The 72,089-nt window shown below is 41.2% G+C and overlaps 1 protein-coding gene across 4 annotated transcripts; it reads left to right on the forward strand.

The window, feature by feature from the left end:
• Window positions 1-15,711: 15,711 nt before the first annotated feature.
• LOC147641942 (uncharacterized) lies at window positions 15,712-36,142 on the forward strand. 4 transcript variants are annotated; one of them, XM_086801383.1, is made up of 6 exons: window positions 15,723-15,845; window positions 15,930-16,760; window positions 16,952-17,913; window positions 18,021-18,110; window positions 34,704-35,561; window positions 35,647-36,142. In XM_086801383.1, exons 2-6 carry the CDS (start codon window positions 16,679-16,681, stop codon window positions 35,818-35,820), a joined length of 2,166 nt encoding a protein of 721 aa, XP_086657509.1. In that variant the 5' UTR covers window positions 15,723-15,845; window positions 15,930-16,678; the 3' UTR covers window positions 35,821-36,142. The 4 variants fall into 4 exon arrangements, with proteins under 4 accessions (XP_086657526.1, XP_086657509.1, XP_086657534.1 ...); XM_086801408.1 differs by having other exon boundaries at window positions 16,952-17,910; XM_086801391.1 differs by having other exon boundaries at window positions 15,749-16,321; window positions 16,428-16,760.
• The last annotated feature ends 35,947 nt before the right edge of the window (window positions 36,143-72,089 follow it).

Below are 72,089 nucleotides of genomic sequence, written 5' to 3' on the forward strand. Positions count from 1 at the left end.
AAAATAGAGTGTATAATATTGGGACTAGGGTAAAGCCATAGGCTTTAATAAATTCCACATTATAAATGTATCTTTCCTAAAGTTCAAAATGAAAAAATCATTTGCTAAGGTTGCAAGCTACTATGCTTGTAAGAATAAATGGGATGCACATAAGAAACATTCTCCTCAACATTATTTATCAATCCTTGTAATCTTCTTGACCTAAAAATATAAGCCCAATTAATAATTAAATTAATCCCACAAATATTAAACAGGCACAAACCATAACTAACTCATGACTACCAGGCGTAAGTACTTCCAGGAATCACCCTGCCAATACAAACCTAACTGAAATAATCATAGACGGCCCCAAGCATATGTCATATACTGCACGTATTAATATTTTTAGTGGTGTCACCCATGATATTAACCTAGCCGACATGACGCAAGAGTAACCTAGGCGTCCCCAAATTACTCAAGAGGAAAAAAAATAATATTCTTAAAGAGAACTTAAAATATATTCTCATAACATCCCTCTTGCTTGAGTTTGCAATTGTCCTCAATTGCAGGTTTGCTGGGTTTGAAAAGAACGAAGGATCTCAGGATAAGCTCGGAAAAATTTCTCGACATCCATTTTGCATCTTCTTGAGGATGGTTTTTGAATGTCAAAAGATATTTAATTAACATGGATCATAACAGAAAGTGGCAACATACTCTGCTTCATCATAGAAGAGGCTACCAAAAGTTGTCTCTTGGTTTGCCAAGAGATAGCAACAAGAAGAGGTAGCCTGAGATGATCTTCATTTGAGGATCATGGCCTCACCAATCTGCATCTGTAAAGGTCTCCAAAGATAGAGGGCTTGCTCCTGTAAAGTAGGTTAGTGTATGCGCTTTTGCAGCATGTAGGTATCGGAGACACCTTTTGAGGGCTACACCATGCATCTTGCATGGCTCATGTAGTGCTGTAGAAAGAATGTGTCCTGTGTAGCACAAATCCATGCGAGTGCAAGTGATGCAATAGCGGATTTGCCCAAGTGTATGAGATTCATATGGAATATCATGCATAAAGCTCTTATCTATGTGAGTATAGGGAAGATCCTCAGGAGTAAATTTAGCATTAATAACCATAGTAGGGGCATAAGTAGATTGGGACATATTAGCATGTGCTAGTATTTCTTCAATGTGTTTTTCTTGTGAAAGAGGAAAAGGGTTCCATGTGGATCACGGATAACTTGGGTACCAAGAAAGTATTCTATAGACCCAGTGATAGGAAATTCACTTTGGAACATGCCTTTAGCTAGATACATCATGTATGCATTAGATGCTAGGATAGGATATCATCGACATATGGACATGATTAGAGCCCAACCATTGGTATGATGCAAGAAATAAAGATTGTGATCCATGATTAGCCTTTGCCATTCCCATGAAATAAGTGCATCATGCATGCGATGGTACCACTGATGCAGAGATTGCTTCAAGTCATAGATGGGTCGTTGAAGCTTACAGACCAAATGTGCATGGGATTGGGACACAAAGTATGATGGTTGTTGCATGTAGATATCCTCTTCAAGCCTACCATGAAGGAAGGCCGTTTTGATATCTATATGGTGAAGAGGTAGATTGAAATGTGTTGCTAGTGCAACTATTAACCAAAATGAAGCCATACCCGATAGTAGGGAGAAGGTTTTGTTGTAGTCGATTCCAAATTGTTGCGTGAAGCCGCAAGCTACAAGGCGATCCTTGAAGCGGTCCAAGCTCCCATCTCGGGGGGTGCACCTCAAAAAATGTAAGTCTACCACATGCGATCATCAGGTGGGGTTTTTTTAATCCAAAATATTGGGTAAATTTACAGAAATACAATTACAAGAGGGGTATTTTAATTGTACTTTGGAAAAAAACCCGTAAGTCTATAAAGAAAAAGGGGTAGTTTTACTAGCTCAAAATTCACAGATAAGGGGTTTTTTAAATACCCCTTGAACGCACGTCGTAGGAGGGGCTTCCATATAGTGCACCCCCCGAGGCTCCCATCTGCTTTGAATTTCTTCTTCAAGAGCCACTTGCACCAACAATGTTTTGGTGGGGTGGTGGTGGCACAAGCTCCCATGTATTTTGTTCTTGGAGGGCCTTCATCTCTTGGCTCATAGCTTCTATCCAGTCTGTAGAATGAGCACTAGAAAGTGCTTCAGAAATCATAGGGCATTGTGGATCCTCGAGAAGCTCTGGCGGGGGTTGTGTATCCACCTTCTCGCGTTGAAGAATTATCGAGAAGCATGAAGACTCGTAGATGTCTTCTAAGCTGTGAGTGTGGCCTCGTGGAGGAGATTCTCCATCATCATGGAGGCTCCTAGAAGGTTCCTAGGCTGAAGAGGGGAGAGGAGTTGTATTAGAACCAAGTGCCATAGATGAAGAGGGACAGAGGGAAGAAGATAGATAAATCGAGCGCTCCGTGGGTGAAGCCAGGCGAGAGGGAGAAATTGTATGGGATGGCGGCTCAAGTGAAGATGGAAGCACCATGAGGGAGAGGGGAGTTTGGTGCAGCTGAGGCGGCCATGGGAGAGCTGCGGGTGGTGAGGGAGAGCTCACGAATAGTAGGGTGGGTGCGTAGGGGAGAGCGTGTGGGTGCTTGTGCTTGGGAGGAGCCAAGCTTTGCACAAAGGGGTGTGAGGGGGTGAAGAAGGAGTAGAAAATCGGTGCTGCAGAGGGGAAGGTGGAGTTAGGTGGCGGCCATGCAACGTCGAGTGTGAGGTGGGGGAGGTGGGCAGGGAACATGCATGGCTGCCCATAAATAGATGTATCACTACAGAAATTAGTTAGGTTTCCCCATTATGTGCATCTATCCCATCATCATGTGAGTGTCTCATCCTATTCCAATTTGTAAAGCCTACACCAACTCTACAAATGTATTATCATTCATCTTATTCACATAATACACAAATGTATATTATGTGAAGCCTACATCAGCTCTATAAATGTATACAAACCAGCAGTGATCCACACACCTATACATCAATTCTATAGCATCTAATCCTTGCCTTAATCCCTTTTGAAATACTAGACAGTTTCTAGATGTCCAAATATCCCATAAACAAGTATATCTAACCAAGCTGAACACCACATCAACTGACCCCTTTGGTCCAGTCAGCTTCCCCAACAACCAGTCCCCCCAAGACCCCCTTAGACATATATTGGTAACCACCCCCACTAATCTATCTTGCTCCACAACCCCTTGATAAGCAGGGCATCCCCAAAAAGCATGTCTACAATCCTCAGCCTGATCCACATCTAGGACAAACACCTGAGTTAAAGTTTATATGTAACAACTTGTATCCAAGAGGGAAAGCCCACATGCATACTCTCCACAAAAATTGTGAACTTTCAAAGGTATATATTTAGACCCCATAACAATTTCCACCTCTTCTTCCAAGTGCCTATACTCCACCTTACCCTCTAGATTCTGTTATAGTAATTCACATTCAGCTCGCTCTTAATCATCTCCTCATACAAGCACTTGGTAGTCACCCTCACCTGCTTGGCCTCATTAATCCAAGTCCAATCCTTCAACCAACATGCCTCATTAAAGGCTGTAGAGGTCTATCCCTTCCCCATCTCCTCCAAGGCTTGTATTTCCACTTGCAAGTCTCTCTAATGTATCCCAAAGTCACCCCTTGTTTGTTCCAAATCTTTACACCCCACCTAAGACCTATCCCAATAATCTCCAATCCATCTCAATCCCTCCTGGTTATTCTTACATTCAGTTGGGCTAAGGGAGGAGTAAACTATGTGACCACCATATCTCTAAACTAAATAGAGAGTTCCCTATGACCCCTGTACATCCTTCCCACTTCATTAAGCCCATCACCTCCTTCCAAATGGTATTATTTGCATCGATGTTTAAATTTGAAGTGCATTTTGGGCTTCAAATTCACCCAAGGTTACAACAATGAAGCCTTATTCAGTTACCTAAGTTTCAAAATAAAGCCTAGTTTTTAGGTCCAAAGTTACATGGGTGTCTACACACACATGCAAACACGTATTATATAAATTATGTTATCAAACACAAAAAAATATATATAATCTTTCAAGAATTAGTGAAAAATATATGGATTCTGTGGCCTAGACACGTCCTCGTTGTGTCACCTTCAAGTCCCATCCTCCTTTAAAAAACATTTCGCCTCTGAGCTGTTGGATATCAATGCTCCATTGGACCGTTTTCTCATAATAGTCCAAACATGGAGCAGGTGGAATTTTCTCTTGGACAACTTGTCCTAACATTTTGGGGCCTGAATGGGGCCCAAGAAGAGCCAAGATGTCCATGGGAGGTGGGGCAACTACTACACAATTTGTAGTACATCTTTATGGGCCAAGTCTACACCGTGGACAGTGGCACTGACTATGAGCATGGACATGCATGGTCATGTCAAGGATTGCCTCACGTATACAAGTCTATATAGATATGTGGCCAGCTCCTTCTCCACACAATTCATCAGTTATTGTGAATTTACTCCCTAGCTTCTACTAGCATACAGCCTCTATCTTAGCAGTTCCAACTCAGCCATCGAAGCTCCCTTCACAGGAGCACACGGTGTGGGGATTTGCTATCTATTGTATCACTCCAGTAATATATTATTCTTCTCTATCTCTATTATTGTGCAATTTGAGTTTTAAAGTTTTTGTTGTGAAAGATCCTACTTTTTGTGAGTGTTCTCTTGTATACACCGTACGCTGTTTTCTCTTACATGGTATCAAAGCTCTGACTTGGTACAAGACTTCTTTTCCTAATTGTTATCTAGTAGTCCCTTAGAGAAATGGCATCTTCTATAAGACCTTTCCCACCACCATTTAGTGCTAATGGAAAGCTTAACGGCACCAATTATCCTCTCTAAAAGTTCAAGTTCCAGTCTATTTTTTCCTCCTATGAGCTTTGGGACACCGTCATTGGTATTGATGTTCACTTGCCACCAATTATCCTCTCTAGAAGTTTAAGCTTAAGGCTATTATTTCCTCCTATGAGCTTTGGGACACTGTCATTGGTATTGATGTTCACTTGCCACCACTAATTATCCTCTCTAGAAGTTCAAGCTATTCTTTCCTTCTATGAGCTTTGGGACACCATCATTGGTGGCCCTAAAACTTGCCTCTTGTGAAAAGAGTTTCTAGTGTTGCTTACCCACCCAGTATGTGAACTTCACATCCTGCCTATCAAAAATTGGTGGCAAATTCTCATCTAGCTTACCTTTCTACATCGCTGAAAGAGTGTGCATACTGAGATGCCCATATCTCTCATACCAAAGTTTACTACTCCTTAAGTTTCTCTGGACTACAAATGCCGATACAAGTTGTTCCTCCAAATTCCCTTTACAATGACTTTATCATCTCCATCAAGAATGATTGCACCATTCTTATCGAAATGAACCCATAAGTCACGGTCTGTGATGGGGCCGAGACAGAAAGGAATCTTCTCTTCATATCTAGAACCCAAAGAACATTTGAAAGTTGGTCTGGACTGCAAACACCAATATAAGTTGTTCCTCTAAATTCCCTTTACAACGACTTTATCATCTCCATCGAGAATGAATGCACCTTTCTTGTCAAATTGAGGCCACAAGTTGTCATCTTCATCAAGAATGACTGCACCTTTCTTATCGAAGTGAACCCACAAGTCATCTCCATCAAGAATGACTGCAACATTCTTGTCAAAGTGAACCCATAAGTCATGGTCCATGATAGCCAAGACAGAAAGGAGGCTTCTCTTTATATCTAGGACCCAAAGAACATTTTAAAAGAATTTTTGTACAACCTTCTTTAGGCATAATACCTAATCCTTTTATTGGGCACTTTGCATCATTCCAATTGCCACCCTGATGTCATCTCCCATAGGAAGAAATACCAATCCTTTCAATTGGTCATGTGCCTAGAAGCACCACTGTTAATGATCCAAGAATCACCATGTGCTCCAACATTAGGCATCTCACTGTACACTTCTTCAATGGCAATAAATAGCTCTATTTCTACAGCATGACTGGATTCTTCCTTGGTCTTTAGAGTGTCATTCTTGGCATCTACTTACTTTTTCATGTATTATTTGGCTATGTGCCCTTACTTGTTACAATGAAAACATTAAACCTTTTCCTTTTGATTTAAAGAGTTAGAATCCTTACTCTTCTTCTTTGTGTTGATAGAGAAAGCCTAGTCTCCACCACCATTGCGCCATTGTGACTCTATACGTCATCTCCTCAAAGTAATGAGATGAACTCCTTGAATGTGAGAGGAGTATTCCTAACACCAACATTCAAAGATGTAACAAAACTATCATAATGAGGCAGTAATATCCTTAGAATGAGCGAGATCCAGGGAGAGCTCACTCATATCGATTACAACCATCTGGTCTCACCAAGATTATTAATTCTAGTAACATTCAAAGATGTAACAAAACTATCATAATGAGGTAGTAATACCCTTAGAACGAGCGAGATACCCTTAGACAGCACAAGCGAGATCCAGGGAGAGCTCACTCATATCGATTACAACCATCTGGTCTCACCAAGATTGTTAATTCTAGTAACATTCAAAGATGTAACAAAACTATCATAATGAGGCATATACCCTTAGAACGAGCGAGATACCATTAGACAGCACAAGCGAGATCCAGGGAGAGCTCACTCATATCGATTACAACCATCTGGTCTCACCAAGATTGTTAATTCTAGTGAGAAAACACCTCCACTATTTCACCTTCATTCAGCTTCTCTTGTTGAAGCTAATTTTTGAGATTCTGAATCCTTGAGGGATTTGTGGTCTCATACTAGCTTTGTAATTAGGTCCATGCTTTTGTAGCTGTGGAGACATGCTGAGCCATGGTTATCACAATATCTTCCATGCTCGTGACTATGACATAAAGAGCATCTGAATCCCTTCATCTCTAGCTTAGACAAGGCACCACACTCACTGTAGCAAAATGGTGTTGCAGAGTGCAAGAATCGTGATATTGTTAAAATGGCAAACAAGGAGTATGCTTACTGGCAAGAATCTATCTAAATCCTTTTAGATAGTTAACATGGCTATGTACATTCTTAATAGGAGTGCAACAAAGTTCTTCAACAAAGTTCTTCAAGGGGATGATCTCGTTACATGCCTACTCGGATAAGAAACCTTCAATTGCACACTTGAAAGTTTTTGGGTGTGTAATGTTCTAGATGCTTAAAGAATGAAATTGGATTCCAAAATCAAGAAATGCATCCTTATAAAGCCTGGAGTCCAATGGATATAATTGGCTCTATGACCCTTAGGTAAAGAAGATCATAGTGAGCTGTGATGTAGTATTTGAAGAACAAGACACAAGGGAGAGCTCTCTTTAGCACAAAGGGGATTGTGTCCTTTCATTATGAGAAAATGCCTGATATACATTTTTTCCTTATTCACACTTGGGCGCCCAAAACTTACTTACTAGGGTCCTCAATTGGAGGATCATGTTTGTTAATCCAAAATGGAATTAACAACCACTAACACTAATAACATGTAACTCTGCTTATGATTGCTAAAAACAAAGTGAGCAAAAGATATACCCACAAAAAAATGCTCGCACAAATGCAAAAATGCAATCACTTGAAAACTACCACCACCCCTACCCCATTGAGAATTTTTGCTAATATCTAACCTTTACATTTACTAACTAGCCTTTCTCATTCCTTCCGGAGGAACAAGGACCGTTGAACGTCACTCAACATCAAAAGCCATCAACAAAGCTTGTCGATTCTCCCACACAAAGGTCTTCAACGCGATCATGAGGATGTGGTTAACATCAAGAAGGGGGGAATGTTAATCTATTTCTACGGTTAACAAGAGCTAATACCATTATCTTACATTAAGGAGTCAAAGTAGATACACCAAAAGGTCATGCATTCAAGATATGAAGCAACGGTATCCAAATCTATAAGTTGGATGAGTGCTCGTAATGGTCCAATGGAATAATTATGGCGATTTTTTGCTTCAAGAGCATGTGGTAGCAAGTTAGGATGAAGTATCAAGTGATGTACTTCATGGATATATTATGAGAGTAGTCATTGTAATAGCATTAGGCCTTTTATGAGCCTAAAGTGCCCAATCGGTCACAATTTAAGTGTGCAAACACTTATGGCCATGTATATAAGTGAAAATCTCTCATAATACAAAGGACTCTCCCATTGTGCAATAGAGTCTTGCTCTTTCTAATCCTCTTGCTAATCTCTTTCTAATCCAATGAGTGTGTGTGAGTGAAGTGAGGTGAGAGTAGGGACGAGTACACATAGTACAACATGGCGGTGTGGAAACGCTCCTCTCATGGGAGGCGTGGTGGAATTTCTTCTCAAGGAGTTGTGGATCTTGGAGACCTCAAGGGTTATGAGCTCGGCCATCAGAAAGATCCTCATGACAATTGCGGGTTGCCAGGCAATCTTTTTATTGGATGTGTTTCAAAGTGAGCCATAATAATTTTTTACTCTAAACGGCCTATCACCCCAAAATGGATGGCCAAATGGAGAGAGTTAACAAATGATCGGAAACCTACTTGAGGCATTATTGTCATGACATGCAACATGAATGGGATGAGTGGTTGCATATGGCTGAATTTGTATATAATATTACTAAACATTTAAGTATTGGTATGTCACCATTCGAAGCAATGTATGGTTATAAGGTGAATGTGCCTATGGTTGCTTTTAAGCAAGATATAGTGGATCCAAATGCAAAGGGAGGGAGTTGAGAAGATATATAAGAACTCCTTCAACAATGCAAAGATAACATAAAGAATGCCCAAGTAAGGATGAAGCAATATGAAGATGCTCATAGGAGTCCATTGGAATTCAAGGAATTCATAGGAAGATGAAACAATATGAAGATGTGCATAGAAGACCATTGGAATTCAAGGAAGGGGATTATGTCTTTTTGAGGATTTTCAAACCAAGATATGGTTCTCTTAAGGGAAATACACACACTAAGCTTGCCCATCGATTTTATGGTCCTTATACCAAGTGGTGAGAAGGGTTGGAGAAGTTTCATAACAATAGATGCTTCCATCCATAACAAAAATACATGATGTATTTCATGTATCAAACTTAAAGACTTATGTGGGACAGATTGTGCAAGTACATGAGAAATTGCCTCCTATGAATGAGGAGGGTAACATTGAGCATGTACAAGAGAAGGTGTTGGGAACACGAGAGAAGGTACTTCATAACCATACTGAGTGAAAGCATGAAAGGGTGTACATACTGTTAGTCAAAATAGTACAAAAATTCAATAGTACTAATATCCTATGTGAGAATATTGCTTTAAGAACTTTCTTTCACAAAATATTGCATCTAACTTAGCCAAAAGTACTCTAGTTTGACATGCAAAAAAATCAAAGTACTCAAGTACAAAATTAGTACCAATTTTTCCTTGGTCAAAAAGAATACTTTTTTAGACAACCTTTCATGCTTTCACCCTACTATGGTTAAGTACCTCATTAAATGGAGAGGATTGCAAGGAAGCTTCGTGGCAGCCCGCTTCCATCTTGGAAGGACATAAAGAGTTCGTGGGTGAATAACATGAGATCTTTGATGCAAACAATGGAGTGAATGCTTGCTATAACTTTTAGACATACATCATTGATGGCAGAGTGATGGCATTATGGGCATGACATGGGTGAGATATCTCATGGTAGTCACATGCTACTTCGGTGCGCCATTGATGGGCGGTTTTGTTGGTGGGACCATGGGGATAGACAATAATAAGTGTAATGTGAAAAGGGACCATGGTATATAAGTGAAAACAGATTTCCTAATTACAATTAAGAAGATATAATCATTTTTGCTATGCTAATAAGCTTTCCATAGACTAGTCTTGTGGTACTCCAAGCATGAGTGCAAAGATATGGTAGTCTATCTTAATTGAGTGCAAAGATGTGGTAGTCCATCTTAATTGAGTGCATCACCTTATTGCATTCTAAAAACCTTAGTATGATAAAAAAACCGATAAAAAAGGAAAATAATATATGATTTGCTAGTGTTAGTCTTGATTGTCTTTATTTATTTTACTTTTGTATTTTAAGAAGAATATTTCATCTTTTAACCTCATATAGATGAATAAATAATATCATATTGGCAGGAAGGTTTTGGGTGTCCTAACTTGATGGAAATTATGTGGAAAAAATAGGAGCTTCCTAACTTAAAGTAATGGAAACTGGGCATTAACATGGAAATTTGGATTTTGGCATTTGGTAGGTATACGCAGGGAAAGATTTGAAGGAGTTGGGTGTCTGACAGGAATAACAAAGCTGGTTTCCTAAAGTTTGGGCCTAAAACACAAAGGTGGTACTTGAAGGAGAAAAAACCTGCACACATCCTTATGGCATTAATAGAGAACCCTATTGGAAGAAGGCATGATGTGAAGATATAGACCAAGAAAGAGGCTATGCAAGAGAAGACTCCTAAGGGGTGCACCACTGAGACTTTATTGGTGGCTAGTCTACAGCAACTGGGTTATCACATTAGTTGGGAACACTTATCTTTTGTGTGGGAGGATGAGTGGTGGGATCAGATTTGTGGTCTACTAAATAGTGAAGAGTTGTACTAGTTTTTCTGATGAGATATGAGTAGCCTTCTGTAAAAGGTGGACTACTATATATGTAGTTGGATAGTTTATAAATATAAATATAATTAAAAAAACATTTGAGATTGATCTAATATTTTGTATTAGAAGATATTGTTGCTTGTGGGAGATTTGGGTCTCTAGGAATGTGTTGAAATTCAATAAAGGGGCCACTCAGGGGGTAGATGCAATAGAAATGATGTTCAAATGTGTGCACTTTTGCTAGTCTATAGGAATATGTTGATATTCAATGAAGTGGCCAATCAAGGGGTAGATGCAACAGAAATGATGTTCAAATGTGTGCACTTTTGCTGATTTCTATACTATGTAAATAGGATGAATAATAATATGTATGCTAAGGCAATTCAGGCATTACATGCAAGGATTATGTGATTCAGACCCTTGATGATGAGATGTTAGTACAGACTAGGATTCCCTAATGTTTCTTGATTGTTGGCATGAATATTCTTGGGATGATGTCAAAACCAAATACCTCGAATTTGGACCCAATCTAAAAGTTGTTACCCGAACTTGATTGAAAACCCCCATAGGGAGAAGACTAGTGGTGAAGATTTGGACCAAAGGGCAAAATTTTGAAGACCAATATTCCAAGGGCTTCACCTCTGAAGTACTGTTGACTGCCTGTATGTAGTTGGGCTTTCATTTTTCTTGGAAAAGATCCTCTTTTGTGTGGGTAGATGAGATGTGGGATATGGTTTGTGATTTTCTTAATAGGAGTTGAGACTAGAGGGAATATGCAAGCAGAAAGCCTTTTGTAAAAGTCTTTGATGAAGTTGTAGATACTAATATATTAATATATTATTGTTAAAAAAAACCATTTCATTTATCATACCACCCATTAATTAATGAATGGATACATTGACTTCTAGAGGTCCTTTAGGTCTACTTCAAATGAGGTCATCAATTGTGTCCTTGACTAATCTCCCTAGAAGCCAGTCCCCCAACATCCCCTCACCCCCAAGTTGCCTTCAACCCATTTACCTATTTTTCCCCAAAACCCCCTTATTGTAGGGTAGTCTCAAAAAGCATGTTTCCCTTCTTCAATTGCTGTGATTTGTATCTGGGGCATGTCCATGCAATGAAGTTCCTTTGAAGAAGCTTAAATCCAGGAGGCAAAGCTAGCAAGTATACTCTCCAGTTGGGCTTTCACTGGGATCAGTGATTCCCAAATCAGATTCCACCTCTTCTTCCAGCACCAAACTGACTTTCTAGACTCTATTACAATATTTTACATTAATTTCACCCTCACTTATCTCATCATACAATGTCTTAGTAGTGATTCTATCCAGTTTGTCCCCATTGAACCAGGTCCAGTCTTAAAACCATCTTTTTTCTCTCTCTCTAGCCAAGTTGTCATCTTCCTCCTTTATATGAGTATGACATTCCAAGTACTGATCAATCTCCATCCTAGACAAGCCACTCATTTTCCTCTTCTTTTGTAATACATCCAACAAATTCCCCCAATATTGCCTTTCCTGTCTTTTCTGATGAGCTCTCAATTTACCCACCGTTCTGATGATGCCTTGCATCTCATGTGCAAACTTTCTTCAAGATCCCTCTCTCTCTCCCTTGCTCTTTAGCCTGTTAATGGCTTCTTTTGTAAGAAGTATGAACAAGTCATCCTTAAGCAAATTGTTGTTCACCCTCAACTTTCTCACTGGAAAGTTTCTAAGTTCATCTTCCCCCCATTCAGTTATCTGCCAGCCCCACATTAAAGGCATATGATTAGAGAGCACAGAAGAGGTTTTCACTTTGACAGATATTGTGTGGGGCACCCATGAAGTCTAATGGCTAAAGAAAACTCTATCTAGTCTAGATGATGACCCCAGATATTGAAGACTGAAATAGGTGTGTCCCAAGTCAAAACCCCAAGGTCTCAAATTCCAACCATTAGTCAACCCCATTTTACCTCTAAGATTATCCCACTTCTTCTTCTCCTGTCCCATCATGATTGTGTTAACCATGTTGAAATCCCCCATTAGAATACAAGGGCATTGAATGTCCAATTTACAAATCCACTCCCACATTTCCCCTCTGATTTTGTGATTATGAGCATATATGTTGATTACCCATAACTTCTCTTCATCTAGTTGAATCTCCACAAATAGTATCCTACCACTGGGATGGTTGGCAATAATAATAGGCTTTAAATCTTTTTTGATTATGGAAAGAACCCCACTAAAACTTGATTTTATCCCCTCATACAATACTACCCAATCTATGAAGCTTTCTTTCCTACCCCCTTTAGTATCAACTAGATTATGTTCTTAGATAGCCATTGTGGACAAATCCTAGTCTTTCACCCCCCCCCCCCCCCCAAAGGTTGCATTTTTTTCTTATCCTTCAACCTTTTAAAATCCAAGTGCATCCCCTAATCTTGCTTCCCTTATTCATTCTAAGGTAGTAGCAGGGACCATCTCTACCTCCAACCCTTCTTCTCCTCTTGTCTCTATACTTGACTCCCCAGCCCCTGTCTGAATCTCCCTCCATGCAGTATCCACTTGCCCATTGAACCTCCCCATGGATGCGGTCTCACTATCCTCACCTAGAGAACTAAAGGGATTAGCATACATAGGAGGAATGAACCCTTCCAAAGACTTGCCTGTTTCCACCCCTTTCCCTCCCATTTTGAGTTGATTGTTTATGCCCCCCCCCCCTCCCCCCTCCCCCCTCTGTCCCTAACCCTGGTCCATCCATGATCCTCAAATTCTTTTTCTTTCATGCTTATCTTCTCTTTGTCCCCCTTCTCCTTTATTAGCGTGCATACCTGGGATTTCAACTTTGCCCCCCCCCCCCCCCCCCCCCACTGAACCCTCTTCCTTATTCCCTTCTTCATTTATTTCCATATTATTGCCCAATCCACAATTTCTAGCAATATGACCGAAGTTCCCACATCTGAAGCAAGCTCCTGGGAAGCTTCCAAACTTCAACTTCAATTCCATTTTCCCCAGTTCCCCTAAGTCCAGTTCAAGAGATTTTGAAGTTTCAACTGCTGTTGCCGCTGTATTCCAAGATACACAGACTTTGTTAGAGTGGTGAGTGACTATTGTCTTCATCACTAGGCACAAACAATACAGGACCTAGGGCACTTGTCAATTCCTTCAAAGCTGGTCTCAACTAGGGAGGGAGACCTATTATATCAACCCAGACTGGGCACGATTCCCTGAGGCTTTGATTCACATCAAAAGTGGGATCAAAAGACATAGCATGTATCAACTTTGGCCCCATAAATAACGAAGCTTTTGCAAACAAATTGACCACTAATATTGCACTGCTCATGGAAAACAGACCAACTTGCCTTTTGACCAGCTTTGATGAGATGTTAATACAAGCATTCAGACGGGAAGAAATCCAATCCTACTGTCGCCTTTTTACGACCCCATCATCTCCTTTATCTTCCCTTTCTCTCTTCATTTCGTCCTTTGGGTCCCATTCGCCCCATCCCCCCTCTCCAAAACTGATCCTAGCCATCCTATCCCTACATGCATGCACCAAGCATGCGCTCTAGGCAGCCGACCGTGGTACTGACGCATGGACCACCATGTGAAAGCATTAACTACCACGTGAAATCATTAATCGCCACCTAATCTCGTATCTCTCGACCTCCAGGTGATATCGCTTGGTTCATAAATGGTTTATCCATTGATAAGGATGGAATATTCACAGAATATATTTAATAAAAATGCAAAAATATATTTTGGTGCCATATATTCTTGGTAGGATTTGAAGAAAAAACATTGTTGTGCATGAGAGTGGCGGTGTATATTCACAACTTTTATTGTAGGTGTATTAATTAAATGCCATTGATGTGGCATTTAATTAATACAACCTTGGTATATCAGCCCCCTCTCTCTCCTCCTCCCTCTCCCTCCCTCCATTAAATGCCCTGAGGCCTTTTATAGAGAATTGTGAGACCTTAAATAGAAAGGATATGGGTGAATGCATGCAAATAGAAAGCATATGGGGGGGTCATCATTTCATTGCCTTAAATAGAGAGGACATGGAAAGGTGAATGCATGCAAATAGAAAGTATATGGGGGGTCATCATTTCAATGCCTTAAATATAGAGTATATGGAGGGTTATCATTTCATTGACTTTTTCAAGCATTACTCATTACATACTAAAATGAAACCTTAGAAAAACACTCTTATTCTTGAAAATCTCACAATTATATTTAATGGAAATGAAAAAAACATTTTGTCATGGGTGCTTATTCACCCAAATTTTGTCGTGGCATTTATTAATGCTGCTGACACAGTATTAATAAATTGAACGTTTAAATGTACCCTTAATGAAGGGTACGTTTAATTAATCTTCAACCCAAGCATGCTCTCATTGCCTCCTCACCCGCCTCCTCCACCTTCTTGGCTATTCGTCTGCTCACCTCCTCTCACATGGTCGCATGTTCGTGCCTACTCGCCTCCCTCCCTCACCCAGTTCAGTCCTCAAGCAGCCATGACAACCTCTCTCCCCCGTCCACCACCCACTGGCCCTCTCGCATGGTCGCACGTCCGCGTCCCTCCCTCGCCCAGCTTAGTCCACAAGCAGCCATGGCAACCTCTCTCCCCCGTCCACCACTGGCGTAGTTGCCTCCCATAGCGTGCTCAGCTCCCTCCCCCACTCCATTCCTCACGACGACTGTCCCAAGCAGGGGGAGAGAAAGAGAGGCGTCAGCCCATGAAGAGGGACTCTAGAGAGAGCACAATATAGAAGCATGCATGTCCACGTGCATTCGAAGCATCCGTTTACTATTTTAAGTTGATTTTATGAGATTTGTTTCTAAAATAAAAAGGGTATGAATATTTCAAACTTTCTATTTTTTTCCAATGTTAAATGAACCAAGATTTTCTAACATTTACCTCTCTAACTAATTAATGAAACCCAAAAAAACGTTTTGGGTGCTTATATATTGGCTTTCAATGGGGCACGTAAGCTGAGGCGACAGGAGAAAAAAATATTTGGCAAATCGAGAGACACGGAGAACACAATCGTCGTTCAGAGAATGACACGTGGCGAGCATCTGGAAGTGGGATCGAGCGGTGATACGCATCGCTGGGAGACCGGTCTGCGACCGCGATCTCGGACCGCCGGTCTTTTAGAACTGGGTTAACGGGATTTTGGCACGTAATATAGTTCGTTCCTTCGAGGCCTGCTGCTGATGCCGCTTCCGCTTGTTGAGAAAGCTTGGCCATAACCATAGCCGGAATAAAAGCAGTCCTGCTTCGTATTCTTCTTGGTCAGTCTCTTCGATCTTGCCTTTCCCGCTTGCCTGCAACAGAAAAGCAGACCACCTTGCCCTAACTTTTCTTTTACGCGGCAGCCAGACTGCATTGGTCTCAACGTGCCTTCGAATCGACAGAAAGTGTAGGTTTTGTGCTCGGCATCTCCACCGGCGGCCTCAGAGAGCAGGCTAGGGAAAGAACAGGAAAGTATCGCCATAGCAATTACACACAGATCTTTTTGTTTCGAAAAGCTACGGTATTCTGCGTTTCAGAGAGCTTCCCTCGTTTTCGAATTGCTGTAGGCGTAACTATTGGCAGAAGCGCACTGTGTAGGAAGCCAAACCCTAATAATTTCTTCTGCATATACGCCAACAGCTGGGGGAAAGACCGTAAAGACAAACTCAGGGTCTCTTCACCCTTTTTTTTTGAAATCTTCTCTGCGCAACCGGCCTTCCCTTTGTTTTCTTAAAGGAAGACCGAGGTTTTCTTGGTAGGTCTGGATGCTTTGAATCTTTATACGGCCAGCATTGCTTTTATGTTTTTTATACGGGTTCAGGCTTTTGATTCTGAAGAGCTGTTTTTCTTTATCCACATAGAGGTCATTTGCAGCCTCAGAAACGGCTATTGTTTTCAGAACGTGCATGGTTTTTCTGTGATCACCTCTGGCATTTGTGAAGGGGGGGTGTGTGTGTGGAAAACATAGATTTTTGCTGTCATCTCTACACCCTGAGTCCTGCAGAGGGTGCTAGCACCTCCGCTTGATCACAAAAACAAGTCTAAGAAAGTGGATGCAACGATCAGGATTTGTTCGGCTTTTCGACATCCAGGACCATGGTAAATATTTCTAATGGAGAGAAGTGAACTTTCCTTCATCCCGGGATGGCTCAAGGGAGCTGCAGGGGGTGGTTTGGCCACACACCATTATCAAGGTATTTCCTTTTTTTTTGATCTTATGTTAAAGTATGCTGATGACCTGCAACGTGCAGCTGCTGTTATTCATTAAACCACTTATGTCAAAAGTATTGCTCATGACTTTTAGATTGCTGCCGTTCTTTGTTTTCAAAACTTGCTTCTTTGGTATTAGCAGCCAGATTGTGTTTTGGCTATGACTTATGTGCAGATGAAGGAGGATTTTCCAGGACCAAAGTGACACAGCAATTGCTTGCAGTTGGCAATCACTTAGACTCTCCTCGAGGATCTTCTTCTTCTGATAGGGTCTTTTCCCCATCCTCTAGGCGAGGCCATATCAACAGTTTACTTGAGAAAGACCAGTTCACCACAGTGCGCGTCCACTCCGGCTTGAATCGGAGCTCCTCTATTCGCAGCCATGACACATCAAATTGGGAGCGAGATGGATATAGTGTATGGAGTGACCGAGAATATGAGCATGAAGGTGATAGGGACTTCCATCCTAAGAAAAAGGAATGGCTTCTTGGGGTTGTCTCAGATGAAAGGGAGAGGGACAGGGAGCGTGGGGAACATGGAATGCTTCGGCTCTCTACTGCAGGATTGTCAGGACCGTATGACACTGACATGCGGTTGCAGTCAAAGGGGCTGTCTCCTAGGTTATCTGCTGACAGTGGATTGCGCAAACTGACTGAGGTTGTCTCAACCATGCCGTCTGCTAGTGGGGGTTTGGCTACTAGCATGCAGAAAGCAGTCTTTGAACGCAACTTTCCTTATCTTGTTGGAGATGACAAACAAAATAGTCTGCTTTTGAGCTCTGGAAGTGCTTCTATTGCTAGCCCACGTCCTCTTTGGCAAGGGTCTTCACAGCCAGATTTGGGTCGAGCTTCCTCACCTGCATTGCCTGGGGGTTTTGCTAACCCCATCTCAACCGTCTCAGCACCTATTAGTGCTTGTGCAGGAGGAATTGATGTTTGGAGCTCAGCTCTTGCAGAATCCCCTATTTCTAATGGTAATGTGCAGGGCAATAGTTTGGCAGTCAATGTTGCCCCCATCACCACCTCTAGCCAGACATCAGCTTCTCCTGTGCCCGGGCCAGCAACAACTGTGACCCCTTTGAATATGGCAGAGGCCTTAACTCAGAATCCACCACGTGTGCAAACACCCCCTCAGGTGGTGGTTTAATATTAGCTTATGTTTTTCACCCATGGTTTCTCTTTTTTTTCTCCAATGCAGCGGTATCTTCTCAAGTTTCTTTATAACAGATGTGATTTTGTATGCAGTTATCTCTTGAGAGCCAAAGGTTGGAGGAGCTTGCCCTGAGGCAGTCTCGTCAGTTGATTCCAATGATTCCTTCTTTGCCTAAGACCATGGTATAGTTTCAAGCCTTATGGGATGTTTGAATTTATTCCAGCCTTTTACTATTAAGAATGTTCATAAGTGAAAGATTTCAATCAACTAAGCTTGCTTAAGGTACTTTTTGAAAAGTCATATCAAAGGTCAATTTTTGTTTATATGGGCTTGTATTTTAGCACATTGTTTAGTGAACTGATTTTAGGTTGTATTGCAAAGAAAAGTGTTTTCTCCCAGTTAGCCACCTTCAGATTTAGATAAGGTTAGAATCATTTGAATCGGATATTGTTTGTAAGGATTGACTCGTGTGCAAGTCTGGCTGGCATCCTCTTCTTGTGGATTCTACAGAAGTGGAGGTTCGATTCTTGTTATGGTGTACAATATGTGGACTGCCAATGATTTATGCATGGTTTACTTCACATGATCTTATCCCTCATAACATTATGATCTTGAGCTTGACTCTTGAGACTCTCCAGTTGAGATTTGATCCTTTGAAACCCAAAGGAAAAGGTAGTCTCTGACTTTTGGTTAAGCAGTTTTCTCTTTGAAGGCTGGGTTCACAGCTGGGTGGACAGTTTGGCTAGGGGACCGGCTGTCCCAAAATGATATGGGTGTCTTTAGTGGGCTATGCCAATTGGTTGATAGGGAGGGGTAAAATATTCTCGTTTGAACATCGTGCCGCACACTCCCCTGGACATTGCACTCAATGTGTGACATGCATTGTAGAAGCATGTCTATGATTAACGCTAAGCAAAAAGCATTAATGCTAATCCTATGTTTAGCAAACACACATTCCAAACATGAATATGTGCAATGATCTTGGATCTTGGCCTAGATCCAATTCATGCATGCCAATCTATGTGCATACAAAAGCTTGCTAGGTCCATAGCTTTGTCATGCTCTCTAGATGCTTGCCATTTGGCCTAGAGCTGGCTCTATCCGGGGATTCTTGCCAACACTTGTGAGATGCTTGAGAGATCTATTTGATTTCTACCTTTCCATGCCCGTTATATACGGATAGGATGGAAAGTCGTGTTCAGATTGGTTTTGCCTTTTTACCTACATAATAATGTCCAAAAAGTCATATTTGGCCTCCAAACTGTGCCCAAAAGGTGTCCCATTTATGGGCACATGTTTTGGGCACTTCTAGGTAGATGTAGGGCCTCAAAATTAGGTCCAAATTGTCCTCTAAATCTGCCCATATACTTGCTAGGAAAGATAATCATGTCTATGAGCATCGGGATTAATGGATCCCCTCCTGCTAAGCTTGGAACACTGGAGTACTCCATACACCTTTACTCCGATTCTATTTCGGTCCAATTGAATTCATATCCTTTGGCTCGATCCCCAAGCTTCAAGTTCTTTGGCTCGGTATTTGGATCTTTTGAATCACATGTAGTCTCATGATTGGGATAGATTTTTTGGAAGTTCCTCGAAAACTATTGGGCTGACCTCTTCAAAATAGGATTTTGAGAGATCTACCTTCTCGAAAACTATCGGGCTGACCTCACCCTCCTCTAAACGGGATTTGGAGAGATCCACCCGCTCGATTTGCAGTTCTGGTTGTGGTTTGGCTTATGGCTCTGGCTTTGGGTGGAGGCATAGTTATAAGTAATCATAGGGTTAAAAGCTTATAAAAGCACTGGGGCTAATTATAAAGCCGAGTGGCCTATATAAGTGAAACCTAGGCTCATAAGTTATTGCGATTGTCTGGTCTGACATTGTTGAGTATGGCCCATCGGGGATGTTAGTAACTACTCCCTAATTTCTTGAGATTCATATTGTAAATTCTCTATTATCCATGGACATGGGTGTTGGACACTACATGCATAGCCATGGAATGTTTATGGTTAAGCTTCCTATGTATGTGTATGCTAGCTGAATCTACGAGATCCTGTTTGTATGCATGGCTTATTTTTATTTGCTTGTATTGTTTTGTTTGCCTGGACAATGCTTGGATTTTATTGCATGAGAAGGTCATGGATTTGGGGATGCCTGGATTGCACCCATGGGTTAGTATGTTGCATAATTTGTCTTCAATTAACTTGTATTGATGGATTTGTACAGGAATAATTGATATTTTGAAGGTAGCCCACTCTTATGTGGGTTTTCTATCTCCATGCATGCATGATAGTTTAGCTAAGTATGGTTGATAAACTTCTTCTCCATGATGAGAAACCCCCATGCATGCAACATGCATGGTCAGAAACCCCCATGCATGTGGCATGCACAGCTAGAAATCCCCATGCATGTGACATGCATGGCCAGAAACCCCCATGCATGCAACATGCATGGCTAGAAACCCTCGTACATGCAACATGCATGGCCAGAAACCTCCATGCATGCAACATGCAAGCTTTTCCAACTACATGCATGCATCATGCAATACTTTATCTTTTCATGTGCCATGCAAGTTTATACTTTTCTTAAAAAGTAAAGCATGCAAGCTCACTTATCTCCAAAAGAATCATGCAAGATTAGTTAACTCAAAAGAAAAGTAAAAGAGTAAGCTTCTTCCCCACTTTTTACTACACGAGTTGCTCCTTTGCTAGTAGCCATTCTTTGTGATCCAAAAGTCTTGCACAAACCTCTCCCTACAATATCTTTTCATGAGCAATAACCTCCACTCCTTGTCTTCATCTAGGCGCTTTCGTCTAGGCTGAATACAACTCTATAAATTCAGATTTCCAGCCTCATTTCACATATTTCTTGGGCTTTGTTTATTTCTCTATCTAGTGCACTTATTATAGAGTATTTTTCCAGCCATAGCATAGTGTTTTTCTCTCTCCAAAACACTAAGAAGCTGGCTGAATTCTGATTTTCAGAATTGAAAGTCTCCATTCAAGCTAGAAGAAGAAGAAGAAGAAGACTATTCCCAAAGATTGAAGCTAGTGTACAGCAAGCATAAAAAGAGAAAAGAAGATAATTGCTGAATATCACTAGAAAAGGTTGTACATGACGTGGAGCAGCACGAGGGAGGTCCCGAAGGTGCTGCCTATCACTGCAAAAGCTGAAACTAGATCTAAGAATGAGGCTAAGCCTAGCCACCTTTATATAGGTGGGAGAGGAGCTGGTTAGCCAGTAGAAAATCAGAGGACTGGCTGACAATGCATAAAAATGCTGAAATGATGCCTAAAAATAGGCAAAAAATATGTAGTGCCTAGATGCATATGCAGGGCTTCATGCCCAGATACAAGCATGAATGTGCATGGGAAAGTCCATCTGGGGATGAAATAATTTCCAACAGTTTTTGCTATATTGGCACTTGTACTTGCTGTATCAAGACTTGTACCAACTGTAATGCCTCTTGTACCAGCCTTTGTACCTGCTGTACCGGTGGTTGGGGCACCCTTTCTACACATTAGATGGCCAGTTTCTTGTGGAGAAGCTGTAGCAGCAATGTGGGTGTAAGGGCAAGAGATTATGTTTATGAGTTCATAAACAAGGATTATGTGATATTTGATATTGGGCTTGAGTAAAAGCCAGATGTACATAAGTGCTTATAGAGGCTGTAGAATTGCTTTCTTGTGTTTGGGCAAGTATCAGATGCCTTGTTGTATAAAATGCACTAGAAGTGTATTTGGATAAATCTGGCCATCTCCATAAAGGAAGATAAGAGGCTTGCAAAGCTTGTACATTTTTTTGGGTGGGTTTTTTTTTTTTTTTTTGGGGGGGGGGGGGGGGGGGGAGGCCTGAGTGTGGTCTTATTAAGCAAAATCTCTGTGACGTGTGTCGCGGAAGCGTGTTCATGATTAACACTAAGCAAAGAAGATTAACATTAATCCTATGTTTAGCAAAGATACAGAAGAGAAGGAGAGATAGACCTAATCGACTATATATTGCTAAAACATGCTATATATACAATGATCTTGTTGATTCATAGCTACGTGTGAATGATCTTGTTGATTCACAACTTCATGATGTATACCAAAGATCCCTGTAGCCCTCTACTTGCAATCGGACAAGAGAAGCGTCATAATCCCGTGATCTCTCTCAGAAGGAAACAAACAATACAAGCCATGAAACCCAAGACAAAGCAACAAACCCTAAGCCTAGTAGGCAAAGCGGAAGAAACATATCTGGGTGCAGGCATACTCGCCACCCAACCATGGCAGTCGTGAGCGAGGCTCACAAACTTGGCCGTCCCCACCGAGCCACGAGCTAGAGCGTCATGCCCTCGTGAGTGCCTTGCCATCGTCCTCATCTGGTGTCCCATACCATTCGGGGTTGTCTCCCAAGGACGATGGCCTCCTGCGCGATGGTGCTCCCGCTCCATGCGGTCCACACTCGTGTGCTCCATTTGTTGGTGTGTGCCCAACTGGTATCCCTCCCCCCAATAAATAGGGAAGGAATGCCTAAAAAGCACATGCTATCAATAGCGGACCAAAAAGCACATGTCCGTCCACAACATATCCATAGTCACCAAAAAACGCGTTTTGGTCTGGCGAAACTTGCGAAACGTTTTGTGACAAAACGTTTCTACAAAACCTTCAAAACCTTTAACAAAACGTTTTGTTCACTTTTAAAATGTCAAATTTTTTGTTTTTTTTTCTCCCAAAAAATGCGTGCTACCGTCGATATCGACGTCGACGTTGACTGCCCTTGATCTGCCTGTTGCGCGCTTCTGTCACCCCCTCACCTTCGCGCGAGTCTATTGCTAGTCTCCACGTTGTTGCACCCAGGCCCCACATGTGCCCACGTTGGAGACTCCCCATGTGCCCATGCTGGAGACCTCAGCACCCCACATGTGCCCCTTGCTGTCGACGACTGCTGCTCCTTGTGCCCTCTAAGCAGTGAGCACTTGCCACTGCTGCCCCTTCTTCTCCTCCTCCTCTTCCCCCTCTTTGCCTGTCATGTGCATGCTTGTCCTTCTCCCATTCCATACTAGCTAATCTGCACTCTGTGCTCCATAAATCTTGGTTCGATCTGGTTCTCATACTCTTTATCTGGCTGCCTCTTCTGGACCAGCATCTGAGAATGTCCATGGCATCTTTCATGCACATGACATCCCCCTCTGCTAAACTTGATGACGAGATTCCAACATGTTCTTGGATGACTATCATCATCCCAATCTTTTCCCGAAGTCCCTCTATCCATCCTTGGCAACCCTTTTCTCTGAAAGCCCGGCCCGGTCTCCAAAACCACTCTGTCTCATAATAAGATCTATGCATCTGTTCTATCTAGTCCACAATCCATTCTTGCCCTGACTCTGAACATTGTCTTGGTCTTCATTCCTGAGAAATGAGTCTGGCACTCTCACATCACCCCTTGGAGGGTAATCCTCCCTTGGGACCGTTGCTCGAGAACCTATCTGGCTCACAAGACTGCCATCCCCTCTGGCTCTGTGGAACACCACCAACAAACCTCCTGGGAGCTCTTCCCGATTTTGTGTTCCTTGCCTTGGGCTTCGTATCCGTGTACTTTCCTGTACCTTGGATTCTGTTTCCAGGAGTTTAGGGCTGAAAGAAGACCCCCAGAGCTTCCGCGTGTTACATTGGTATCAGAGCATCAGGCTTAGCAAAGCTAAACACTGATTCAGTCCCATATGATGGTGTATAGGTCCAAGGTACAGGAAAGTACACGGATACGAAGCCCAAGGCAAGGAACACAGAATCGGGAAGAGTTCCCAGGAGGTTTGTTGGTGGTGTTCCACAAAGCCAGAGGGGAAAACTTGCTAGGAGGTTCTGCTAACTGTAACGCAGACAGAAGAGAGAGTAGAGAGAGATAGTATATTTCATATAGTACAAAAAGGTACTTTTCTACAGCCCTAGGCTGCCTCATACAAAAGGTGATAAACACCCAAAATCTAGTCTCTACTTGGACCCTAAGGACCCATTCCCTAGAGGAATGAATGAATACAATGATGAGCACTTGCACCCTTTTATAGTCCCTTTGGACATCTTGGAGTGCTGGCCGACCAGTAGTCGGCCAGCCGACTGGACACAAAATCCATAAAAGCTGCGCCAATAGGTCTTCTTGCTATGTCATGGTGCGTTCTCAGATGCCTTGCTCTCTGGTACAGCCGACTGGTCCTGTCGGCAGCCGACAGCAGCTTCCATGCTTTCCAATGCCAATCCAAGCCTTGGCTCCAAGTCCAAGCTACTACCTCATTTGCACCTTGTGCTCCAAGTCCTAGCTCTAATCTGTTTTTCTTGGCTGCCCCTTCTGGATTAGCCTCTAAAAATGGTCATGGCTTTTCTTGCACATGACATGCTGCTCCCTTGCACATAGCTCGTCGGGCCTGGAGATGAGAAATCACGGGAACGCCATGAATGCTCTAGGGTACTAAGGTACAGCTCATGTTGGTAGCCAACTGGGGAGAGATGGCGTCCTTAGAACTGCCCATGTCAAAAAGGATTATGAACTGTCGGCCCTTGGCAGAGCCATAAGCTCGGATTAGGCTTTTTTGTGTGGTTGTTGCCTCACCCTCCTGTTTAGCATCAAGTACCACGGATGGCATGGAATGCATAGAAGGTAAGATCTGAACCGCATTGGTGGTAGTAGGCGGGTCTGGAGGAGCGGGGGATACAGCGGCCAGGGGGTGATGTGAGAGTGCCAGACTCAGTTCTCAAGAATGAAGACCAAGACAGTGTTCGAGTCAGGGCAAGAATGGATTGTGGACTAGATGGAACAGATGCATAGATCTTAATCTGAGACAGAGTGGTTTTGGAGACCGGGCCGGGTTTTTAGAGAAAAGGGTTGACAGGGATGGATGTTTGACAGAGGGACTTCGGGAAAAGATTGGGATGATGACAGTCATCCAAGGAAAAGGTTGGAATCCTGTCATTAAGTTTAGCAGAGGGGGATGTCATGTGCATGCTTGCCCATGTACATTCTCAAGTGATGAGATAGCCTTGTGTTTGTAGGCGCAGAGTCCGAATGAAGACTGGACAATCTGGCGAAACCTCGGAACATGCGATGGATCATGGTGTCCCATACCACCATGATACACCCCATACCCGTGCTATGATTGCTACAAAACACTAGTTTGTGGATCTGTCGCGATGTATTAGAAACAATGAATGCCAATGGCTGACCATATGCCACAAATTGAAAGAACTACTCGAAAGAGCGAATCCCAATCGAGACAAGTGACCAAAACACGGTCCAGGGATTAGACAACATGTGTGTGCGCAAAGAAGGCTTCCTTCACCAGCATCCCAGTCGAAGCATCAATCTAAACCCAAAAAATCTTGGAAACCAAACTTTGCTTCCAAAAACTTATGTGCACAGCGCAAGTTCTTGAATAACCATGATTCAATAGTCTTGGTATAAGAATAGGTGGGTATACGTGGAATAGCGTGAATATGTAGCACGAGTTCAGTCTTAGCAACAATGTTTTCAGTCCTAGATTCAATGTGGAAAGTGGAAAAACCAAATTAGGGTTTTCGTTTTATTTTTGCTTGTAGCATAGGTTGCATGTAGGGTAGAATCTGCAAAAGACTTAGCCTAGGTCTAACCTAGGCAGGAAAAGACTTCTTTTTGCTACTCCCTCCACCAAAACCTCACCTCGATGGAGAGCAATGATGCTCGGAAAGGAGAGTTATGGCATGAGTATGAGACTATGTAGAGTCGTTTGGAGACGGGAAGATGAAGAACGATACAAAAGGGAACAGAACGCCAAGCTCAGTATGAACAAATCATTACCAAGTACGAGCAACAACTCATAGAAGAGGATTGTCGACAACGCGAGAAAGAAGCACATCAAGTAAAGTGTCAAGAAGAGGCGTGTCAAGGTCAACTTCTGTACAAGCAAAGATTGGCACAGCTCAAGGAAACATGGGCACAGTTCATGGCAGCATCAAAAAAGGCCAAGGAGGAATCACCTAGGGTTGTGAAGCAACCCATGACCGAGAGTGTTGATGCAACGAAAAGAGAGCTTCTACGACAAGAGTTCTCAAGAGTCGTGATCACAGAAAGAGGTATTCCCGAGGAGGTGCCATTACCCGAGATACACGTGCTAGAGCGAGAACTAGAACCAAAACCAAAGCTAGAGCCAGAAGCCAAACCAAAACCAAAACCACAGATCAAGCAAGTGGATCTTTTCAAATCCTATTTGGAGAAGGATGAGGTCAACCCGATAGTTCCCAAGGAGATGGATCTCTCCAAATCCTATTTGGAGGAGGATGAGGTTGTCTCAACAGTTCAGAGGAGCTTCTAGAAAATCTCTTCGAATCCTATGAGGAGGAGGAAGAGAATACAATCCACATTACCCACACATCAATCCACACCATCCATACATCCATCCACATCAATCCACATTACCCACAATTCAATCCACATCATCTCTACATCCATCCACATCAATCCACATTATCCACTCATCCATTCACATCAATCCACATTACCCACACATCCATCCACATATTCCATACATCCATCCACATCACATGTAATTCAGAAGATCCAGAGACCAAGCCAGAGAACTTGAAGACCAAGTCAGAGAGCTTGGGGATTGAGCCCATGAATATGAGGTGCAATCTTCAATTGGACCGGAACGGAATCGGAGCAAAGATGTATGGATTACCCTAGTGCTCCAAGCTTAGCAGGAAGGGATGTCATGTGCATCCGTTAATCCCAATGCTCACAGACATGTATATTCTCATTAGCAAATATATGGGCAGATTGAGGACGATGGCAGGGCACTCACGAGGGCATCACGCTCTAGCTTGTGGCTCGGTGGGGACGTGAGCCTTGCTCACGACTGTCATGGTTGGGTGGTGAGTATGCCTGCACCCAGTGTTACATGCGGAAGCTTTGAGATGCTTCTTTCAGCCCTAAACACCATCTAGAACATGCTAATGCAAAAACACAAACAGAAGGGAGAGTGGAGAGAGAGAGAGAGTTGGAAATTCAGTATTTCATATGGTACAAAAAGGTACATCTGTCTTGCAGTCCCTGGCTGGCTCCCATGAAAAGGTAAAACACCTAAACAAATCCTAGTTCTATGACCCAGCCAACAAGGGGATGAATGGTCACAACAATGAGCCTTGGTGCCTTTTATAGGCTTGGGAGAGCACCCATGGACTAGCCGACTGCGGGTCGGCCAGGTCCAGGACATAATATTTATTTAAGCTGTAGTCGACAGATCATCCAGGTCATCCAGCACTTGTCCTCCAACAATAAACTCCTTTGTCAATTCAGCTACCTAAGCTCCATAGTGTGGTTCTACTCTTTGTCTTAATCTTGTTGCCTCTTCACGACTAGCTTTGAGGTATGCCTGTGCATGTCTTACACATGACATGCCCCTCTGCTAAACTTGATGACGGGATTCCAATCTGCTTCTTGGATGATTGTCATCATCCCATTCTGTTTCTGGAGTCCCTTTGTCATCCTTTCTACTCTGGTAACCACCTTTTCACTGAATACCCGGCCCGGTCTCCAAATCCACTCTTAACTCTGAAGAAGATCTATGCATCCGTTCCATCCATAGTTGCACCCAATTCGTGCACCGCTGCCACAATTCGATTCGATATGGTACAGTGTGGTACGGTTTAGTGCGATCCGGATCTAACCTTTTTTTCCCTACCCGTTTTTTTCGCCGTTTTTGGACCATTTTGTTCGCCGTTATGACCATTTGGAGAGCCGTTTGTTGGGTGTTTTTTGGGGCTCTTGCTTCACCAACTCCAACCCCTCATCAAAGAGACCAAGTGAGTTTGAGGTTCCACACAAGAGACAAGCCACTCTTGGAGGCTCCATTGGAGCAAATGTGGCCTCTCTCTCTTGGGTCCGAGCAAAGCAACAAGACGCAAATGTGGAGATTGCACACACAGTCATTGAGTGCAATCTCGCATTTCGTGTTCTCAAAACTCCTCAATGGCAAAGGATGGTGAGGGCCATTGCCGAAGTAGGACCATGCCATGGCCCTTGGCATGGTATCACCTACAATGACATGTGCACGAAGGCTTTTGATGAAGAAAAGGAGAGAATCAACAAGACCCTTGAGCCCGTCCGAGTGGGATGGGTAAAGTATGGGTGTTCCATCCTCTTCGATAGATGGACCGATAGAAAGAAGAGGGGCATCCTCAACATTCTAGTATCTTGCTCTCTTGGCACGTACTTCTTGCGGGCCATGGATACCGGAAAGGCGGGAAAGAAAACCTCGGGCGAGTTCATCTATCACCACATTCGACAAGCCATAATCGAGGTGAGAGACAATTTTATTTTTTGAGTTTGAAGCTTGAAAGTTTAGCCTTTGCCTTTTACTCAACTTTCAAGTCTTATTTTTTTTCCTTTTTCATGCATCCATCATCCTTGTAAGTTGGCCCCGAAAATGTGGTTCAAGTGGTTACGGACAATGTGTCCAACTGCCGCAAGATGGGCCGCTTGCTTGAGAAGGAGTTTAAGTCCATAGTATGGACTCCTTGTGCCTCTCACTGCCTTGACTTGCTTATGAAGGACATAGGCAAATTGTCACTTTTTTCAGTCAAAAAGTCAAGGCCCTTACTATCTTCCGCCATCACAGCTGTAACACGCGGAAGCTCTGGGTAGTCTTCTTTCAGCCCTAAACACTCTTGGAAACCTTCTGATGCAAAAACGCACCATCTGATGCAAAAACGCAGGTAGAGAGAGAGAGTAGAGAGAGAGAGAGAGAGAGAAGTGCTGGAAATTCAGTATATACTATGGTAACAAAAGGTACATATCTGCAGCCCTTGGCTGCCTTCTTGAAAAGGTGGTATCACACCCAAAATTCTGCCCTAGACTAGGACCCTACTGATCCAAACCCCTAGTGGGTTGAATGACTAAAACATAGAGCAAGGGGGGCTATTTATAGTCCTTGGACTACATGGGGAACTGGCCGACTGCTGGTCGGCTAGTTACAAGTTCATAAAAATCCATTTAATGCAGCCGACTAGATGTTCTTGATGCGCCTGCTGCCCACACTTTGCTGACGTCAGCCCTGACAGCTCTTCTGGCAGCCAGCATCCTCTTTCTTGTAGCCGACAGCCCTCTGATCCATGCTTTGCTCCAAGTCCTGCTCCATGTCCATCTTCTACTGGTTCATGGTCTTTATCTGTTTGCCTCTTCTGGATCTAGCCCTGAGAATGTCCATGGCATATGTGATGCACATGACATCCCCCTCCGCTAAACTTGATGACGGGAATCCAACCTGCTCTTGGATGACTGTCATCATCCCAATCCTGTCCCGAAGTCCCTCTGTCATCTTCCATCCCTGGCAAACCTTTTTCTCTGAAAATCCGGTCTGTTCTCCAAACCACTCTGTCTCTGATGAAGATCTATGCATCTGGTCTTCCTCTAGTCCACAATCCATTCCTGCCCTGACTTTGAACACCGTCTTGGTCTTCATTCTTGGAACTGAGTCTGGCACTCTCACATCACCCTTGGAGGATCAACCTCCCTTGGGACCGTTACCTGAGAACCTATCTGGCTCACGGAATTGCCATCCCCATCTGGCACTGTGGAACACCACCAACAAACCTCCTCGGAGTTCTTCCCGATCTGTGTTCTCGCCTTGGGCTTCGAATCCGTGTACTTTCCTGTACCTTGGACCTGTACACCATCATCTAGGACTGAATCAGTGTTTAGCTTTGCTGAGCCTGATGCTCTGATACCAATGTAACACGCGGAAGCTCTGGGTAGTCTTCTTTCAGCCCTAAACACTCTTGGAAACCTTCTGATGCAAAAACGCACCATCTGATGCAAAAACGCAGGTAGAGAGAGAGTAGAGAGAGAGAGAGAGAAGTGCTGGAAATTCAGTATATACTATGGTACAAAAAGGTACATATCTGCAGCCCTTGGCTGCCTTCTTGAAAAGGTGGTATCACACCCAAAATTCTGCCCTAGACTAGGACCCTACTGATCCAAACCCCTAGTGGGCTGAATGACAAACATAGAGCAAGGGGGGCTATTTATAGCCCTTGGACTACATGGGGAACTGGCCGACTGCTTTTCGGCCAGTTACAAGTTCATAAAAATCCATTTAATGCAGCCGACTAGATGTTCTTGATGCGCCTGCTGCCCACACTTTGCTGACGTCAGCCGACAGCTCTTCTGGCAGCCAGCATCCTCTTTCTTGTAGCCAACAGCCCTCTGATCCATGCTTTGCTCCAAGTCCTGCTCCATGTCCATCTTCTACTGGTTCATGGTCTTTATCTGTTTGCCTCTTCTCCATGGCATCTGTGATGCACATGACAACAGCGACTTGGAGATGAAGAAGCCATCCTCGACGCGCTTTGCCTACATGTGGCTTCTTCTAGAGCGCCTTTATGATGTCATGCCTAAGCTCCCAGTAACAGTGGTTTCACCAGAGTGGCAGGAATGGATACAAGGTGAGATATCTTCGCGTGTCGATGAGGCAAGAGCCATTCAACGGCTATGCTTGAGAGAGGAGTTCTGGCGCCAGGTCCGCACCCTAGTCATTGCAGTTACTTCCTTGTATAGGGTTTTACGCATGACAGACATGGTGGGGGCTACTATGGGGCTCCTCACTCACTCTATGAGAGAGGCCATTGCTGAGATTACCCGCACCACAGTCCTTGATAAGCTTAATCCAGAGTATATGCTAACAAGGTAAATAATATTCAAGAATAAGTAATAAACTAAAATAGAATGTTGAATCTAAATACTTGTTCTTTCGTTTTTCTCATATAAGATATTCTCCCCTTTATTTTAAAATTCATAGTGATTCCCTTGCGGCTACTCCTCGACGTGATGCTATCTTGGCACTCGTGGAGAAGAGATGGAAGTGGATGAAGAGGCCTATCCATGGCCTTGCTGCTTTGTTGCATCATGCCTACAAAGCACTCTCACTTTTCACTGATCAAGAGCTGCTTTCAGCTAGGGATGCTTTCTTACCGAAAGCATTACTCGATGATGAGAATGGGCAATTTCAGTTTTTACAGGAGCTCATCAACTATAATGATCAGAGGGACCTCGCATTCGCTAATGCAGTACGCTGGAGGAGGGATTCTATGGTGAAGCCTCTCTTTTGATGGGAGTCATTTACTTACCAACAACCTCACCTACAAAGAGTGGCTTTGAGGATTCTAGCGCAGGTAACCACTAACCACTCGGCACCAAGTTACTAAATTATGTGTAGATACTAGAATCCTGAACATTGTTTATTTTTATTGTGGATTAGGATTGCTCTTCAGGTGCATGTGAGAGGAACTGGAGTTCCTACTCACTTATACACACGAAGTTACGCAATCGATCGAGCACGAGACAGTTAGAGCGGCTGGTCTATTGCCGCAATAACTTGTGCATGGTGCGTGCAATGCACGATATGAGTCAAGCTAGACAGGTATATTGTTATGTAACATGTTAGACTTACATAACTTTAAATGTTTTATTATTTAGCCCCTAATCAATTATAAAACTTGTAGATAAACATCGACGAATTCAAGTTGACGGTGGACACTCTTAAAAGTGTCCACAAGGAGCGTAATGTAGAGGAGGAGGCCATATATGCAGAGCTCTACAAAGAGCTAGAGGAGATCGATAGATGAGTCTCTCGCACTCGTCGTGGCTGTCGAGCTAGAGTTGGAGTACAGGTTCGGCCTATTCTTACCTTTGGCTCTTGAGGCTCTGATCGCCCAGCTGCTACCTATGTCAGACGTGGCTCCACGAGTCGGAGCTCTACCATGTAGCAATTAGAGTTGAGGATGCTTCCATTGCGGAGTCTTCTTCGGCAGTTCATGGTGATATTAGGGAGCCCGAATATGATGATGAGGGCAACGTTCTTAGCGATGGGGATTTTGTTGGGATCTCTAAGGTGTCCTCCTCTAGTGAGGATATTGAAGAGCCTAGCGATAGCTTTGAGTCCTGACATAGATGGTGACATAGGCTTTTAGCCAATATAGTCCTCTTTTGCATTTTTGTACTCACATTTTTTTACTTGCCCATGCGGCATGCCGACTTTTGTGGCTTTATATATATTCATGACTCTTTGACATGTCACATGTACTGTTGTACATTTGTCTACTTTCATTTTCTATGGAACTTACAAGTTGCAACATTCTAAATTTTTACGTTTTGGGTAAGTTGTAAGTTGTAAGTTGTAACTTCTCTAAGTTTTGCATTTATATTTATATTTTTATGCATTTTTTAATGGACCGTACCTCCACCGTATTTTTATTTTCAAAATTTAGCGATGTGTTCCGAGACCATATTTGAACGTACCGTACCGAATCGAACTTTTCGTACCTGACAACGATGGTTCCATCTGGTCCCCATTTCGTTCCTGCCTTGTCTCTGAACACTATCTTGGTCTTCATTCCTGAGAAATGAGTTTGGCACTCTCACTCCACCCCTTGGAGGATCATCCTCGCCTGAAAGCCTTTCCCGACTCACATGACTGCCATTCCCTTTGGGCTTTGTGGAACACCACCAACCAACCTCTTGGGAGTTCTTCCCGGTCTTGTGTTCCTTGCCTTGGGCTTCATGCTTGTGCACTTTCCTATACCTTGGACTTGTACACCTTCATATGGGACTGAATCAGTGTTTAGCCTTGCTGAGCCTGATGCTCTGACACCAATGTTACATGCGGAAGCTCTAAGATGCTTCTTTCAGCCCTAAACACCATCTAGAACATGCTGATGCAAAAACACAAACAGAAGGGGGAGTAGAGAGAGAGAGTGAGAGCTGGAAATTCAGAATTTCATATGGTACAAAAAGGTACATCTGTCTTGCCAAGGGCTGCCTCCCATGAAAAGGTAAAACACCTAAACAAATCCTAGTTCTATGACCCAGCCAACAAGGGGATGAATGGTCACAACAATGAGCCTTGGTGCCTTTTATAGGCTTGGGAGAGCACCCATGCATCCAGGTCATCCAGCGCTCGCCGACAGCTCACCATGTCCTCCAACAGTAAACTCCTTTGCCAATTCAGCTACCTAAGCTCCACAGCCTGGTTCTGCTCTTGTCTTAATCTTGTTGCCTCTTCAGGACTAGCTTTGAGGTATGCCTGTGCATGTCTTGCACATGACACCCAGATTTGTTTCTTCCGCTTTGCCTACTAGGGTTAGGGTTTGTTGCTTTGTCTTGCGTTTCATGGCTTGTATTGCAAGTTTTCTTCTCAGAGAGATCGCGGGATTATGACAGTGGTATCAAAGCGACTCTAAGAAGGTGCTGAGTTTTGTGTGTGTGTGGCAAGGTTGACTTTTTCAGCAGGAAGTGATGAGGATAACATGGTATCTTGCAAAAGCGGGAGAAGAGCTTCTTTGGGGCAATAAAGAGGGCCACTTTTACAATCTGCAGAGGGCTGTTTTACAGCCAAGACAGAAGCTCTTTCCAGCCAAGAAGAGGGCTGTTTTTTCAGCCGAGAACATGGGCACGGAGTAGAGACAGAGAAGCAGTATCATGGAGGGCTGAGAATTAAAGCACTAGTCAGCTGCCATAGCCTAGACTAGGTAGCCAAGAAGGGGGCGAGGGCTGCAGCAACACGAACCTGGTGCTTTTCTCTCAAGAAAAAGCGCTTTTTGGCTGCAAATAGAGCGCCTCTCCTAGAGAGAGAGAGAGAGAGAGAGAGAGAGAGAGAGAGAGAGAGAAAGCACATAATTGGGTGTCGGGCACGCATGTGTGAAGGGGCTGATGGCTGCGCTCACTCTCTCTCTAGAATCGCGGCTGATTCTCTCTAAAAATAAAAAATAAAAAATATTTTTTTGGTATTTTTAAAATCTATTTTGGAGGGTTGCTTTTTCTGTGGCTAGAGTCTTTGAAAAGACTGTTTACAGCCCATTTAGGCTATGCTTTATGGGCTGATTTGGCAAAAAACTCACAATTGCAGATTCTCCTGCCCACTACCTTGTCCGAAGGATCCTCCACTTCAAGGTTTCACATACATGCACACCAAATTGCCATGGTTTCCACACTCTGCCTGATTCGAAACACATTTTGACCCTTATTTTGCTTAAACATATGGACCACTGTAACATCTGACGTGGCCAATCCACCATGAGTAATTATGAGACTTATGGTAGTGATCTATGATCTCTTGACTTGCAGAGCCATCATAGTTGGTGCCTGATTCGAAACACATTTTGACCCTTATTTTGCTTAAACATATGGACCACCGAAATATCTGACGTGGCCAATCCACCATGAGTAATTATGAGACTTATGGTAGTGATCTATGATCTCTTGACTTGCAGAGCCATCATAGTTGGTGCCTGATTCGAAACACATTTTGGACCCTTATTTTGCTTAAACATATGGACCACTGTAACATCTGACGTGGCCAATCCACCATGAGCAATTATGAGACTTATGGTAGTGATCTATGATCTCTTGACTTGCAGAGCCATCATAGTTGGTGTGCCTGATTCGAAACACATTTTGACCCTTATTTTGGTTAAACTTATGGACCACCGAAATATCTGACGTGGCCAATCCACCATCCATGTGGGCAAAAGGTCACGAGTGATCTTCAAGGATTGGTTTTGGTGTTGCACCTTGTTAATCTTGGAATTGGGACCATCAGAAGGTGGTGTGATATGTAATGTTTTTTTTTTTTTGGGGTCACACACTTAATTTAACGATCATCGGCAACTTCTAATGAGCAAAGTAGCTTTTATTTCCCCTGAAAAGCAATGTAGCTTATTTTGATTGCATTTCAGAGTGATTTTGAACTAAATTATGCTCTTTTTGTGCAGAGTTTGGTTGATAAAGCTAAATCCAAGACTCCACGTACAGTGGATGGTACAATAGCAACCTCAAAATTGAAGCAGCTGTCAGGTTCCTTGCAGTTGAACTCATCACATAAGTCAATAACACCTGCCCTGAAGCATTCCCAAGGCAAATTGCTTGTTCTGAAGTCCTGCAAAGATGGAGTTACGATTTCTACCACCTCAAAGTTTGATGGAACCAATGTAGCTCAAGGTACTCCTCAAGGAAACACTGTATCAGCTACAAATGTTGCAGGGATGTCTGTTTCTTCCACAGGAGTCCTTGGGCAGCAACGCAAGCAGCCTCATGATCGCAGAGCCTCTTCACTGCTGGGAGCTGCTGTTCCAGATGGGTTGCGGGCAAAGGATTCAACACTCCTGGTAGATGACAGACGGCCTTCTCTTCAAGCTCAAAACAGAAGTGATTTTTTCAATGCACTTCGAAAGAAGGCGGCTAGAAATGGAAGTGATGCCAATATGTCTGGTTCATCACATCAGGCGAGGGATTTGCTGAGCCCAAGAGAGGCTGCAATCGCTAATGAAGTTGCTCCTATTGGTAATGATTCTGAAGCAAAAGAGAATGGTGTAAGTGAGGACTCACATTCCACTCAGTCATCATTGGAGATTCATAGTAATGGGCGTTTTACGCATTCTTCTGGAAGTGGCTTAATTGTGGATAGCCAGGTGAAAGATTTTTCAGTTGTTCAGAGTCAGAAGGATAGTCTACATTCTTTCTTGCCTGGGGACTCTGAGGAGGAGGAAGCTGCCTTCATGCGGTCTCTGGGTTGGGAAGAGAATGCAGAAGGCAGTGAACTGACAGAAGAGGAGATCAATGCTTTCTACCAGGTCTGTGACTGCACTTAGCAGTTTTGGTAGTGCTTGCTTTATCTAAAGCTCTGACATGCCTTTTAATTTATTCTGGTCTTTACAGATGAGAGAGGGAAAACAGCTTCTCAATGGAGGCCATCACAACTTCAGGGCTCTTGGTGTTGATCATTTTGTGGGCAGTGTAGGAAGCATGTCTTCAGGCCGTTCTGATGATACGGAGACAGATGAGGCGCCTTCCTCTCTTCTGCAAAGGGCTTTATCTAGCAACACGCATTGATATGAGAGTTTAACAATACACTAGACTTGTCCGCAGGAAGTTTTGGAAGAGCTGCATGACCCGATTATTATTCGTTAGTAGAAGTAACTCTTCGATCTCAAAGCATTTGAAACTTTTATATATGTTTTTCCTCCAAAAGGGAAAGGTTAGTGCAGGAGAAATGTGAGATTCTTATGGTGATGAATAATTTTTTGGTGTGCACTCTTCCACTGTGCAGAAGCACAAAATGTAAAGTCAAGAACAGATGCAGGCCGGTATCCCTAATTGGTGAACATTGATTTTAGTTCTGGTTTTTGGGTATAGCAAGAAAAGTTTACGTGAACTATCTTTTTTTTATGGGTCTTTAACCTTTTCTTTCCTTAGCTGCGAGTGTGAGAGCTTTTTCTGAACTCCTGCTGGGCCACTTGTGGGCCAATTATTTGTACTGTGGCTTGCTTTGCTGGGGCATAGTGGCTGCATCATTAGGCATCTTTGTCTCATAGATGCCACTTGTGGGCCAATTATTTGTACTGTGGCTTGCTTTGCTGGGGCATAGTGGCTGCATCATTAGGCATCGTTGTCTCATAGATGCCATACCCAGATCCTTGTGGTAGTTATAGGGTCATCAGGTCTCATTATTGGTTGGAGTCGTCCCCTGTTCAAGTGTGTTTTTACCCATGCATTTAGGGCAATGGGAACTTTTTTTGAGGGTCCTTAACCTTAGATGGGAGGGTGAGAACTTTTTTCTGAACTCCTGCTTGTGGGTCAATTGTTTGTACTGTGGCTTGCTTTGCTGGGGTATACTGGCTGCATGATTATGCATCTTCGTCTTGTAGATGCCATGCCCAGATCCGTCTCATTATTGCTTAGAGTCGCCTGTTGAAGTTTTGCCCATATGCACTTCTTCTACTTGAGAGGTATTTTCTTGCGTACATGTTAGTCTTTTTACCTCTTTTTTCCTGTTATGATTCCTTTTGTGTTGTAGGTGTTTGCCTGCTGTCATTTACGTGCTCACTCTTGAGTGTGCAATTGCAGCTCGGCTCAAGCAAGTGGGGGGGATCCTTCTGAATGAAATAAAAAAGTAGTATTTATATAGGTTTAATATTGTCATAGATGAATTTAAGAGGGTATTGAGCTTCTCCATTTGAGCATTCTGTAGTGGAAGGAGTGCGTTGCTTTTTGGGAATATGTGGTGGCCATCACAATGGTTCATCGAGTTTCAAAACAATCACTAGCTTGCCCCCACAACCTACGTCAACACCAAGTTAATTAGGAAAACAAACACGAATCTAGACAGTAGCATATTGCAAAAAAATTAAAACGCGCAACGTCAGCATAACATTATAGAACTTGATCATCTCTTTCTGTGGCTGTAGAAGGTCAATAAAAATATTATTGAAGCAAGTATAATTGATCCCTTGTGTCCTGTAAAAAGGAGCACTCTCCAATGAAACTCCTCGCTTCCAAGTTGTGATTAAGATGATTTACAGGGTTGTGGTAGCATATTCCATTTTCCGTAAGGACTCCCCTTCGAAAATTGTTTCATATCCAAGATAGCTTCCCCATCTTCATTACATGAATTTTCTCATCGGAAAGGAATATCTTTCTTTTAATAAAATCTTTTAGTCACGTAGTACACCTTCCCCTAATGGATCTTCACAAAGCTTCCTGCATCAAAACATACAAATAGAATTAATTTATGAAAGTAAGTGGAGAACTTTCCATAGTTGTGCACTCACCTCCAAGCTCATACTCATTTTTTGGGCACCACCACCAATGGCAAGAGAGCCCATTGGCATTAAGCTCTGGCATATAGCCAAGTGGAGTGCTTTTTTAGATTCTTTGAAGTTGTCTCCAAGTGCTTTGTTTTGATGAATTCTTGTTGCAACTTCTTTAGAACTGCCTCTTCGTTCTCTTTGGAAAGCATTTCAATATTTATTTCCATTTCTAGTACTTGTGTCTTTTTCTTGTTGCTATTAAAATAGCAGTGCATAGGCTAGGGTTTACCACATCCATGACTATTGTGATGAAATAGTCGTTTGAGATAGAGAGAGAAAGAGCTAGAGAGAAGATAGTACACGATAGAATGATATTGATTGATTTTTTCAATGAAGTGCATGCATCTTTATAGGCTACAAAGGTTGTCTTAATGACATCATTGCTTATGTCAGGCACACACAAATATCTCGATATCATACCCTTCTAAGAGGTGGTTCACACTCAGATAAGACACTATCACTCTCTAGGAGGTGGTTCACACACACACAAGCAATACCTTGATCCCAACAAACCCTCCCTCAAGGGATTGGCTCATACTCTATCAAGGATAAATCTAGGCTTGTGGTTTCTCATGCTAGTTTTCTTCGCTAAGGATAAATCACATGGCTCGCGTTTTACATGCTAATTATGGGGTGCTAACATACAAGAGTTCAATCAGGTCACACAAAAGAAAACAACACACACAATGGACTTAAAAAGCCCAATGATTAGTACAATAGTTGGCCTCATGTCTCTTCAACAATATTAGCAGTGTTTTTCTTTGAATAGCAATCTTTTTCAAGATGATTTCTTTTCCCACATATACCACAAGGGTTTAGGCTAAAACAACCCTTTTTCCAAGTGATTGCTTTTCACACATAATCTGCAAGCTTTACCTTTGGCTTTTCCTTTGTATGAGCCTTTAGTCTCTACAACAAAATCTTTTTCTATGACAGCCTCTGTTGACCTTAGCTTCTTCTTTCTTTCTTCTTCCTTTAAAGAACTAATGATTCTCTCCAAATTAGGATTAGGAATGTTCTTCAAGGTGGTCACCAAGTTGTTATGCTTCTCATGCATACTTTTGAGAAGCACTATCATGGTTCAGTTATTGAAATGCAGCTAATTGAGTCATGAGACTTCTCATTTTGTTGACATGTGCAGTAAGAGATTCTATTGTCTTCAGTTGCAACTCAAAGAAGGTGATTTTTCAGAGAGAGCTTTTAGCACTGGCACTGAAGAACAAATCAAGTTTTGCCGAAGCTTCAATCGGTGATTCTAGATCAAAGATGTGATGCAAATAATTATCACCCAAGACGAGCAATGATGACATATGCCTTCTCTGCTCTAAATTGATCATGTTGTGTTATGGGATCTTCTTCACTGGTTGCATCACCATCGGAGGAGAAGGTTTGCACTGCTAGTGCTCTTCACCAAACTCCACAAATTTTCTTTCATTAAATGAAACTTTATCTTCATTTGCAAGGTGTGGAAACTTTGGCCATTAAAGTTATAAATGAACATGTGAGCTCTCATAGTTGCAGAGAAGATAAAAGACCTTTCAAAAAAAAAGGTTTTCTAAAATTGGGGTTTTCAAAGATGATGATGTAGTAGGCTGTAGCAAACCTTTCTTGATTGATAGTTCCCTCAATTTTGAAAAATCTTGGGGGATTCAAGATTAATGCTTTGATTAAGTTAGATTTTTAGAGAACTAAAAAAACCTCAAATTTTGTTTTCTTGATTGATTTGTGTACTCCTCTTCCACACGGGCTCTCTCTTCAATGCTTTAGGTGGTGTTCTTTGTTAGGGGGCACGCGGACTGTAGTTGCTGTGTAGGCAGGTCTGTGGTGCAGGTACAGTTGGGCAGAGGGCGCTGGTCGATCTGGTCACACCACAATTGCAACATTAGGGTATGTTAGACAACAGTATGCAAACGATGGCACACACTACAGTTGTACATAGGTAGCTATACAGAATGGCGAGCAGTGCTAGAATGGGCATAATAGTAGTATGGGTGACTATATACGCATAGGCAGTTGATGATGGACAACAGGTAGTAGACTAGAGGTTATACAAACAGAGGGCTATCGTGAAGGTTGTGGACAAGTGATAGCAACTAGCAAGTACAAGTGATCCAACTAGGCTGTGATACCAATTATTAAAATAGCAATGCGCAGGCTAGGGTTTACACACAGCTATGTAGGATCATAAACCACAACCATCGCTACTGTGATGAAGCAGTCGTTTGAGATAGAGAGAAAAGACACTACAATGATGATAATGATGATGAATTGTTTGTGTACAAAGAACTATACACTCACAGAGATCAAGATGTTTCTTACCCTCACTCCGAAGCGTAGTTTGGAAAGCTTTATCTGAATCTACTATACTCCTCCTCAGCTCGAATATGCAAGTCAACCTTTTGATTTAGAGTATTGGTGATATCCTATAGAGGCGCATTGTAGTAGAGCAAAAAGAGGAGAAGGTTATCTTGCAGTAGTAATGGCAGATATCATGCAAAAGGTTATCTTGCACTAGAAAAGATTTTGAGGAAGATATTGGTGGCATAGAAAAGATTTTGAGGAAGATATTGGTGGCATCTTGTTATAAAGGATACACTGTAGTAAAGCAAGTAGAGTAGAAAGTTATCCTCTAGTATTATTACCTTGTGATAGAGAAGGCAAGTAGAGTATGAGAGTGGCATGTAGTAGTCTTGATGTTTTCTTATAATATTGTAGAACAAACCTTAATTTAAAAAAAGTGTAGTTATTGATTTGGATACATGCTTGAAAAAACACTTTTTTGAGGGAAAGTGTTAACCACTCTATAGGTTTCACCCACACAACCTATTGTAAGGCATTTTGTCATCTTAGCCACTCTCGAATGGGCACTTATCTTTTGTAAGATGATGCTAAAACGTATAAAGCAACCTTACCTTGTACTTAATATCAAATAGAGAAAGTCTAAGGACTTAGTGTACATACTTGCTTAGAGACCATACCATTTTTAAGTTTGGCCTACCTAGTGTGAAAACTAGTCACTTGTATATAAGTCATTTTTGACAATAAGCAATACACAATCATTTCCTTGCAATAGTTTTCTTATGAGCTCCCCTTCTTCCCTCTTCTTACTTACTTGAATGGCATTAGATTCTTACATGCTAGATGGATACTTGTGTGAATTGGTTTTATTGTAGGTTTTTTTCCCCTTCTTCTTCCCCAACCTTTTGTGAGCGCTATCTCTTTGTGAAGGATTATCTCTTCTTGCTTCTATCTAGGCATAGAGAGCTCTCAATTCACTCCTTTGATAAAGGAGTATTGTGGTGTGACAACAGAGTGAAGATGCAGACAAATGAGCTAGCGCACCTAAGTTTGCAGGTCTAAGGTAAGCCCTACTAAGGACACATGCTTCGACAAGGCTAATGTAAGCTCTTGACTTGAATATATTTAGCATCCCTACCAGGGACTAGCCTAGGTCTTAGCCCCCATTAGGGGAATTCGAAGATCATTTTGGGGCCTTGTAAGAATTTCCATATCATAACAATTTTTGGGTGAGAAATATTGAGAAATAGGTCATTTTCGGCATAAAATATATGACTTTTTATATTTCACTTTAATATAAAAGGATGTTTGAAGTAAAGTCCGAGGTGGATGAAGAGAGAGAAACGGTGCAGAATCTCATTAAGCGATACTCTAACTGCCTCCTCAAAATGAAAATCTTCCATATACCCTCATAATTATGAATTTGGGAGGCAAAAACAGACTAGAATCAACATACAACCTTAAATTTTCATGTAATTGCCGCGCTTTCTTCATCACAACAAGTTCTTAAGCTGTGCTTTCTTTATCACAACACAAGTTCTTTAGCTCACTATGATGTTGAAGTTTGAGAATAAAAGAAATGGAGGCAGTAACAAAGCATGAAGAAAAGGAACAGATACCTGGTTTATCCATTACATTTTGATTGACCAAAAGATTATGAACCAATTCTCAAGAAGAATAAGTGTAACCACATCTCAAAGATAGAGAAGAAAATCATGAGAAATATAGGGATGGAGAATATTGATCTTTGGTGTGATGGGAGATTGTATCCAAATCAGCCTAATACAAAAGCTCCTCCTCCCTTTTTCAATCCAACTACACTAGTGAAGTATATAGGAGATGGTGCACACAAGGACTTTGGGCATTATGCAATAGCTTTTCCAGTAAGTGGAGGTGCTCAAGTCAATTGTGCTAATGTAAGATCTGGAGAAAAGAGATAATTAGAGAAACTTTAAAATGTGCCGTGCCAAATTATAGTCAAAGGAAGAAACCATAAAAGAGCTTGAACAACAACTTAAACAAGCCAAGAAGAAACACACAACACTAGGAATCAGAGAAAGGCAACACAAAGTCAACAACATTGAGGTATTGAAACCAAGCTTATTAGGAGACAACACATTCCATTTGTGAAGTAAGTCATTTTTTATTAAACACTTAAACTATTGCAATCCATTAGAATGTTCATAAGATGTAGTTGCCCGATTTCTCAGCTTGTTTTTATGGATTGTAGGAATATTCTTCATCCAAATAAAGAGAATATGGATCCCGACTTAGCAGCACCTCACTATAGCTCTTTGATCAGTTCAGCCACATCAAGGGATATGGCTAGAAGAAAAAAATGCAAAACTATAAGAAAAGGCATTATATAAGGATTTGTGAACTATAATGCAGTTGATGTGCAAGAAGTCCAACAAACGTTGGCTTATGTTGGAATTGGCCAAAAGGATATCGAAAATCTTCAAGGTTATAGAAAATAAGTTTAAAAATAGTAGGGTGAAGGGATATATCTTACCTAAACCCTTTCATGTAAGGAAAGAAAGAATTAGGCTAAATGAAAAGATTGAAGACATTTTGGTCAAACCTTATCACATCATGTAAGGAAAGAAAGAGTCAAGCTCAATGCAAAGATTGACAAGATTTTGGGTTAGCTTTATCACATTAATGCTAAGTTTATTGATAAAACCAAGACAAAATCATGTATGATGAGACAAAAACAATATATTTTTGATCTAAAGTCCATACAAGAAGAAGTTTTCTTTTATAGAAGAATTTTGAACCAATTCCAAAGCTTCACAAGCATACATAGTTGCACAAAAACAACAAAGACAAGAAGCATATCAATATTCAAATGCATTACAAAAGCATATCAAATGGAGAACATCAAAATTATTTAGTTATAGAAGATCGATTGAGGTGACAAATCCAGTACACGATGCGAGATGACAAGGGAAAAATGTGAATCACTAGATGCAGGATTTTGTAGGTGTTCGCCTTCTTTTTGTACCAAAACAAACTTGGCATGGATGTCTACTGTTTTGAAGAAGCACCTTCAGCTTGAACATCTTTTTTTAATGTAATTACAATGCTCTGATCCTCTTCCTTATCTTTGTTGGTGGTCAATTCAACAGACAAGATAGTCACTAATGGGGATATGTCAATGCCTAAGCCTAATGGGTAGCCTAATGGGTTCGGAACTCACAGGCTCATAGACTGATCAGATAACACAGATGCTCACTCTCTCACTCGCTCACTTAGACAATATACAATAAATAATATTCAGACACTCTATATTACTATGCTTTTCAAACTTCTACAATTCTATTATGTCTATCTATTCTCTCTCTCTCTCTCTCTCTCTCTCTCTCTCTCCCTTTACTCTTATCTGCCTCCTACTTTATTATCTTGGAAGGACTCTCTTTCTTGTCCTACCATTTGCCTTTCTATTTTACAAGAACATTATGCTACAAGACTAATGTACATATGATTGCAATGTATGTGCATGTGCGTTGTAGTCTACGGTGTCGTCCCACCAGCCCACAACTTCCATCATCAACACCTGCCATGCCTAATGGCTCTGTGCTAGCAGCAGCTACCTTAGAGGTTGACCAGACGATTGATGGATGGGTGGGGGTGGCATATTACTATCTTATTGAATCCACCCTTTATTCTTCCGCTTGTGCCTTTCTGCTACCTGGAACTCATCCTTGTTGAGATATCAAGCTCAACATGAGCTGACACTCACGGGGTGCCTGTACGACCGTTCAACATTTACATCACTGGCGGGTTTGGTAGTTGGCATCGACATATCTTCGCTATAGAGATTCTCCAGTTGGACTGCACCGACTAGTCCACATCTACCCACTCCTCTTTGCGTGTTCACATTATGGACCGCTTGTATATACTCTATTATGTGTGTTAGTCACTTTATCTTCCTTGTAGACCTCTTCTGTTGAGTGAAGAAAAAGAAGATTTTTCAGCCTCTCACCTTGTGTGTTCTCTTCTAGGGTTTGTGTGAGTGTGTGTGTGTGTGCTTGCAAGAGCTCAAGCTCTCTTCTCCTCTGCATCTTTTCATGGTAGTAGAGCCTAGTTCATGCTAAGGGATAAGCGGCAAGCAAGAGAAGCATAGGAAGCGATACAAGGGTAAGAGCTTCATCTACGCTTTCCCCTTTGTGTTGGCTACTACACCCTTGTCGGGAGCTCTTTGGTGGGAGGCACTAGCAAATGAACTTTGATTGAGGAGTTTTCTTCACGGGACTTCATTTTTCGAGCCAAAAACGCGTTTCGGGCACATTTGGACCTGTGTTTTTTAGTTCATAGGCGTTGTGTGACGGGCACTGCGGGTAAGTTTTGATTCTCTGCATAACTCTGTTTTTGGAACTACAGGAAGGGTGATTGGTTGTGCAGACACTGTGTGCGTTGCAAAGAGGTCTTAAAGTTTCCATTGGGTGTATGCATGCAAATTGAGGTCACTGGTTGTGAGAGATAGTTTGGGTGTAGTATAGTACTGCTGTGCAGAGAATACAACAGTTTGTGTGGGTCAATTAAGAGTGCTGTTTTTGGTAAATTTGTGTTGTAGACAAGATGTCAAATGATAGAATAAACCATATTGTTGTAAAGAAGCTTGAAAAGAAGAACTTCCATGCTTGGAGGTTTAGATTGACAAATTTCCTAACGAGAAAAGGATACTGGGACTACATTGAGAAGGTGAACATGAGGAGGCACCATAGATACTGGAGATTAATCCAACTGCTACAGATGTAAAAGAATTTAAAGATTGGAATCAAAGAGCAAGAAAAGTCATGTATTGGCTTTCTATTAGCATACATGACACTATGATTGGGCATATATAGGATGCCAAGTCACCTAAGGAGGCATGGGACACCTTGGTGAAGATGTATGAAACCAACAACAAGGCCCAAAAGATTCAATTAAAGAATGAGCTTCAGACTGTGGAGGAGAAAAATATGTTTGTGAATGATTAGGCCTTGAAGATCAAGGGAATTGTGGAACCCCTTGGATCAATTGGTGTTTTTGTTAATGATGATATATAAGGTGAAACTGTGTCTACGTGGTCTCGGGCCACAATACAAGGTGTTCAAGACGTCTGTTCAAACTTGGGAGAACATTCCTAGCTTTACAGATTTGGTGTCAATGCTGATCATTGAAGAGAAGAATTTGGGTGAAGATTAACAGTCTTCACAAAACAAAAACAGCTCAGAGCATTAGGCCGTCCACACAAGTTTAGGTAGAGGTAGAGGAAGAGGTCGTGGACATGGCCAAGGTGGTGGCTGAGAACAGGTAATCATAATTATGGTGAGCAGAGCAGCAACAGTCCCAAGATTTGTAACAACAAACACACAGGTGGAAGAGGCCAGTTTAGAGGCAGGGGGAGTCAAAGAGGTCGTGGTAATTGCAAAGGCAACATAATGATACACGAGGTTTTTTTTACTGTGATAAGCTTTGACATGTGCAGGTAGATTTCTATAAGAAACAGAGTGATATGCGAAATTGAAAAGTGCAGCAAAAAAACTATGCATCCTCTAGCAGAAATAATGAGCATAATGAGAAGTTGCTTCATGTGGTATGCTGTGTCTAGAAATGATATAGCAGTATGTAAAGATGATGTATGGTATGTTGATTTAGGTGCTTCGAACCACATGACAAGTCATAGTGAGTGGTTCAAGGAAATGAAGAGTCTTGAAAAAGACCAGGTTTTGTTGAAACAAGGGATGCCACTACTCATCTGATTGGCCATGTTGGAGATGTGCCATTGTCTATACAGGATGGTAAGGTGAAGTACCTTTTTGCAGATGTACTTCATATTCCGAACATTACAAAGAATTTGGTTTCTGTTGGCTAGATGATTGAGCAGGGTTTGCAGGTCTGGTTTAACCTTGATGGGTGCTATGTAGACGACTTTAAAGATAAGTGCAGGTTGGTTGCAAAAGGTAATAGAGTGGACAGAATGTTTAACCTTGATGGGTGATATATAGACGACTTTAAAGATAAGTGCAGGTTGGTTGCAAAAGGTAACAGAGTGGGCAGAATGTTTACATTGAATGTAAATATGCATGAAGTGAGTGTTGCAATGTTTGCAAATGGTTCAGGAGTTGTTGCAGATACAGACATTTGGCATAAGAGAATTGGGCATGTAAATGTGCAAAGAATGAAGTCTATGCAGACTTAAGAAATTGTGACAGGGTTTCCTAAGTTTAAAGTTGAAGGTATGCAGAAAGTTTGTGAAGCATGTCAATTTGGAAAGACATTAGGGAAAATTTGGACTCAAAAAGGGGCCTTGTAAGAGATCCCTTGGGATGGTGATGTGGACAAAGCAAGCCAATAAACCCACATATAATATTGGAGGGTACGTGCGTCATTTTTTGAGTTCTTTATTCCATTGACTGACATGTAGGGTGTTTTTTAATTCAAAACAATGCCTCTTAAGTATAGTTTTTTATTCCCACTATGGTGCCTTATTTTATTGAAAAAAGACACCACTCTCTTTCTTCATTACACTTTTGAATGTAACCAAGCCAACTTTGCTTACCAAACTGTAACCGAACTTCATCCCTGCAACCCATCATCTTGCATTGTCTCCCTCATTGTCTTCCCGACTCCACAACCACAACCACAACCACTCCAAATCCGAATTGTTTTGAGCGGGAGGTTTTTGATTTTCTCTTCTTCTCAAGGCGGCAAGTTTTGAAAAAGGATGGAAAAGCATTTGTTCTTCATGTGCCATACCTGCTTGTGCATGAATAACAATCCCATTTCTTACCTTTTTCAAGTGAGGGTTGTGCTTACAAGTATTCTGTACATTTTGGTGCATCCAGGATACCAACAAGTTTGTTTGATGGACAAGGAGGTATTATTTAGTGATGTTGTCTTTTGGTTTTAATGAAGCAATCTTCTTCACGGGAGATAAGTGTAATATTTTTGGTTTCTTTTGGTTAAAGTGTGAGTTCATGATGCTTTTTGGTGTTGTTAAAGCACAGAACAATGCAATGGAACCTGTGAAACAAAAGAAGAAAAAGGTGGACATCCACTTCCAAGTAGAAGCCGATTATGCTCCCTGCTGTAAGAGAAATTGGTCTAGGCCAGCATGCGAAGCCCACATTACTGAGCTTCGAAATGAAGGAAAGAAAAATATGGACCTATGATTGGATGGTAGTATTTACCCACTAGATCTAACCTCCTCTCAATCTCCATCATTCTTTGGATTGACAAGTTTCTTCAAGTTTGTGTGTGAGGGTGAAAATAGATTGCTTGGATATTGCAAAAGATTGTTTGGCCAATGTCAAAGTATCTTTGAAAGACATTTGAGTGATAGAGATGCCAGAATAAAAATGCTTGAAGGTGCGAATTTTTACTTGGCATCGATCACAACAGCTTTGCAAGCTTCAAATGAGGACAAAGCGAAAGTTTGTGCTGGGTTACAAAAAGAGTTTGATCATTTGTAGCAGACTATTCGTAAGATGCAGGACACTATTAAAGAGAAGAATGAAATTTTGACAGTTCGAGAAATCAATAATTTCACATTGGAGAGTGAGAATGCACACCTTCGAAAACAACTTGAAAAGTTCAACAAAAAATTACAATATTTGAAAGACACGCCATTGGGTGCTCGATTACGCAAGAGACAGATCAAACCATTGGAAGAACTCAATGTTGGAGGTGGCCAATGGAAGCGTCGTGCAAAAGCTTGCAGGTATTAGGATCTATAATTTCTTTGAGCTTAAATTTCTTTGAGCACTCACTTTTCATTTTCATCTTTAGTTCCTTTTTTGGAGATGGTGGATTGGGTGTGGGGGTGGTATAGTTAGATGAATGATGGACTGAAATAGCTATCGTTGTTGCTTCAGGATGGTCACAGATGTTGTGGGTCCAAAAGAGCAAGGTTCTGATATATTTGGCAAAGTTCTAATAAAAGACATCGTGGAGTCAGCAATACATCATCCTAAGTTTGCAAGACTTCGATCAGACATAGCAAAGCAATCCTTGCAGGAGGTGAGTGAAGCATTCACTCCTGCAGATGCACAAGGTATATGTGACATGGCTAGTATAAGCACAAAGTCTTACAGGATGTTGTTTAATAAAGTTAAAGAAGGTTTCAATTCTAAGCTTGGAAAAAAAATAGTAATTCCCATTCCAAAACCATTTCATGTGAACAAAGCTCAAAATATTCTCAACTTGGGAATGGTCGAACTTGTTGGAGAGCCTTATCATGTGTCTAGTACGTTGACAGTGACTAAAAAGAGCGGGGAACAGAAAATCATAGAGCTTACAGAGTTCAACAATTTCATTATGGATGTTCGGAAATTACAAATGGCTATGGTGAAATTTTATGACATCAGTGTACATGAGTGCAATGGAAGGCTGAAATTTGTTTTAAAACTTGATGAGAGTGAGGTGATCAAAGGACAGAAGCTGAAAAGGATTAGCATGACTTTAATGAATAGAGCTTTGGATGCAAGTATCAGTAATGCTGATGAGAAGCACTTTAGTGTACAATCCGAAAATGAGATTTGGTGGCTGGCTGCATTTGAGGTGACGTGTTATCCATTTTTAAAAAAGGTATATTATGTTGCTATCCTCTTGTTATGATGTTGTAGACAATTTAACTGGCCTCTTGTTAACAGGTTCCAACAGAGACCCATGAAATTCTAAAGTGGTACTTTAACCAGACTCAGCTTCCTTCCACTATCCAGCAGCTGTCGAATGGCGAAAAGCTTTATGTAGAAGGATATGGTGAATATGAGGTTGAATGGCACCTGGCTCCAGATCTTAAAACCTTGAAATGCATGTTTGGTATTTCCCAAGGAGCAATGGCCAAGTATCCTTGCATGTATTGCATGACCGAACGAGGTGTCTCCAAAGGAGGAAAAGAGAGAGAATGGAAATGCCTAAATGCAATCAGTAATAGGCGTGAAGCCCCAAATCGTGATGCTCCAGGAGTGGATCCTAATTGGGATCCAATTCTTGCTATCCCTTTGATCAGAGTTCATATTTGTGTTTTTCAAGCGCTGGTGAGAATAATTGAGAAACTAGTCTACATGTACATCGAATTTTCATGGAATATGAAACTAGCATTAGAGAGTGAAAGAACTATTAAAAAAATAGAGCAAGTGCTTTCAGATGCAGGTTTACATTGTGGTCAAATGAAGATTGAGAAGGACTTGAGAAGATCAGGGAAGACCGGAAATGTTCCTAGCAAACCATGTTTTGGAGGTGCAAAAGCCAGAAAGTTCTTATCTAATCATACCTAGAGAGGTCATCTGGGTACAGATTTTGAGGTGTGGAGGAAGCTTCATGCAGCTGTACCTGATCGAGGCTCTTCAGGACAAGCAAGGGTGGCAAAGGCCAAAGCGTGGTTGGCACTTGATCGCCTAGCACCTTTGTTGCAAAAAGCAAGGTTTGAAGATGGGGATGTTGAGAAATTTGAGGCAGTTGTGACAGAGTTCTACACTAGCTATGAAAAGGCATGGGGTGCAACAAACTTGACACAATACATGGTTATTACTTGAATACCTACAGCTTTGAGTTTTTATTGTTGTTCAAAATATATTGTACGATACTAAATGTCTTGTTGTTGTTGAGCATTTGTAGCACATTTTGCATGCACATGGAACCTTTTTTGCGGAAGAGTTTGGAAGCCTTGGGATTTGGTCTACCCAAGGCATGGAAAGATCTCATTGGCAAGCACGTTGTGCCTATCAAAAGGGCCACTCAACATGGAGGAGGAGTGAAGAAAAGTAATCCCATGAAGCAACTATGTCAGTGGTAGTATAGGCGGATTCAAGTGAGGGCTCGTGTGAAGATCAAACAGTCTGAATCAGCTGTGTCATGTGTAATAAGAAAGATGTAAGCTGAACAGAGACGATCAATATATGTCTCCTCACAGGGAAGGCAGAATCATGCTGAATGGCTAAGACAACGACAAAGACAAGGCAGAGTGTGGAAGAAAATTGATCATTGAAATACATATTATAAAACAATGATGTAACTGTAAAAGATTTTAAAAGAACAAGAGCTTTCATCTATGTCCCATATAAATGTTTTCAATATATATACATTTCATAGTTTTTAATGGTAAGCAAGAAGAGTATTGAGAAATATGAAGAAACTTCTTAGCAATTGGAACAATATAAATCTGTTAATTTGGAGCAGAGACTTCCCCCAGCCGAGCCCTTTTTGATGAAGTTTCTACATCATCTTCTTCATCCTCTATCAATGGCACAACAGGGACCTTTGGCCTTGCTGTTCTAAGAAGATGCTTCTTCCCACAATCACTCAACATATTAGGATCTGTGATTCCACATGCCAAGCCGTAAGCAGCATATGTTAAATAATATTTACATCTCAACAAATATACTCCAGGTCCCTCTCCAAAAATTCGAACAGCTGCTTGCCGCTCCAGAAGTATTGCCTTGTTTGCATTCAGCCTTAAGTGATAGCCACCTAAATACCTGGATAGAGTCTTTATCGCCACCATCAGAGGAAAACTTGCATTGTCCTTGGAGAAGCTAGCGTGAAATATCACAATTTGAGGGAATTTTAGGCGATGTATATATGTTCCTAGTGTCGAATCGTGGCCCAATCCCGCCATACGCTTGCTTGAAGCACGTTTGAGGAATGTGTCTTCATATATTTCCAACTGAAAAAATAAAGGAGCATTAGCCAGAAACAACATCACCAAACATTTCAGGACAAAGTTGATAAACCAAATGCACAACAAAAGTACGAAAACACAACAAAAAAAACTAACCTCTTGGTTCTCATCTGCTTCAAGCAAGGCGTCTTGCCATAAATTAGTGCTCGAACTAGGAACGGTTTCCGCTGTCTTACTTGGCACATCCCTAAACCCTCCCATGTTGGTAATATTCAGTCTTTCCCTTGCTTCTTGTAGCTCTTCCTCTGTGGCATCTTTTCCTTCATATTTAAGGGCATCAGCATAGATCATCTTTAGTGTTGCTGCAGCAGATAGGAACTCGGTGTCTTTCACATGGCTATCCACTAGTAAGTACTTATCTATCCCATCATCATCTACAAAATTGTCTTCAACCTCAAGATTTTGGGCTCTGAAAGCTATGCAATGGTCCTTCCTTAAGTTAAATACATGTTGTATGTCTGTCAGCAATATATACTCTGTATCTCCTACTTGGTAGGAGGGGAGTAATGGTGTTGGAATGGGGGAGGAGTCATCTGATTCAATCACAAGCTGACCTATATCAGTGTTTTGTTCTCTCACTGCCTCAATATCAACCACCGAACTGAGCTTCCTCTCTTCTTCAACATTGAACTCCTCAATCACATGAGGAGTGTCCTCCTCTTCAGCAACATCCTCAACGGTGGGACTAGCCTGACGAGAAACCGTGTCTTCACTTTCATTTGTTGCATGCGGCACTGTACATTCTTCATCTGTTAATTGCACGTTCATGTGCAAGAAGCATAAGAAGGCATAAGAGTATTCCATCAAGCGGCATTTTCTTTTGTGAAAAGGGCATAGCAAAGCTCTCTTCTTATCACATGGTACCTTGTGCCAATCCCTATTTAACCTCTGCTTCTTCTCCGGTGACACCTTGAGATTAAAATGAATGTGATTTTTCCCATCAATCATCACTGGATCTTCATTTGTGAGCTCATCAAACTCGTGCTTTGCCTCTTCAAAGTATCCGGGATGGCTAGAAAATGTATCTTCCAGAGAAAAATCGCAATTGAACATCAACGAAATTGAAGGGTACAAATCATGACGTCGATAATTGTAGAGGAAGTCATACAACAGAGTTGCAGTTGTTTCTTTAATCTCTTCGTCCACATCAAACTCAACTTGAACTTGCGTCATGGCTGAATTCAAGGGTGTAGATAAGACATGGAAAATATTAGTTCAAGCAATGAATCAAGAGACAGTCGGTCTTAAACGACCAATCTCTGTGTGGTGTGAATGGATTCAACATAACGCGAGAGGAGATGCCAGAGGAATCCAGGTATTCCTCCTCGCATTGTAGTGAATCTATTTTCCCTAACGCAAATAAAATTGCAGCTTAGTCAAGGACCTCTTCTCGCATTATGGTGAATTGATTCACCATAATGCGAGGAGGAATATTGTGCTTCCTATGGGACCTTCGCTCGCATTATGGTGAATTGATTCACCGCAACATGATGACTTTTTCATCCTTTGGCGCCGCCTCTTACGTTATGGTGAATTACAAATAAAGATACTTCTCAAGTACCCATACTGAGAGAGGAGGTGTCAAACGAATTAAAATAGTCTTATTCGCAGTCAATTCACCATAATGCGAGGAGTCATAGGTTTTCAATTCACCTTAACGCGATGAAAAGACAAAGCAAGGAGTTCTGTACGAATGAAACCAAAAGAACGAAATAACAAAAGAAGGAAGCACAAAAGAGATAAAAATACCAGGAAAACGAATTGTATACAAACGTCGCAGGAGACGGAGATGAAGGAGTTTATCGTTATCTTTGATGGAGATGAAGGAGGTTGGAGGTTTGTCTTTGACGTTTGATACTTACAGGAGGATGAAGGAGGATGATTGATGAAGGAGGGTTGGAGGAGATAGTCATTGATGGAGATGAAGGCCGTTGGTGGGGAGATAAATGAGAATAAGAACTCCAAGAGAGGCAATAAATGAGATGGGTATCCTAGAGAAGCAATTAAAAACCGTTTTTAATGCTATGCAACATGTCAGCGCCGTGTTTTCACCCACCATTCCATGAATGCCATGTGGCAGCCCGCCATGTACCTAACACGTGTACATGCTATAATGACTAATCAAAGAACGAGAGGCAATTAAAAATCCTTTTTAATGCTATGCGACATGTCAGCGCTGCCTAGTCGCCCTGGCAGCCCGCCAGCACGTGTGTTTGCTCTAAAGACTAATCAAAGCCGTTAATCACGCCACCTTTTTATCCTCTTATCGATTTTGCCTTGTCCATCCTCCTGCTTGCCTCCAGGTGACTTCCGACTACCCTCACAGTACTGAACCAATATTCCACCTCCTGCACGACAGTCTCCATCCATTCCCATGTAAGAAATGTAAGTTTTTGTATATAACTTGATTGTTTTGTAAGTTTCTTGTATATTGCTTGTTTGTTTTGTTTTTTCTTTGGCTGTTTGCCCTCTACCATTGTTTTTTCTTCGACTCTTTGCCTTCTGCCATGGTGATTTGATTCACCTTAAAGCACACGACGGGCCATTAGAATCTCAATACGGCTCCATGTGTTATGGTGAATCGAATCACCAAAATGCAAGATGGAATGGTAAGAGATTCGCGATAATCCTCCTCCTGTTGTAGTAAATCAATTCACTTTAACGCGAGGAGGATTGTTTTGCTTTGACTGGCCCTTAGTCTCACGTTATGGTGAATCAATTCACTATAACGCAAGATCAAAGGGCAAAGGATTCACGATAATCCACCTCTTATTGGTGTCAATTGATTCACCTCCTACACGACAGTCTCCATCCATTCCCACTCATAAAATGTGATGGACGTGTATTACTTGATTGTTTTGTGAGTTTCTTGTATATTCCTTGATTGTTTTGTTTTTCCTTCGACTGTTTGCCCTCTGCCATTGTTTTCTCTTCGACCGTTTGCCCTCTGCCATGGTGATTCGATTCACCTTAAAGCAGACGAGACGAGCCATTATAATCTCAATACGGCTCTATGTGTTATGGTGAATCGAATCACCAAAACGCAAGACGGAATGGTAAGAGATTCGCGATAATCCTCCTCCCGTTGTAGTAAATCAATTCACTATAACATGAGGAGGATTGTTTTGCATTGACTGGCTCTTAGTCTCGCGTTATGGTGAATCAAATCACTATAACGCAAGATCAAAGCTTAAAGGATGCACGATAATCCACCTCTTATTGGTGTCAATTAATTCACCATAATGCGAGGAGGATTGTTGTGTTTCGGTGGGCCTTCATCTCGCGTTATGGTGGTGAATGGATTCACCATAACGCGAGGAAGTGCATATTGCTTTCTTGGCCACCCTCTCTCGCTTTATGGTGAATTGTTAATCGTGTACTACTAAATAGCTAAGTTTTCTGCTCTTGCTTGCGTTTTCAGATGGCTCGTGTAAGGCATATAGCTAGACCCATTGACAATGCAGGTCCCTCATCTAGTGGGAAGAAGATGGGCACTCTGAAAGCCTCAAGATCGAGGAAATCAAGCAGTCCTTCTCGATTATCCAAAATGCAGCCTAGACTAAGGCGTTTCGCAAAGCATTCGTCAGCTCTGCGAGAAATCACAAAATTTATGAAGCACCCGACTGTTGCTATCCCAAGATTGCCTTTCTAGAGGCTTGTCCAGGAGAATTTGTGAGCAAAATGGAATTTTGTTTAGGTGGAAGGCATCGGCCATGTTTTGCTTGCAGGAGGCCACAGAAAATTGGATGATTGAATTTTTTTTGGATAGTTACGTCCTTGCTGCCCACGCACACAGGGTGACAGTGATGATGAACAAAGATTTTTTCAGCCTAGTAGCCCTTCGTTTCAGATATGATAAGTTACTTAGACCAGTTACATTTACTGATGCACGAATGGTGCAAATTTTGGATGTCCGTCTTGTACAAAAAGTGAGAATTGAAGAGGTGACCGAGGGAGGTCTAGATCATGAACATCAGACTCGGGCAAATTATTTGACAAGCGCTAAAGGGAACATCAAGTGGCAATGCTTGCATTGCAAACCAAAAGAGAAAATGTTCGCGCACTCCACGCTATGAATCGGGAGGCGCTTCAATTTTTGTTGTTGCCGGAGTTCTATGTACCCTTTAATATAAGAGGGCAAAGATGCTATTTCCCGATTCATGCAGAGGAGATAAACATTTTGTTTGATCCTAAAACTGAAGTCAACGACAAAGTGCTCAGATGTGTTTTAAGGTATACTCTTTTCTCTGTCCTCCCACAATTTTTCATTCTTGGCTCTTAAAGTTTATGCGTCACTCTTGATATGTTTCCTTGTGAAGTTTTGTTATTTCGCAATTGCCCGAGGACGTACAGCAAGGAGTTTTCCAGATTGATTCGCTGGTCTCAACACTGTTGCTAGTAGAGTCAGTTCCGTACCTCGATGTGCTGAACTGGTTTCGGGAGGTCCAGCTGGACGATGCTCGAGTATTTTTTTTGGCATATCATGAAAAGTGAGTTTGTCTCTCTATCTCTCTTGCATGATGTTTATACGAATCACCATACATGAGTTATATAGTGCTTCCTTTGGATTGAAACTAATAGAAATCTATTTGGATGTGATGCAGTTCCCATTGGAGTCTTGTACTAGTTGATGTGCAAGACAATGTCATTTACCTTGCAAATTTGACATCTGGTGTCCATGGCAATGTTTTGCTGTAACTTAAAATCATTATGATACATATTATTATTTGAGTTAGAAGTCCGGATTGATCAGGATAATGATTGGTCTTTGTTTATAGTGGTGTCAGGAAACTAATGGCAGCTTATGAGAGCCTTAGCATGGACATCGACACCCTGGATCGATCGACCATTCGAAGGGTTAGTGTCCCCAAACAAGAAGATGGTTACAGCTGTGGGTATTATTATTGAAACAGCCCTCTTTTGAGTCCAGAATTTTCCTAATGAAACAAAACATGTATTTCCACATGAGAGAAATGTGAGCAGGAATGCACTAGATGTTGTGCATTCAGATGTATGGGGTCCTGCAAAGACTATGTCTATGTGGGTGGCTGCAGGTACTATGTAACATTCATTGATGTGACCACACGAGGAAAGTGTGGGTGTATTTCATGAAGGAGAAGAGTGAAGTGTTCACTCATTTTTAGAATTTTAGAGTGATGGTTGAAAAATAGATAGGAACGCATGTGAAGGTCAGATGGAGGGGAAGAATGCTTATCCAATGAGTTCTCTGAATTCTTGCAAAAGAATGGCATTCAGAGACAATTTACATGTAGATACACTTCGCAACAAAATGGAGTTACTGAGCAAAAAAATAGGCACATTGCAAAGATAGCACGAGCATTAATGGGCATAGATGAATATGCCACATAGCTATTGGGCTGAGGTTGTGTCTACAATAGTTTATATCATGAACAGAACTCCTACTTCAGCCATACATGATGTAATACCAGAGGAGAAGTTTACTGGCAAGAAACCTGATTTGTCTCACTTGAAAGTTTTTGGATGTATTGCATATATGCATGTGCCACATGAGTTGTGTACTAAGCTAGATCCAAAAGTAGAAAAATGTGTTTTTACTGGGTATTCTTTTGAGCAAAAGGGATATAGATATTATAATCCTGCTACACGTGAATTGAGGGTAAGCAGGGATGTTGTATTTGATGAGATGATTAGCTGGTATGCTACTGAAAAAGATACTGTTGGGACTGATGTAAGTGGAAATGTGGTTGCACAGAATGTAAGTCAGCAATCATAGTCATTGAGTGGACCAGGAGAGTCCTCATCATCAAAATGGCAAGCTTAGTGCGGATGTGGATTATGTGTTGGAGGATTTTGCTATGTAGAGGAAGATTGTGGGGAGTTTGATCTATGTCACGCGATCAGCAGGCCAGATTTGAGTTACACTATTGGCTTAGAGAGCCAGTTTATGTAGGTTTCGTGCACAAACCACATCTTGACAGTGTGCGATGCACGCTTTTGTATTTGAGGGCCACTTATTGATTATGCATTGTTTTATGTAATAGAGGTGTAGTCATCCCACTGACTGCATATCACCCATAATCTCACCCATAGTAGAGGTGTAGTCATCCCATTGGCTACATATCACCCATAATCTCACCAACCATGCCAGTGGTGTAGATGCAGAAGCTATCACCTAAGCGGGTCATCAATGTTCGTCGTAGCAATAGTTGAGCTCGATATCTCAACACTCCTCCTCGAGCTCAACTCCACACACACTGCACTCCAAGTAAGCTCCTAAATCTGTGAAACTTCTTTGTGCCCAATGCCTGTGAAAATATCAGCCACCTGATCCTCTGTGCTGACATATACCAGATCTACATCTCCTGCTAGAACCTTCTCCCTCACAAAAGGATAATGCACCTAAATATGCTTTGTTCTAGCATGATATACTAGGTTACTGTACAACTGTATGCTGCTCATGTTGTCAGAATATATGACAATTGCCCTATCCACGGGCTCTCCCATGTCACCAAGTAGTTTCTGAAACCAAGCTACCTCACAAGATGCCATAGAAGCACCCCTGTACTCTGCCTCTATACTCAACAAGGCAACTATTGACTGCTTCTTACTGCTCTAACTCATAGTGCACTCTCAAACAAGAACATAAAACCAGCCCAATCAGTATCTGTGTACCCATGCAACTGTATCTCTGTACCAGCCTCATAGAAAAGTCCATAATCAACGGTGGACTTTATGTACTTGAGGATCCGTCTAGCCGCATCCAAGTGTGGCTTCCTAGGGGCATGCATAAATTGACTCACAAGTCCAATAGCATAGCTCAAGTCTTGCCTAGTGGTCATGTAGATCAAACTACCCACTATGCACCTGTATGCAGTGGGGTCCTCCAAAAACTCACTTGTATCTACGGAAAGCTTTGTGTTCTGCTCCAATGGCATTGAAATAGGCTTACAGCCTGTCATACCATACTTGGACAACATGTCCAAGCCATATTACCTCTGCAATAGCAAAATGCCATGAGGTGATCTCACCACGTAATTGCCCAAGAAATACCGCAACTCAACCAAATCCTTCATCTCAAACTTATGCTTCAAAAGCATCCTGACATCATGTATGTCTGCATCACTATCACCAGTGATAATCAAGTCATCCACATAGATGACTAATAGCATGATCCCTCTATCTATCTTTTTCACATATAGTGAAAAATCAGCATTGGTATCTAAAATCCAATGGTAACAAGATACTCCCCGATCTTGTTTGACCATGCTCTGGGTGCCTGCTTCAAGCCATACAAGGCTTTGTATAGCCTGCACACAAAATTTGGATGTGCATCACTCTCATAACCTCGTGGCTGCATCATGTACACTTCTTCTTGCAAATCATCATGCAAGAAAGCATTCTTTACATCCATTTGATGTAAAGACCAACCCTTCATTGTAGCAATAATAGCTCTCACGATTGCCATTCTTGCAACCGGGCTGAATGTCTCCTCATAGTCTATGCCATAAGTCTGCACATAGCCCTTGGCAACCAATCTTGCCTTGTACCTGCTCGCTAAACCATCAGCATTGTGCTTGACTTTATACACTCACTTACATCCAATTTTCTTCTTTTCCTTAGGTAAAGGCACTAACTCGCATGTTGCATTTGCAACCAATGCTGCCATCTCCTCATCCATGGCATCTTCCCATTTCTGATTTCCTGCTCAAAGCAAGTGGGCTCAACCTCCTGTATTGCTTTTACCATGTAAGCATAATGAAGGGTTGTATATCCATCATATCTAAACCTATCAACAGGGTATCTAACCCTTGTAGACCTGCGTACACTTGGATCACTGTTGCCAGGGTATCTAACCCTCATAGACCTGCGTACACTTGGATCATTGCCAGGTGTCCTCAAAACAGCCCTGGTTCTCCTTACACCAGGAGTAACCACAGACGAAATGCCAAGCTCCTCATCAAGGCTCTGCTTAGAGCCACTAGAGTCACCATTCACATATGAGTGACCTGCTAATAAATCAGGCACAAAAGGTTGATCTACCTTTCCTTCCCTTTCCGTGATACATGTGTACCTGCATCATTCCTCAACCTGCCTGCTGACCATGGGCTAACATTGGATCCACTGCTTGAGGACTCCCCAGGTCCACTCAGCACCTGTGATTGCTGCTCTACATGTGGTGCAACATCAGCACTTCTTACATCTGCATCTTCTGTTGCCTTCACTACTGGTGCATACCAGCTACTCATCTCATCGAAGACATCTCTGCTTACTCGCATCTCACGAGTGGTAGGTTTATAGCATCTATAAACCTTTTGCTCCATAATGAAGATGCATTTCTTTGCCTTTGGATCCAACTTTCTTCTCACTTCATTAGGAACATGTACATATGCAATACACCCAATTCAAGTGAGACACATGTGGCCTTATGCCTGTAAACTTATGTTCAAGAGTCATACCATGAACAGCTCTGCAGTGGGTGTCCTGTTCATAATGTATACAGCAGTTGCTAACAGCAGTTGCTATACTGCTTTTGTCCAAAAGTAATGTGGCATATTCTTTTCAGCCACCATCAAGGCCCATGCCACTTCTGCAATGTGCCTGTTTTTCCTTTCTGCAACACCATTCTGTTATGGAGTGTACCTGCACGTAAACTGTCTCTTGATTTCCTGCTTTATCAAGAAATCGCTAAACTCATTGGAGAAATATTTTCTCCCACCATCTGATCTTAGGCATTTTATTTGCATACCTTTTTCCTTCTCGACCAAGGCTTTAAATCTCTGAAAGTTAGCAAACACCTCACTTTTCTCCTTCATGAAGTAAACCCACACTTTCCTAGTGTGGTCTCATCAATGAATGTAACATAGTACCTGCAACCTGCCACCCCATTGGGATTTGGTTTTCTATGTTTTCCTAAGTGTTGGCTCTGTACTAATGCAAAAGGATCCAAAGGCAGCTTTTATGCATCCAATTTACTTTGTAAGTAAGGTGATGATAGAGGCTAAGAGAAGTTACCCAGATGTTGAGAAAATGATGTTGGCTCTCATGTTTGTAGTTTAGGAAGTTCAGGTCTTACCTTTTGCCTAAACCCTTTGTTATTTTAACAATTGAGAACACATTTCCTTATGTGGTTCAACACATGAATATCTCATCCAAGATCGCAAAGTGGATCTTAGAATTGCAAGAGTTTGAGTACACCTTTTTGGTGGAGGTTAGTGCCCAAGCAAGATTAGTAGATGTGTTAACATACCACTATCATGAGAAGAAGGTGGCCCCAAAAGCAAGGAAAGAGACAGAAGATCTAAAGGCAGAGGAAACATTCACTAATGCATTCACATTGTATTTTGATGGAGCTTACAGGAGGAAGATCGACTTTGTAGTCGTAGGGTTCAACATTCTAAGTCCCAAGCAAGAGGTGGTCTGATGTTCATTCAAACAATGAAGCAGAGTATACCATGCTTAAGATGGGATTGGAAGCTTGTTTAGAACATGAAATTACAAGATTGATATAAAAGGAGATGCCATGCTGCTAGTAAAATAGATCCAAGGTGTGTGGTCATGTAAGAAACCTAACCTCTTGAGTTGGTTGAGGCAAATCAAAAGTCTAATGAAGGAATTTGAAATGATTAAAATTGAGCATGTGTCTAGAAGCAAAAATAGGGGTGCAGATGCATTGGCAAATCTATAGCTTGATGTCATGATTGGAGTAAAAAAATTCCAAGAACTAAAGTCCAAGTTCGGGAACACTTAAAAGAGGTCATCCACTTCTTGCTTTCAAGAGAGTCTCTAGGAAATCTCAATTAGGTGCCAAAACATAGGTTATTTTGGAAAGCTTTATCTTATCAATTGATTGGGGAAGACTTGTATCGCAAGATGGAGTATGTGGTGGCCATTTTACATAGGAAATCACAAGCATAAAAATCTTATTGTTGGCAAGGTACACTTGGCCTAGCCTACACAAGGATGTTTAGCATAAGTGCAGGGCTTGTAAAGCTTGCCAGCTTTCAAAAGATAAGAGGCTCACTTATGAGTGACAAAATTCCATTTTCTCTTATGGTCCACTTATAAGAAATGGGGAATCGATGCCATTGGTCCCCTGTCGAGAACTCAGCCCAGGAAAGGTTTACATTATTGTGGCTATTGATTACATGACCAAATGTGCAGAAGTAGTTAGCACTATGAGAATAATAGCTAAAGATGTTGGTAAGTTTGTGTTTGATAATATCTATTTGCTGTAGGTTTGGAACACCCTTGGAGATGGTATCAGATCATGGATCAGGATTCAGGGCTGATGTTCTTCAAGAACTACTAGGTTTGATAATATCTATTTGCTGTAGGTTTGGAACACCCTTGGAGATGGTATCAGATCATGGACCAGGATTCAGGGCTGATGTTCTTCAAGAACTACTAGGTAGACTGAAGATCAAACATAGATATTCCACCCCCTATTATCCTCAATGCAATGGTTTGGTGGAGAAAGTTAATGGGATTTTGTGCAAGATAACCACCAACAAGTAGGTGGAGAGAATACCTAAGGATTGGGACAAACACTTGATATAGTAGCCTTATGGGCTTACAGAACTTCATTCAAAGTAGCGATGCAATTTACACCTTTTCATCTAGTGTATGGCCAAGAGGCCTTATTGCCTCTAGAAGTGGAGATTCCAAGCCATAGAGTTTTGGTAAGGAGCCAAGTTGAGATACAAGAGAAGTTTAAGGAGCGCCTATTGGACCTACAAAGGCTTGAGTTTAATAGAGATTAGGCAATTGACTTTTACATGGAGTAGGCCACCAAAAAGAGACAAATTAAATGAGGCCCTCAAGGAAAATAGTTTGGAGGAAGGTATGCTTGTCTTGAAATATGATAGTAGATTGGACAACAAGTTTGACATCAAAATTTTTAAAGGTGGGAAGACCCTTTCATTTTATCAAGTAAAAGTTTTGAAATGGCAGTTGTAGATTGTAGGACTTGTCTGGCAAAGTACATAAAACTAGGCTGGAGATTCAAGACATACTTTCAAAGAGTCGAATCAGTACCAATGGAGGCCATGAAAATTCATCTCAGGGGAGGAACTTCAAGAAGTAGAGGAGTTCACCAAGAAAAACAACTTTGATGTGGGGGATTTTACCACATCCCTCAGTAAGCTCTATCATTCATCTACCACTTAGAGGTATGAATACCTCTAAGCTAGGGAGAGGGCTAAATATGAGATATGCTTTATAGAATCCTTTTTTTGTAATTATTTCACACCTTGTCATTACTATGGGCATTATTTTAGACCTTATAACTTAGGTATAAATCACATTTTTGTTGCATTTTTTCCTTGTTATTTATCATACACATTATTATGTTCCCTCTACATATATATATATATATACACATTAAGTATTTTCATTTCTAGAGCAATAAGTTTCAACCTATTAAGGGGAAACATTTGCATAACTCTTGATAAACCAAGTGCACGCTAAATGAAGTTAAGAATGGTTGGGAGACATACCTTATAATATTGATGTAGTGAGTGAATAAGTCAATGTTTTCTAATATTATAATATATTATTGGGAGGTACATGCATGTCTTACTTAATATGGATACAAGGGAGTATGGACATCCTCTTACAAGTGGGGACTGCTTTGACCTTGCATTAAAGTGCTAAGTCCATACACCATGTGTATTCACATGCCTTATTCTTTTATGGTGAGTGACTAAGGAAGCATCTTCCAAATAAAGAATGCAAAAATTAAGGGGTCCTCTTAGAAGACTTTTGTTTTGGGGTAGGCAAATTTGATTCAAATTTTGTAGTTGTGGAATTTGTTTTTGTAGAATGGGTTGAAAACTTCAACTTTTCTTTTTGAAGCTTCTCAATCCAAGCTATACACAAAAAGTTACAGAGCCAAAACAATGGCTTACAAAAATTTTGGGGACAGTTTGCTTAAATCTCTTCCTCACTTCTACTCTTACCCACAATCACACTCCCACTTTGTAATGTTTTCACCCCACACCTATTTATTATGACCTTTGAAAACTTTGGATCAAATGGAAAATTATAATATCTTTTGGAAACTTCCTCCACCACCCTAGACCTAGCAAGAGCTAAGACTTGGTGCAATTATAACCTCTTCATCAAACCACTTTCACATCACTTATATCTTTGTTAAGGGAGTCCCCCTCCACCTATAAAAGGAGCCATCTATCACCATCAAGGACATCTTTCTTCTTTCCTCCTCAGTCCTTAAGATTATGTTAATATCCTTCTTTTTCCCAACACCAATGCCATCATAAAGTCCTTAGTCCTCTCCCAATGCTTACTCCCTCATCCTAGCTCTCTATAACCCTCTACTTATCAACACATGTACTAGTGCCTTGGGAGTGTTTTCTCCACCATCTAGTTCTTTCCAATGCCATTATAGGTGACACTGTGCGTAACTCATCCATGTGAGATTAGTGTATAGCCCACAAATTTCCCTTTGCATGTACTCTGCATGTATAGTGTATAGCCCACAAATTTCCCTCTGCATGTACTCTGTCTCTCCAACCACTAATAAGCAAAGCTTGGGTCCACCTCCACTTGGTTTTGAGCATTGGTGAGTTGATGAATTTGATGAATATATTTTATTCTTCCAATGTGTTTCTTTTTTAAGATAACAAATTCTCTAGTGTTTGTCTTGTGAGTGTGGTTCTCTTGGGAGGTGATAGAGGCCACCTTTCAAGAAAACCCCCCTAATAAACTGGTGCCCCCAGTGAGGACTATTCTTCAAGCCCCTTTAGTTTAAAATTTCTCTATTAATTAGTCCTATCTTAGCAAGATTAACTATCCTAACAATTAGTCCCATCTTAGTAAGATGATTTGGCCTAATTTGCCAATTAGGCCAAATGATCCTTATCAACCTATTATAACCCTATCAATTCATGTGGTTATAAGCCACAAAGCCAATTTCCAGCAACGCCTTGCATTTCTCTTTGGAGTAGAGCGGTTGTTGGCAGAAATCAATGCATGCACCTTTCATTTTTTCCCTTGTCAATTATGAGCTCACATTTGATGTGTTCTAAAAGTTGTTTTCCACATCTTGTTTCTTATCCTTCTTCATCTTTCCAAAATCTACATCAATGGCTACCACCTTTCCAACTTTCCATGGAAAACCCAATGAAGATGCACTATAATTCTTGGATGATTCGGAGAGATGGCCTATCTCATTTCGGGGAGAGACACCGAGGACATTAAGGTTAGGGGTTTCCCCCCTTGTTCTAAAAGAGGAAGCTAGAACCTGGTGCGACACCTTTTCACAAGCTACCAAGGATGGATGGGAGATCCTCCGCCAATATATGGAAGAGGAGATACTCAAGAAGGATTATGGCAGTAGTTGCTCCTACATCAACAAGAGTCTCTCCAAGATTTTACGAAGGTATGAAAGTAAATTTCAAGATTTTTGGACTGGATGGATTGCCTCTCTTCCACTTGAAGAATTAGCACCAAACTTTTTGAGGAGGGATATGTTTGTTTTATTGGTTTATTTCCTTCTTTAAGGGGTAAGGTAGAATCCAAGTTTCCTACTAATTTTGAAGAGGAACTTAGGGTGGCTAGGGAAAAAGATAAAAAGTTGAGATATCAGGCACATAGGCCTAGATTGGATTTGGACAAGGGAAGGAGAGAGGAAGAAATTTTTGAGGCTCTAACACTTAACTTAGCACAAAGAGCATGAGTGGCCTTAGGAGCAGCACCACCACCACTTGTTGAAAAATCACAACATGAGATTCTCCATAAATTAATTCTAGTTGGAAAGCTTGAAACTCAACTTGATGTAAAACCCTAGATTACAAGTGTAGCGAAGTAGATTTGGTGTCACATGCACATGGGGGATGGGGCCTAGGCACTTGGGCTTAGGGTCATTTACTTGTATGCCTTGGGGGCCTTGGACTATAGGATATATAGGGCTCATGGGAATTGTATCATTTTGATTATTACCTTTCTTGGAGCTCTCATGCCCAAGCTTTCATGGTGAACTTCTCCCATATGAGATGTTAGGATGGTGACCCACACCCATGTTGTCACTCCATGCCTTGAGTGGCCACATTAGTTTCTTGCATTGGTATTAGAGCTTTGAATTGATCTCTTTTTAATTTTTTTTTTGAAATTTCTAAGATTTTCTTGAGTTTCTTGATTGTCTTGATTTCTTGATTTTCTGAAATGGGGATATGGTGATTCTGCTTGAGTTGATTTGATTCACAATTTTATGAGCTTTTGGGGGCTATGGGTTATGGTGGTTCAAATTTGGGGATGACCATCAAATTTGAAATTCAAGACCAAATTTGGGGGAAGAAGATCATTAATCCACTAATCTTGATTAGAAAATGTTAATCAAAATGTTTTTCCCTTATCCCTCACCCTTGCTTGATTCTTGGAGCAAATCTTGCCTTCATCTTTCAATTTTTGTTCCCAAACTTTAGGGTTTTGATTATGCTAGTCCTTGTCTTCATATGGAGCATCATCAAGCTTGTATTCCATGAAAATCTCATGGCCGATCAGGCATTTTTCTATACAGGTCTTTTTTCTTTCTTTCAGAGAATCACCTTAAATCGGCACTTATGGGGGCTTTGCTAAGCCTAGCTAAGTTTAGCTAAGGCTTTAGCAACACTATGGAGTTGAAGACCTTAGCGATGGTTGTGTTTTTGTAGCTATGGCTTGTCTATTTGTAGCATTTTTTGGTGCCGTTTTGGCCGTGAGGCGGACTGTATATTGCTGCCGTTTTGTGAAGCTTATGGGCCTTAGAGAGTTTGTAATGGTGCCCAACACTTAGCCATAATCCCTAAAAATGACCGTCAAGATGTTACACCCCTTTTGCAAGCAATGAAGGTGATTTCGTGGCTGTGATGAAGTTGTGGACTTCAATCAAATTTTTTTTCCTCTTTCTTCCATGGTACTTGAGCTCACAAAGTGCCTAATGCTTAGCCAAAGTATCAATTAGTGAACCATCAAGATGCTACATCACTCAGTAAAATAAGTCTCAATCGCTTCATTCTTGACATTTTCGTGGCTACAAGGGTTTTATCATTAAATATGTGAAAATGATGCCTCAAATTCATTAAGATGATGATGCTAATGATGCTTGATGATCATCAATTAAAGATGTGAGCAAAAATGTTTCAATTTATTTTTTTATCTTGCAAATTGGAGCTGTTATGATGTTTGGATGAAAGAATGAGTACATGCTCATTGTAATTGATAAAATGAAAATAGTATGAGTCATGCTAAACACATTGTAAGTGCTCCTACCTTCTCTTTTGAAGTTACATCCACATACACCTCACTTGTACTCTCACTTCAATTTCCTAGCATCTAGCATGCTTGTGAGGGTACCTCGGGCATTAGAAGAGAGTCCCGGGGGGAGCATGGCATGCACTCTCCTTGTCATGAGTGCTTTTGGAAAAACGACAAGGAGGGGGATTAAGTACTTGGATGTGAAGACATGGCCCCAACTTGTGCCTAGTTTTGACCTAGGTACAAGGGTGGGAAGTGCTTAGCTGGGAGATCGGCAAGCATCAACGCTCTACATCAACAAGTGGGATTGATTCTAGCATCAACAACATCCTACATTCGGCATTGCATTGAAGAAATTGCATGGGAAAATGCAATTATGTCACATGGTAAAGAGAGGTTGGATAATGGCAATGGCATTGCATGAGTTTATGTTACATGCATGATTGGGAAAATGATGCCTTTGTTGAGATGAAAAGTGATGCAAATTGGTTAATGGGGTGTTGACAAGAGTTCATGTGAATGGTGTATTTAGATTGTGGACATATCTACATTGAGATTTCATCCAAAATACAAAGGAGATGCTGCCCAATGTTTCCCAAAAGTCCTCCACAGTTGATTAAGAAAATCACTAATCATTCATTTGTGATTAAAAGTCTCTATTGGTCAATCATACCTCTTGGAAGAGCCAATTCGAAGCTACAAAGAGAGCTATTAACCTTCTGAATCAGACACCCATAGGGTACCCAAATTAGGGTTTAGCAGTAACTAAAAACCCTAATTTAGTCATAGATCCTTAGGGTTGTCAAAAAAATGTTAGAGGTCTTCATAATAATCCCTTAGGGATTTTCAATGAGCCAAGAGCCACTCTATTTTGACTTAAACATTTAATATTTAAAACAAAAGACAATGTACTACTACTAGTGAAAAGAGAGAGAGAGAGAGAGAGAGAGAGAGAGAGAGAGAGAGAGAGAGAGAGAGAGAGAGAGAGAGAGAGAGAAATATTGTTTATATATATATCAAATTTATTTATGTATAATGGTGTATTATGAATCTCATGAATCCATCACTTATCTATGATGCTTCCTGATCCTCAGCTATCTCTCAAGCTCTATCCTCCATCCTTGGTCAAATGACCTAATGATACTGCCTTCTAGGCAGTGTCATGAATCTCATGAATCCATCACTTATCTATGATGCTTCCTAATCCTCAGCTATCTCTCAAGCTCTATCCTCCATCCTTGGTCAAATGACCTAATGATACTGCCTTCTAGGCATACCACAAAAGATGCAGTCACTAACATGGCGAGGAGCTGCTACCCTGGATTGAGAAATGAAGAAGTTAAGAGTCCTAAAAAATTGCCTAAAAATCTTGAAGTTCCAAGGAAAAGGCTCGTATACATGAAGTTGATCCATTGTGTTCATCCTAAAGCGGATCATGGTCATATGAGCATAATGACAATGTGAATAGGGCAAAAGCTTAGTGTCTTCTTCATTAGATGAGGAGCCTTTAAATAGGCTGAAGTACAAAAGGATTAAGGATGAGATTAGGATCTAATCCTAATCAAGATGCTTATCACTTGCCTAGAAGTGAATACCCAAAGCCTAGAGTAGAGTGCAAGATGTAGAGATTCTCCACTAAGGCATATAAAAAGCTGAAAATAGGACCATCCAAAAAGGAGCTACTAACCCTTAGAGAAATAATCTACTAAGGTCCACTACTAAAGCCATGCTACTAAACCTTAGAGAAATAATCTACTAAGGTCCACTACTAAAGCCATGTAGAGGGGCCATTAATTCCAATAAGTAAGACAAGCAAGTGAAGGACATTAAAGAAGGTTATGAAAACTACAAAAGGAGATAGAACAATCTAGTGAGATGAACTAAAGAAAAGCTCCACCAAATAGAAGAAAATTTTAAAGCTACTAAGAAATTGGTTGAGGAATAGATAGAAAAATTACACAAGGATGAGGAAATGAAAAAGCAATATATATATAGAGCATCTATGGAGAAGAAAAGGGAGGAAATAAAACATATGCCCAAACTATCCACTCACTACATATAGATAACTAATCATGTAAGGAGAAGCTGAAGTTAGCTATCAATAGTCACCAACAAGGGGTGGCCCATTTGATATACTCCATCTAGTAAAGTGAAGGTAGATATGTAATCAAATGAGGAGCTACTCTAATGGCCCTTCTATAGCTCAAGGACATGAAATAATAAGTATAATAAGCCAACCAAGAAGTAACATTCAAGGTATACAATCAAGAGGCCCTTATATAGCTCCATAAGGTATATCTCCACAAGGTATACAATCAAAAGGCCCTTCTATAGCTTGAGGACATAGCTTGAGGACATGATAAAATAAGTAGAATAAGCCAACACAAGGTATGCCCCAACTCCTACAAGCAAGGAAACTTGGGAAGTAGAGAGTTTCACAGATTGCAAGATTAGAACAACATTTAAGTCAGTAGCATAGTAGCAGAAAGCCACAAGAAGAGGAGACCAATGACAAGCTAAAGTAGTTGGCACACCTTGTTAGTTGACATCATTGTCACTCCAAGAGCCCCTCCATGAACTCTTAACCTATTCTTTTCAGCACACTAACCCTCTTATTTCTACAATATGACATAGATGTTAGCAACCAAGGGGGACATAGCACTAATGTAATAGAACCAAATCATAATCATGGTAATTTTTCATAATGATATCTATCTTACTGACTATATGACCATGTATACTTATGCATTTCATCTCATAGTACTCAACTTTAGATCATGGTGCAAAGTTCTCATGTAATTCACCATTTTGGATGAAAGGGAGGAAATGCTAAAATTATTTATGCCCCCTAATATTCCCTCTACCCTATCAATTTTGAAACCCTTTCTAACTCTTTTGCATGTTTTAACCTCAAGGGTGGTTAGAATCATATGACACACACAAATATTTATGTCTACAGGAAAGCACCCTTTATCACCCCTTGGAATAATTAAGCTCTACCATAAAATATATAAACATAGAGAAACATTTGTATATGTTGTATATTATTTTGCTATTGAACATATTGAGTACCCCATTATATTAACCCAAGAAGATGAAACTGATCTAGGTATGTTCATTAGCACTAGGCCCCCATCACCCCCAACATCTATTGAGGGAGGATAGCTAGATAGAGAATGCTTATTAGCATACTTATCCACCTCTTGCTTCCAAAGTCCTCCCTTCTCATCATGAACCTATCCCTAACACAACTAACAATGAACCCCCCACTAATGTATCATCTTCTTCTCTACATTTTAATTTCCCTCTATTGACACTCTCACCCCTAGGAGAGTCATCGACACTGAGTCCTACAAACAAGTGGCTTCATTGAGTTAACACCAGCACCTATTGTTCCTTTACAAAAGAGTATGATAATCAAGATGTCTTGGAGCAACTAACAATAACAGAGTATGAAGATTTAATCAAAATAGGAAATCCAATGTTGTGTCCCAAACTCTTTTTCAGGGTGTTGACACCATTTAACCCACCAATGACCAGGTTGCTCCTAGAGGCATACAATATAATTCCTCTCAAACTTCCATACAATTCGTATCTAATAAGGGCACCAATACCAAAAGGGTAGGAGCTCATGCCAATGGTGGCAAGGGAAGGCACTTTACGGGAAAATGTGACAATGAGTACAAATCTCACAAATCTACAATGATAGGATTTGCTTGAGATTCAACTGGTCACTTACATGATTACACACAGTTACACAGAGAGCATCCCATGCATACATGAGGTGGCTACTGAAAATAGAGACATATAAGGCCAACCCAAAAATTGAAGATTTTGGCATCCACCCCAAGTGGAGAAAAGAGTTTCTTACAATATAAAATTATACATAAAATTATATTTGGGCTTTAACAATATAGCGGGTGGATGTTAACCCAATTTTGGGTTAACCCCTCTCTTCATGCCGATTAAAAGCCCAACAAAATTTGTATAGCTGAACAAAGAAAGGACTCTCATGCATGTTATAAATTTCTAATGTTTGATCTAGCTCCTTTAGATAATTTAGAGAGTCACTATGATGACAAGGTCTCTTTTTGTAGATAAGAGCCACCAAAACCAGCAATTGTTACCTATTGTCATTTCATGAAGCTGATCATGGTATTGCTCGACCAGAAGAAGGAAGTAATGGAAAATTATAATAAGGAGGTAGTATGTTTTGATATGAACAAGGGTCTAGACCCAAAGGATTCACTCACAATAAAGGGGGACGTCACCTATGTGTATGAACCTCAAGAAAACCCCCTACACATGATGCTCATAAGATGATAACACCCCCTATCTAAGCTTATAAGGATACCTTTGAAAATGACTATATCACCCCCCTTCCTTATATCTATGTTTTTTCTCTAGCATTTACACACCCCCTCTCCTTAGATTAAAGTATGTTACTTTGAGCCTTATTGAGCAAACATATGACATATGCTATAACCCCCCCCATCCCCACCCATCCCCCCCCCTCCCCGAGGCCCCCTCCCCCTAACTTAAATTTAATATTTATTATTAACCTAAATACATGGCCTTACCCCTACCTTATAAGCTTATGCCTCATTTCACCCAAAAAATCAAGGAAGAGTCATTCAGGTTGTTGCAAGTTCATAGATCATGAGAGCAAAGAGGGCTAGGTTTTGGGACTTGCTAAAAAAATATTTTGTTTGGCATGTAGTAGTGAGCTGTGCAGATTTTGCAAACTCAAATACGTTGTTTGACCATGTTAGAAATTTGAATGTTGGTTGTCTCTATGGTGATGTTTTAGGTTTCAAATAAGAGTTTAGAATTTTTTTTTGTATATCTTTGCCAATAAGAAGAAATGGTCTCTCTTTCTCATTCTCTCACAGTTTTCTCATAGACAACAAGCACCTTTGGCTATTTATTACTGAATTGCTTGGATTAATTGCACTCAATTTTGATCCTTGCTTGCTCGATTTCTAGTTAAACCCCCTAGCTAAGCTTACCGGAGGACACACAAGAAAAAATGAGTTTAGGATGAGGATAGATGTCTGGTGTATAAAGTGCAAAAACAAGGGTCACACTAAAGCTAACTCCCTCATGCTTAGCTATATGCCATCTTCAACAAGACCAACACACCACTAGGAATAAGAACCTTGGGGTAATAGAGAGATAGCAATGACATTAAACTACCAACATACATCAATCAGGTAGCCATCACTACACCTCAAAATAATCACCCATATGGAAGAGGAGGAGGTGGAAGGTTTGGCTAAAGAGGAGTACGATTGGCTTATTATTACCACATGCTTGGTCACAAACAAGCAAACTATCCCTTTTAGAGTAGACATTAGTAGGAGTTGTAAGGTACCAGAGAACAAAGAAGTTAAGTTCCAGGAGGACCCCATTCGATTGTAACACAAAAGTGGATGCTACACTTGGGAGATTACAAGAAAATCCCCCATGAGTGTTTTATGTGAGAAGGTCACAAGGACCTATGAAGAAAATGGCAGAGAAAAGATCTCATTTGAAGAACTAGACAAAGCCAAAACAATGAATGGGGAAGAAGAGGGTCCATGAACAAGTCACCCACCACAAGCTTGTGAATGCACAAGGAGTGATCTAGAAAATGCAAGAAAACCCACACTTATAAGGGAAAACTATAGAAAATCTAGGACAAGACCACTCATAAAAGAAATTGTTATAGGCAAGAAGCCACAAGGCAGCAACATGAATGTGTTACATGAAGGGGTTCAAGAGTGCTAGAAAGAGCCCATAGCAACCTAGATTAATAAAGCTTCCTTGTAGGAAAACCTAAATGTGGACCAAAGGCAAGATAGTAATGGAATTTGGACAAGAAATGGGCAAGGAAAAGGAACTTAAAGCAAGGAGACTTAAGTAAGCAAGAGAGTAGTAAAAATGGAGTGGGATATAAGTGTAAGAATACACATTAGTTAGAATCTGGATCGACATAATACAAAGCACTGAATTATAGAAAGAACTGGAGAGTAAACAATATTATCACTTACAAATAACTTGATTACAAACTAATGGCGTCTGCCCACCCGTGTGCTTCAGGTAAGGAGCTTTGATGACAATCTAGATAGACTCTAGACAAGTGATTTCTTTCTAACAACAGTGCTTGAACAAATGAACTTAATGATCATAGAGTTCCACAAATCCCCCTACATATAGTACCCCTATCCATAAGAAAACTGTAACTAGAAATTGATTTCTTGCTATTACAATCTCTTGCCCAATCTGAGTCACAAAATAAAGTCAAGGAATTGTCTGATTTATAAGTTATT

This window comes from Cibotium barometz, chromosome 1 (genome assembly GCF_041138505.1).
Source record: "Cibotium barometz isolate CiBa-2024 chromosome 1, ASM4113850v1, whole genome shotgun sequence".
NCBI classification, from domain to species: domain Eukaryota; kingdom Viridiplantae; phylum Streptophyta; class Polypodiopsida; order Cyatheales; family Cibotiaceae; genus Cibotium; species Cibotium barometz.

Bases quoted from the DNA above. Each gene is read 5' to 3' on its own strand.
- LOC147641942 (XM_086801383.1), top strand. From the start codon at position 16,679: ATGGAGAGAAGTGAACTTTCCTTCATCCCGGGATGGCTCAAGGGAGCT. The intron at 17,914-18,020 runs GTGGTTTAATAT...TTTTGTATGCAG, and splicing joins TGCAAACACCCCCTCAGGTG to TTATCTCTTGAGAGCCAAAG. The intron at 35,562-35,646 runs GTCTGTGACTGC...TGGTCTTTACAG, and splicing joins AGATCAATGCTTTCTACCAG to ATGAGAGAGGGAAAACAGCT.